The sequence below is a fragment of the Bufo bufo genome, chromosome 6, assembly GCF_905171765.1.
Source record: "Bufo bufo chromosome 6, aBufBuf1.1, whole genome shotgun sequence".
Lineage (NCBI taxonomy): Eukaryota > Metazoa > Chordata > Amphibia > Anura > Bufonidae > Bufo > Bufo bufo.
The window spans coordinates 412304667-412375593 of NC_053394.1; the positions used below are offsets into that span (position 1 = coordinate 412304667).

Below are 70927 nucleotides of genomic sequence, written 5' to 3' on the forward strand. Positions count from 1 at the left end.
GTTAAATCATAAATGCCCTGTTTAGGAAAATCTTGCAGTGCAAGCACATCTGTTACCTTAAGGTAAGAAAGTTTCTTCAAAACTTCTCCCACGATCTTGTCCAGTCCGATGTTGAAACGGTATCCATCCTCGACCTCAAGTCGAACGGTGTCCTCGAGTCTACGAGACATAATTTTTTTTTAAAGTTGCGCAGGCTCACAAAAATAGTTTGCCTACAGATCGCACCCGATAATACCCCAGGGCCCCCCGCAAGGAGGACCCTGATATACTCCCTTCGACCAGAACCAACCACAGCACCCAAAGATTATTATTATTTTTTTTCATTTTTATTATAAAAAAACTTACATCAAATTTTCAAAGAAACACAAAAAACATTCATGTATAAATTTTCTAATCATAACTGAAAATACTAACTCTCTTGAAACCTATCTTTCTAGAAAACACAGTCTATAACAACACATTCCACATATGTATATTCCAGATGGTCGTAGCTCTACTTCCTATTCTTTTCCTATCTTGTAAATAAAAAACATACATTTCGCTAATAGCTAACTGCACACATTCTTTTTCTTCAATATTATCTCTTTTAAACATCAGAATGTTCCTACATTTCCATAAGGCATTTTTAATGCAGTTCAACATAACCCACAATATCTTTTTTGTCTCTGGGTTAATAGGTTTACACAGTCCATATAGTACTACTTCATAGTCCAATCTTTGTAGGTCACAGGTATGTTTCAAAATAACACCAACAGTTCTCCATACCTTTTGGGCATAGCTACAGTTCCAGAAAACATGAAGTGTCGTTTCCTCACCTGCACAACCCGATCTAGGGCATCTTGATGTTGCGCATAGTCCTCTTTTATGCTGGAATTCTCTGGTAGGAACACATGCATGCATAATCATCCAGGCCAGATCTTTAAGGTTATTGGATAAATATGGCATATTTCATAGCTTCCAACATTCAGAAGATTTTTCAGATGTATAGTTTGCTACAGGTTCTACTAACGATTCATTGTCCATTAGCCTTCTGATTTTTTTGGGATTGCTTAGCATACTACTTGGATATTTTTCCAAGCCATATATTTTGATGGTCTTCTCAATTCCAAGATACTGACTCGGTGGAATTAATAATACTGGTGAAGTCAAAGGTAACTTAATCCATTTTCTTTTACGAAAACAGTGTCCCACTGTATACCTCAAAAAGAAAGACCACGTACTATCTGTATTGATAGTTTTAGCACATAAAGCAAAATACTGTAAGAACATGAATCTTTTAAAATTTGGTATTTCCTTACCACCGAACTTCTTTAACTTATACATAGTTTCTCTCCTTATTTTGTCCATTTTCGAATTCCAAATGAAATAAAAGCAAATTTTTTGCAGATGCTTAACACAGTTCTCCTTTGGCAAGAAGACTTGACTCAAATACAACATAATTGGAATTATTAAAGCCTTGATTATTAAGTTCTTACCTTCTATTGTCAAACTTCTTAGTTTCCAGAAGTCCATTTTTCTTTGTATTTTTTCTTTTACGACTTCCCAGCTTTCACTCCCATCATTATCTTTATTGAAAATAACTCCCAGCACTTTTATTTTTTCTGACTGAACTTTGATCTCAGGTAAATTTATATCAGTCCATTTTCCCATTACGAAGCAATCACATTTCGGTCTGTTTAATTTAAATCCGGAGGCTTGGCAGAATAACTCTGTTACCTGCAGCGCTCTTTTAAGGGATGTTGTAGTGGTACAGCAGATTGTAACATCGTCCATATATGCACTTGTTTTGACTGCCAATCCACCACCTCCTGGGATTGGCACCCCTTTTATAACTTTATCTTTCCTTAGTGTTGCAAGGAGTGGCTCCAGCACACAAACAAATAGGATAGGAGACAAGGGGCAACCCTGCTTCACTCCCGATTGTAGTAAGACTTTGTCAGTTAGGAAGCCATTAACAACTATTTGACTGAAAGCTTGTTTATATAACAGAGAAATCTGTTTAATGGTGGCCGCTGGAAAGTTCATTTGTTTTAACACTTGCCATAGGAATTCGTGTGACACACGGTCATATGCTTTCATGAAGTCCAGCGCCAGGATTGCTAGTTCTTGTTTTCTTTCGTCTTGATACCAGATACAATCCTTGATGACATTTAGGTTTTCACAGACACTTCGCCCCGGAATTCCACATGTCTGGTCTTTGTGGACCACTTTCCCAATAACATGTTTCACTCTGTTTACTATGATTTTCGCCAAGATTTTGTAGTCCATGTTTAGCAGCGTTATCGGCCTCCAATTTTCTAGGTTATCTTTATCACCTTTTTTGTACAAGAGTGCTACTACACCTCTTCTCCAGGATTCTGGGAGTATATCACCTTGCATGGCATCTTTGAATATTTGTACTAAGTCCTCTTTTAAAACATTCCAAAAGGTTTCGTAGAACTCCATTGGTAAACCGTCTGAACCTGGCGTTTTCCCTTTTAAAAAGCTCTTGGTGACTTTATGGAGCTCCTCCGATGTCAACTCTCTTACCAATGATTCTTGCTCATCTTTCTCTAACTTGCTTTCAAGGGAATTTAGTGCGTCAGAGACAAAGGAATTATCAATTTTTTTCTTACTGAACAGATCCTGGTAGAATCGTTGGGTTTCTTTCAGCATCTCATTAGGCTCAGTTTTTCCGGCTATACTTGAAATATTACCTTTTTGTGCCATTATTCTTTTGAAGAAAAAGCGAGAACATTTTTCATTTTGTTCTAACTGTTTAACTTTTGCATTAAAGATGATCTCTTTTCCCTTTGCATATACAGCTTTTTTAATATTCTCTTTTGTTTTTTCTATTAGGTCAGAGACTTCAACACCTGCATTCTTCAATTTCAAATACGTCTGTAATTTTGTATTGAGATCTTTAAACCATTTCTTCTTTTCTCTTGCTTTCTTTATGCCAGCTCTCAGAAAATACTCTTTAGTTCTAATTTTAACGAACTCCCACCACGCCAGTATTGATGGATATCTTTTTTTGTGTCTAGACCATAACTTGAAGTTTTTGATAAAGCCTTTTTTAACTTCTTCATCTTCCAAGAGACAGGTATTTAAATGCCACATACCTTTCCCTTTTCTTTGTCCCGGCACTTGGACACTAGAGCAAAGCAATTTGTGGTCAGAAAAAATATTTGTTTTTAACGTCATAGTCACTGGTTGTAACGTACTGGAAATGAGAACATAATCCAATCTGGACTGGACCACGGAGTTTCCCCATGTGTAGCCTGGGTCATCTCTATTCAGCACTCTCCAGATGTCAATCAGTTTAAAGTCCATAATTAACTCATTTAGTTGTTGCATTGTTTTATCAATTTTCCTTTTATGCCTACATTTTGCAGAAATTGAAGTCGCCAGCTATAATGACTGGAGTAGATCCAACAAGGAATGGTTGTATATCTACCAACAACTCCGCTCTTTCTTGAGTCTCTGGTGAGGCATATATATTAAGGAGTTTAATTTCACTCTCATCCGTTTTCACGTTGGCCATGAGAGCTCTTCCAGGTACTATTTGTGTAAAGGAAGTAACTTGGTAATGGCTTCCCTTAAACAGAATCCCAACACCAGCTGCTTTATTATTATTATCACCAGACCATATAGACGGTCCATGAGTCCAGTCGTTTCTTAGATTCTTGTAATCCAGAGAATATTCAATTCCGCACTCCTGCAAAAAAATAATGTCACTGTTGATAGTCTCTAGGTATGCAAACAAGGCAGCCCTCCTAGTAGGCCCCTTAAGGCTCCTCACATTGAGTGAGGCTATTGCAATTGTCTTGGCCATCAAACACTGCTATCAGAATCCGATATAAATCCTATAGGACTCGCAGTGCTTTCGGATTCCGAGAACTCGATATTTGTCGGATCAGATAATGTAACCTCCGGAGGCGCAATAGGTTCTGGTTGAAATCTTGGTAATATAGGTTGCCTTTTGACCGTTATTTCTTGATCATCTTTCTCTGATTTTCATTTCTTTTTTTTCTCCATATCCATGGCTTCTACTTCTCCAGGTTCCTCTTCAGGCTTCCTGATTGGAATATATGATGCTTCCCCCATTTCAACCATCGGCTCGCTCAAAGATGATTGTTCTGGAGGATCTGCGTGGACAGATGGCTTTTCACTTCTACCAGGTTGTTGGGTCTGTGGAGATTCTTCCCTCTGCTCTGCAGTAGTGATAGGCTGATTTCCACCTACTTCCATTCGAGAGGTTGTGCTGTCTTCCCCTCTGGTTTCTGCAGCTCTTTCTGCTGGGGTGGGTACTCTTGGTTTTGGAAGCGGTTGTATTTTCGCTACCTCAGCCCAAGTCCGGGTAGGTTTCTTTAGAGGACATTTTTTATAAGGGTGTCCTGCTACTCCACATAGACTGCATAAAATATCTTCGTCACAATTCTTTGTTTCATGGTCTTTTTTGAAACATCTTTTACAAGTGGCAATTTCTTGTTGGCACCCATCTGCAACATGGCCGAACTCCAAGCATTTTCTGCAAAATGTAGGCATCCCAGGATAAAACAGCCTGCCTCTCTCTCGACCAATAAGAAAGTTTGAAGGAAGGTGAGCGTGACCTCCAATTCCATCCTCGTCTTCTTTTAACTTTATGAAGAATTTATACTTGCCAGTCCACAATTTCTCACTGTTCATTACTTGATGAGAATAGAGTATCTCTTTGCAATACCTTTGTAAGAAGTGAGCAATATCATCCAATGGTATATGTGGATTGTTCATGTGGATTACCAGAGGCAATTCTTCACTTGGAAAAAGTATGACAAAAGACAGTCCTTTCAAATCTTCATGCTGCAGATTGTTCTTGATTTTGTAGTAGAAGTTGTAACAGGCATACTCTGAATCCAAAGTAAGGGTATAGCGACCATACGAATCTTGAAGTGCCAGGATCTCTTCCCTCTTTACTTTCAGAATGCCGATCAGGATATGTCGAACAAAGTAGCTTAGTTGGAACTTCTTTCTCAGCTCTTCGCCATCCTCGATATCCATCCGAATGGAGTTCTTTATGTATTGTTCTCCTCGCTCAGCATAGCGCACGGTGGCCGCATACACCATCTTGCTTCTGGAACTGGGCTTCCACCCAGGCGATCCTCAACTCGTTTGTTACCGGGCTAGGCCTTCCCCCTATAGCAGCAGGGGGGTGAAGCCCAGGCTATGAACCTGGGCGATCCCCCTAGGCCGAGAACTAGGGTACCGGTGAACACCCTCTGGCTGATCTCCTGTAATTCTACACTTGATCAAGCCAAAAGGCCGAGAAGCGATCCCTGGGTCAAAGCAATAGCATCTGAGACAGAGAAAACTATCGCTGCAACAAAGAGAGATACTCAATCCAATTTATCTATCTTTAAACGGGTACCCTTTTACATTAAGAAGAGCTCCCGATGCACCAAGGGGAGCCCCAATTCTGCAAAATACATGATTGTGAATGGCAAGCTACACAATGCTACTATGGATTTCAGGGAAAGATGCAAATTAGCTTCCATAAGCCTATGGCAGAAGATGTTAATTTGCATATCATCATTCTAGAAACCAAAAATAATGGATTGTTGCCTACATTAGTAATAACAAGTATGTTTTGAGTGAAAACGAGAGCATATGAGACAGATAAAACTACTGCTGCAACAAAGAGAATTTCACAATCCAATATATCTATCTTTAAACGGGTACCCTTTTACATTAAGGAGAGCTCCTGATGTACCTAGGGGAGCCCCAATTCTGCGAAATACATGCTTGTGCATGGCAAGCTACACAATGCTACTATGGATTTCTGGGAAAGATATGCAAATTATCTTCCATAAGCCTATGTCAGAAGATGTTAATTTGCATATCATCATTCTAGAAACCAAAAATAATGGATTGTTGTCTACATTCGTAATAACAAGTATGTTTTGAGTGAGAGTGAAAACTAGAGGGAGACCATATGAGACAGCGAAAACTATTGCTGCAACAAAGAGAGATACTCAATCCAATTTATCTATCTTTAAACGGTACCCTTTTACATTAAGGAGAGCTCCTGATGCACCTAGGGGAGCCCCAATTCTGCGAAATACATGATTGTGCATGGCAAGCTACACAATGCTACTATGGATTTCTGGGAAAGATATGCAAATTAGCTTCCATAAGCCTATAGGCAGAAGATGTTAATTTGCATATCATCATTCTAGAAACCAAAAATAATGGATTGTTGCCTACATTAGTAATAACAAGTATGTTTTGAGTGAATTTTTATTTTTATTTTCCTCAGTAAGTAGACATAATCATACTCAATCAGTCCACTCCAACGTGGCTCAACACATAATATGTCTATTTTACACCATTGGACCCCTACTAAACAAAAATTAAAAATAAAACTCAACTAAAAATCAGGATCTATTCACATATTGGCTCCATTGAGATGTTTTCCAGATTTTTTCAGCTTCATTTTCACCGATCCTCTTTTTATCCAATAAATATATTGTAAAAATCCTAGATAAAAAGACTTTAGAACATTTCCTTGGTGTTAAAATGATTTTTTTAAAAATCACTAAATTTCTAACATCCCACAATACCTCTTTAAGAACTGAGAATAAAAGCCAACACACACGTGAGTTTGATAAAATCTTAAGATCCTGTCCAATAAAAACTTTCTCATAACTAAAAATCTTCCATCCTGTCAGTGCAATAAAAAGGACTTTTAAAATATTAAAAACTTTTTAGCAGCACTCCCAAAACAAATGGCAAAGGTCTTCACTTTCTCTACAGTCTTCCCTTGGACATCTCTCCGCCACTCTTATGCCCCTAGAGTTCATAAACATTCTGGTCGGGAGACATCCGTGAAAACTAAGCCATACCACATCTTTCTGTTTGTTTGAGAGACCTAAAACATTAAAAAGCTTCCATATTTTTGCAGACTGTGCAGAATTACAGAACGGTACATCATACAACACTTCTTTCTTCCTTCCAGCTTTTATAATCTCATTTTTATCAGGTTTACTTATAGAGCCCAATTCGTACTGATCATAAAAAGATCTGAGTACCACATAAAATTTCGGGATGACAAAAGCAGTGGGTTTACTCAGTTCTCTTTCACACCAGCCCCATTTAGTAAACAACCATCCTGCTAAATATCTGCACATATCTGCCGTCCTACCATTGCACTTTAAAATTTTAAAAATAAGTAAAAAATAATTCCTTTGGATAAAAAAGTCTATATTTGGTTAGTCGTACCCACCCAAATCAGTTTTGGTCATAACAGCAGCTCTTCTCCTTTTCTCTATTTTAGACCCCCAAAAAAACACAAAAAGACTTCTTACCATCCTCTTCATCCACAACTTCCCGGGTGGTAAAATAATACAAGTATATAAAAGCAAAGGTAAAATCACAGTTTTTGTTATTAAAACTTTCCCTTTCAGAGATAGCTGCCTAAGTCTCCAAAAGTTCAGTTTTTTCTCCACCTTTTCGTTCAATCTTGCAAAACTCTTCTCATTTTTACTTTTCTTCTCAAATATAATTCCTAATATCTCTGCCTCCTCTTTAATAGGGATCCCCTCCACCTTCACCTCCACTTGCTTACCATAGTTCACTAATTGACATTTGTTCCAGTTAACACTCATTCCGGTCACACTACAAAAGATCTTCATATGCAAATTCACCCGGTTAAGGTCCGCTTGATTTTGGCAAGAAAAAACAGCATCATCCATATATCCAAAGGATTTGATCTTCTTCCCAGAACTCCCAGGTATAAAAATTCCTTGAATGCATTTATCTTTTTGAATTGATTTTAAAAGTGGTTCCATGGCGCAAATAAAAAGGATCGGGGAGAGAGGGCAGCCCTGCCTAACTCCGGACCTTACCTCAATTGCTGAGCCCACCCTTCCATTAATTAAAATATGACTAAAAACATTAAAATACATGCCTCTAATCAAATCTAAAATTTTCCTTGGGACCCCCATCCTCTCCAATGTAAAAAATAAAAACTTATGTGATATTTTATCGTAGGCCTTCTCAAAGTCCGTAGTTTCAATAAATAAAGGGATGTTATTAAGATCAGCATAAAAAATCATATCTCTCAATAAAATTAAATTATCTGAAATCCTCCTACCTGGAACAGCACATACTTGATATTCATCCACCATATATTCCACCACTTCACTCAACCTACTTGCCACTACCTTTGCCACAATCTTATAGACGCAGTTGAGGAGCGTAATTGGTCTCCAATTTTTAATTTCTTTTTCATTACCTTTTTTATAAATTAAAGTAACCATCCCCTCTCTCATGGTATCAGATAAAACCCCGTTATTAAAAATAAAACGTACTACACGACAAACTTCTTCTCCAATAATATCCCAATACAATAAATAAAATTCCATAGGAAGACCATCACTTCCAGGAGTCTTCCCACTCGCCATCCTTTGCACTGTATTTTTTATTTCATCGTCCTTTAAATCACCGACTAAAAAATCTTTCTCTTCCTTTGGAATATTATCTGAAATCACTTCACAGTATTCTTTTATCTCACTATCAGAAGCTTTACTTTCATTTTTAAAAAGTGCATCATAAAAACCACAAATATGATCTACCATCTTATCACCAAAAACTTCACCATCCGGGGTTAAAACCGACTTAAAAACACCCTTTGATTTAAAACTCTTTCTAAAGAAATACCTGGAACACTTTTCATCCTCCTCCAAATGTTTTACCTTAGAATTATACACAATATTTTTTCCTCTTTCCACAAACTCCTTTTTCCTTGCCTCTTTTATTTCCTTAATTTCATCATCCACCTCCCAACCACAGCTTTTAAGCTTATAAAGCGCTTCAATTCTGCCAATCAAGGCATTTTCCTTTTCCCTCCTCTCCTGTGCTCTTTTCACACATATATTTTTAAAAAAGGAAGCAAACCTTCCTTTCGCCCAGTCCCACCACTCAAGTATACAATTAAAACACTTCTGTTTGCTGACACATAATAAAAACACTTCTGTAAAACTGTTTTTAATTCCTTCTTCCTCCAACAATCCAACATTTAACTTCCAATAACCTCTACCAAAGCTAATGGACTCAGAAAGACCTATTTCGACAAGAACCATCTTATGGTCAGAAAAACTGGTCATCACATGGTCACACCTGGTCACCTCCGTTCCATCAGACACCAATGCATAATCAATTCTGGACCTGGAACGCCCACTATCAGCAATATATGTAAATTTGTCATCCCCATTGACCTGATCCTTAAAATGCAAATCTTGGATTATCTCATTAAGCAAGGTAGAGGTTGTATCAATTTTCACATCTGAATTGATGTGTCTATCTTGTACACTCCGAATACAATTAAAATCCCCTAAAAGAATAATATGGTCGCGACCAGGCATAAAAAGCTTAAGAGTTTCTAAGAATAAAATACGTTCACGTTTAAAAGCAGGGGCATACACACTAAAAACTTTAAAACGTTGTCCTAAAAACTCCAAACTTAAAAAAACACATCTACCTGGTAACACAACTTTAAACTCCAAAACATTAATTTTATTATTCTTCACTAAAATCCCAACACCTTCATTTTTATTCTTCGTGCAAGGCGACCAAAAGGATTTGCCACACTCCCACTCTGACTCATGAGGGGCAGACCTTATTGCGCATTCTTGTATACACAAGATATCAGCTTTAACACCTTTTAGAAAATCAAAAACTGCAGCTCTCCTATTATTAGATCCAATACTTCTAACATTCAATGTAGCTAAAACCAAACTCATTATTAAGATGTTAAAAATTTTACAATCCATAACTATTTAATGAAGATTGGCTATCTACTTTTCTTTCGACATCAGGCGATCGTACATCAGAATCCCTGAAAGTAGTATTAGACCACACAGGATCCTCCTGGCTTCCAGACCAACCTCCGCCCTCTCCTTTCTTTGGTCTTTTTGGGACAGAACCAGGAGGATTTAAATCAATTTCCAATTCCTCATAATCACTACTTTCTTTTTGACCAGGAGTTATGGGAGCATCTGAATCACATCCACTCATCTGGAATTCCATATCTTTACCTTCTCCCACAACATGATCCGGACATTTTTCCTCCTCTCCTTCATCACATTCATCACTGCTAGAAATTTCACCACCTAATGTCCTTTCAAGGGCAGCAACAGTCTCCTGGGATCTCGCCTTCTTCTTCTTTTTTTTCCCAGAAGCCCTCTGCCACTCCCCCTCATTTGAATTTCCCGCCAAAACCGCCTCTCCCTCCATGTGATCACTAAACACAGTCTCCATTTTGTTTTCATTTTCACCACTTCCACTCTCCTTCTCATGAGTAACATTTGAGACAATAACGCTTGCACTGTTTTTCACACGCTCAGCATATGTCCCACCACTTGACCGCTGCACCCTATTTTTTTTCACTACAATTTCTGCACGTGACTGCCTGTTATCAAACAACATACATTTCCGCGCCAAATGATCCCCACTTCCACACACATCACAATAACGCTTTTCAGTACAGTCTTTCACCATATGCCCAGTCTGCCCACAATTCCTACACACATCACCTTTTTGCGGACATCCCTCTTGCAAATGGCCATAATTCATGCAGTGTCTACAGTATTTGAGTTGCCCCTGATAAAAACATAAGCCTCTCTCTCCCCCTATAGAAAAAACAGCAGGAACCGCCATATCCCTTTTAAATTTTACAAAAAATCTCCTCTTCCCATTAAGGTATCCATGTTTGTTGGTTAATCTTTGGTCAAAGCTCACTTCATCACAATACCGCCTTAAAAAGGCTGCAACAGTCATATCACCAACTTTAGGGTTATACATATGGACCACTAACGTTTGTCTCACCATTTGAAAAGAAGGAATAATTTTAACATGTTCCAAAAAGGTCGGCTTCTTCTCCTCTTTCATCTTCAGCAAATCCATATATATTCTTTGGCACAACCCCTCGGAACAAACCGTTAAATCATAAATACCCTGTTTAGGGAAATCTTGTAAAGCCAATACATCCTTTACCTGTAGGTACTCCAACTTCTTCAACACCTCTCCAACGACTTTATCCAGCCCGATGTTCATCCGGAAACCATCTTCTACCTCCAACCGCACAGTGTCCTCGAGACCTCGAGACATTTTTAAATAGCGCAGGTTAACTAAAAAGCTCACCCACTAGGTTACACCTATTAGCACCCAGGGCCCCCCGCAAGGAGGACCCCGATAACTCCCTGCCGACTAAGACCAAACGCGACACCTTTCGATGCTACACTTGATCCTAGCATATGAGACAGGGAAAACTATTGCTGCAACAAAGAGAGATACTCAATCCAAGTTATCTATCTTTAAACGGGTACCCTTTTACTTTAAGGAGAGCTCCTGATGCACCAATGGGAGCCCCAATTCTGCGAAATACATGATTGTGAATGGCAAGCTACACAATGCTACTATGGATTTCTGGGAAAGATATGCAAATTAGCTTCCATAAGCCTATGGCAGAAGATGTTAATTTGCATATCATCATTCTAGAAACCAAAAATAATGGATTGTTGCCTACATTAGTAATAACAAGTATGTTTGGAGTGAAAGCGAGAGCATATGAGACAGATAAAACTACTGCTGCAACAAAGAGAGTTTCTCAATCCAATATATCTATCATTAAGGAGAGCTCCTGATGCACCTAGGGGAGCCCCAATTCTGCGAAATACATGATTGTGCATGGCAAGCTACACAATGCTACTATGGATTTCTGGGAAAGATATGCCAATTAGCTTCCATAAGCCTATTGCAGAAGATGTTAATTTGCATATCATCATTCTAGAAACCAAAAATAATGGATTGTTGTCTATATTCGTAATAACAAGTATGTTTTGAGTGAGAGGGAAAACTGGAGGGAGACCATATGAGACAGAGAAAACTATTGCTGCAACAAAAAGAGTTACTCAAACCAATTTATCTATCTTTAAACGGGTACCCTTTTACATTAAGGAGAGCTCCCGATGCACCAAGGGGAGCCCCAATTCTGCGAAATACATGATTGTGCATGGCAAGCTACACTATGCTACTATGGATTTCTGGGAAAGATATGCAAAATAGCTTCCATAATCCTATGGCAGAAGATGTTAATTTGTATATCATCATTCTAGAAAACAAAAATAATGGGTTGTTGATTGTATTAATATTAACAAGTATGTTTTGAGTGACAGCGAGAGCATATGAGACAGAGAAAACTATTGTTGCGACAAAGAGAGATTCTCAATCAAATATATATATCTATAAACGGGTACCCTTTTACATTAAGGAGAGCTCCTGATGCACCAAGGTGAGCCCCATGTCTGGGAAATACATGCTTGTGCATGTCAAGCTACACAATGCTTCTAGGGATTTCTGGGAAAGATATGCAAATTAGCTTCCATAAGCCTATGGCAGAAGATGCTAATTTGCATATCATCATTCTACAAACCAAAAATAATGGATTGTTGATTATATTAATAAGTATGTTTTGAGTGACTTTTTTTTTTTATTTTTTTTCCTCAGTAATTTGACATAATCATACTCAATCAGTCCACTCCAACGTGGCTCAACACATAATATGTCTATTTTACATCATTGGACCCCTACAAAACAAAAAATTAAAAATAAAAACTCAACAAAAAATCAGGATCTACTCATATATTGGCTCCATTGAGATGTTTTCCAGATTTTTTCAGCTTCATTTTCACCGATCCTCTTTTTATCCAATAAATATATTGTAAAAATCCTAGATAAAAAGACTTTAGAACATTTCCTTGGTGTTAGAACGACTTTTTTAAAAATCACTAAATTTCTAACATCCCAGAATACCTCTTTAAAAACTGAGAATAAAAGCCAACACACACGTGAGTTTGATAAAATCTTAAAATCCTGTCCAATAAAAACTTTCTCATAACTAAAAATCTTCCATCCTGTCAGTGCAATAAAAAGGACTTTTAAAATATTAAAAACTTTTTTCGCATAGCAGCACTCCCAAAACAAATGGCAAAGGTCTTCACTTTCTCTACAGTCTTCCCTTGGACATCTCTCCGCCACTCTTATGCCCCTAGAGTTCATAAACATTCTGGTCGGGAGACATCCGTAAAAACTAAGCCATACCACATCTTTCTGTTTGTTTGAGAGACCTAAAACATTAAAAAGCTTCCATATTTTTGCAGACTGTGCAGAATTACAGAACGGTACATCATACAACAATTCCTTCTTCCTTCCAGCTTTTATAATCTCATTTTTATCAGGTTTACTTATAGAGCCCAATTCGTACTGATCATAAAAAGATCTGAGTACCACATAAAATTTCGGGATGACAAAAGCAATGGGTTTACTCAGTTCTCTTTCACACCAGCCCCATTTAGTAAACAACCATCTTGCTAAAAATCTGCACATATCTGCCGTCCTACCATTGCACTTTAAAATTTTAAAAATAAGTAAAAAATAATTCCTTTGGATAAAAAAGTCTATATTTGGGAAGTCGTACCCGCCCAAATCAGTTTTGGTCATAACAGCAGCTCTTTTACTTTTTTTCTTTTTAGACCCCCAAAAAAACACAAAAAGACTTCTTACCATCCTCTTCATCCACAACTTCCCGGGTGGTAAAATAATACAAGTATATAAAAGCAAAGGTAAAATCACAGTTTTTGTTATTAAAACTTTCCCTTTCAGAGATAGCTGCCTAAGTCTCCAAAAGTTCAGTTTTTTCTCCACCTTTTCTTTCAATCTTGCAAAACTCTTCTCATTTTTACTTTTCTTCTCAAATATAATTCCTAATATCTCTGCCTCCTCTTTAATAGGGATCCCCTCCACCTTCACCTCCACTTGCTTACCATAGTTCACTAATTGACATTTGTTCCAGTTAACGCTCATTCCAGTCACACTACAAAAGATCTTCATATGCAAATTCACCCGGTTAAGGTCCGCTTGATTTTGGCAAGAAAAAACAGCATCATCCATATATCCAAAGGATTTGATCTTCTTTCCAGAACTCCCAGGTATAAAAATTCCTTGAACACATTTATCTTTTTGAATTGATTTTAAAAGTGGTTCCATGGCGCAAATAAAAAGGATCGGGGAGAGAGGGCAGCCCTGCCTAACTCCGGACCTTACCTCAATTGCTGAGCCCACCCTTCCATTTATTAAAATATGACTAAAAACATTAAAATACATGCCTCTAATCAAATCTAAAATTTTCCTTGGGACCCCCATCCTCTCCAATGTAAAAAATAAAAACTTATGTGATATCTTATCGTAGGCCTTCTCAAAGTCCGTAGTTTCAATAAATAAAGGGATGTTATTAAGATCAGCATAAAAAATCATATCTCTCAATAAAATTAAATTATCTGATATCCTCCTACCTGGAACAGCACATACTTGATATTCATCCACCATATATTTCACCACTTCACTCAACCTACTTGCCACTACCTTTGCCACAATCTTATAGTCGCAGTTGAGAAGCGTAATTGGTCTCCAATTTTTTATTTCTTTTTCATTACCTTTTTTATAAATTAAAGTAACCATCCCCTCTCTCATGGTATCAGATAAAACCCCGTTATTAAAAATAAAACGTACTACACGACAAAATTCTTCTCCAATAATATCCCAATACAATAAATAAAATTCCACAGGAAGACCATCACTTCCAGGAGTCTTCCCACTCGCCATCCTTTGCACTGTATTTTTTATTTCATCGTCCTTTAAATCACCGACTAAAAAATCTTTCTCTTCCTTTGGAATATTATCTGAAATCACTTCACAGTATTCTTTTATCTCACTACCAGAAGCTTTACTTTCATTTTTAAAAAGTGCATCATAAAAACCACAAATATGATCTACCATCTTATCACCAAAAACTTCACCATCCGGGGTTAAAACCGACTTAAAAACACCCTTTGATTTAAAACTCTTTCTAAAGAAATACCTGGAACACTTTTCATCCTCCTCCAAATGTTTTACCTTAGAATTATGCACAATATTTTTTCCTCTTGCCACAAACTCCTTTTTCCTTGCCTCTTTTATTTCCTTAATTTCATCATCCACCTCCCAACCACAGCTTTTAAGCTTATAAAGCGCTTCAATTCTGCCAATCAAAGCATTCTCCTTTTCCCTCATCTCCTGTGCTCTTTTCACACATATATTTTTAAAAAAGGAAGCAAACCTTCCTTTCGCCCAGTCCCACCACTCAAGTATACAATTAAAACACTTCTGTTTGCTGACACATAATAAAAACACTTCTGTAAAACTGTTTTTAATTCCTTCTTTCTCCAACAATCCAACATTTAACTTCCAATAACCTCTACCAAAGCTAATGGACTCAGAAAGACCTATTTCGACAAGAACCATCTTATGGTCAGAAAAACTGGTCATCACATGGTCACACCTGGTCACCTCCGTTCCATCAGACACCAATGCATAATCAATTCTGGACCTGGAACGCCCACTATCAGCAATATATGTAAATTTGTCATCCCCATTGACCATCAGCCCAGCATCCTTAAAATGCAAATCTTGGATCATCTCATTAAGCAAGGTAGAGGTTGTATCAATTTTCACATCTGAATTGCTGTGTCTATCTTGTACACTCCGAATACAATTAAAATCCCCTAAAAGAATAATATGGTCGCGACCAGGCATAAAAAGCTTAAGAGTTTCTAAGAATAAAATACGTTCACGTTTAAAAGCAGGAGCATACACACTAAAAACTTTAAAACGTTGTCCTAAAAACTCCAAACTTAAAGAAACACATCTACCTGGTAACACAACTTTAAACTCCAAAACATTAATTTTATTATTCTTCACTAAAATCCCAACACCTTCATTTTTATTCTCCGTGCAAGGCGACCAAAAGGATTTGCCACACTCCCACTCTGACTCATGAGGGGCAGACCTTATTGCGCATTCTTGTATACACAAGATATCAGCTTTAACACCTTTAAGAAAATCAAAAACTGCAGCTCTCCTATTATTAGATCCAATACTTCTAACATTCAATGTAGCTAAAACCAAACTCATTATTAAGATGTTAAAAATTTTACAATCCATAACTATTTAATGAAGATTGGCTATCTACTTTTCTTTCAACAACAGGCGATCCTACATCAGAATCCCTGAAAGTAGTATTAGACCACACAGGATCCTCCTGGCTTCCAGACCAACCTCCGCCCTCTCCTTTCTTTGGTCTTTTTGGGACAGAACCAGGAGGATTTAAATCAATTTCCAATTCCTCATAATCACTACTTATTTTTTGACCAGGAGTTATGGGAGCATCTGAATCACATCCACTCATTTGGAATTCCATATCTTCACCTTCTCCCACAACATGATCCGGAAATTTTTCCTCCTCTCCCTCATCACTGCTAGAAATTTCACCACCTAATGTCCTTTCAAGGGCAGCAACAGTCTCCTGGGATCTCGCCTTCTTCTTCTTTTTTTTCCCAGAAGCCCTCTGCCACTCCCCCTCATTTGAATTTCCCGCCAAAACCGCCTCTCCCTCCATGTGGTCACCAAACACAGTCTCCATTTTGTTTTCATTTTCACCACTTCCACTCTCCTTCTCATGAGTAACATTTGAGACAATAACGCTTGCACTGTTTTTCACACGCTCAGCATATGTCCCACCACTTGACCGCTGCACCCTATTTTTTTTCTCCACAATTTCTGCACGTGACTGCCTGTTATCAAACAAATTACATTTCCGCGCCAAATGATCCCCACTTCCACACACATCACAATAACGCTTTTCAGTACAGTCTTTCACCATATGCCCAGTCTGCTTACAATTCCTACACACATCACCTTTTTGCGGACATTCCTCTTGCAAATGGCCATAATTCATGCAGTGTCTACAGTATTTGAGTTGCCCCTGATAAAAACAGAAGCCTCTCTCTCCCACTATAGAAAAAACAGCAGGAACCGCCATATCCTTTTTAAATTTTACAAAAAATCTCCTCTTCCCATTAATACCGCCTTAAAAAGGCTGCAACAGTCATATCACCAACTTTAGGGTTATACATATGGACCACTAACGTTTGTCTCACCATTTGAAAAGAAGGAATAATTTTAACATGTTCCAAAAAGGTCGGCTTCTTCTCCTCTTTCATCTTCAGCAAATCCATATATATTCTTTGGCACAACCCCTCGGAACAAACCGTTAAATCATAAATACCCTGTTTAGGGAAATCTTGTAAAGCCAATACATCCTTTACCTGTAGGTACTCCAACTTCTTCAACACCTCTCCAACGACTTTATCCAGCCCGATGTTCATCCGGAAACCATCTTCTACCTCCAACCGCACAGTGTCCTCGAGACCTCGAGACATTTTTAAATAGCGCAGGTTAACCAAAAAGCTCACCCACTAGGTTACACCTATTAGCACCCAGGGCCCCCCGCAAGGAAGACCCCGATAACTCCCTGCCGACTAAGACCAAACGCGACACCTTTCGATGCTACACTTGATCCTAGCATATGAGACAGGGAAAACTATTGCTGCAAAAAGAGAGTTACTCAATCCAAGTTATCTATCTTTAAACGGGTACCCTTTTACTTTAAGGAGAGCTCCGGATGCACCAATGGGAGCCCCAATTCTGCGTAATACATGATTGTGAATGGCAAGCTACATAATGCTACTATGGATTTCTGGGAAAGATATGCAAATTAGCTTCCATAAGCCTATGGCAGAAAATGTTAATTTGCATATCATCATTCTAGAAACCAAAAATAATGGATTGTTGCCTACATTAGTAATAACAAGTATGTTTTGAGTGAAAGCGAGAGCATATGAGACAGAGAAAACTACTGCTGCAACAAAAAGAGTTTCTCAATCCAATATATCTATCTTTAAACATGTACCCTTTTACATTAAGGAGAGCTCCTGATGCACCTAGAGGAGCCTAAAATTAGCGAAATACATGCTTGTGCATGGCAAGCTACACAATGCTACTATGGATTTCTGGGAAAGATATGCAAATTAGATTCCATAAGCCTATGGCAGAAGATGTTAATTTGCATATCATCATTCTAGAAACCAAAAATAATGGATTGTTGCCTACATTAGTAATAACAAGTATGTTTGGAGTGAAAGCGAGAGCATATGAGACAGATAAAACTATTGCTGCAACAAAGAGAGTTTCTCAATCCAATATATCTATCTTTAAACAGGTACCCTTTTACATTAAGGAGAGCTCCAGATGCACCTAGGAGAGCCCCAATTCTGAGAAATACATGCTTATGCATGGCAAGCTACATAATGCTACTATGGATTTCTAAGAAAGATATGCAAATTAGCTTCCATAAGCCTATGGCAGAAGATGTTAATTTGCATATCATCATTCTAGAAACCAAAAATAATGGATTGTTGCCTACATTAGTAATAACAAGTATGTTTTGAGTGAAAGCGAGAGCATATGAGACAGATAAAACTACTGCTGCAACAAAGAGAGTTTCTCAATCCAATATATCTATCTTTAAACAGGTACCCTTTTACATTAAGGAGAGCTCCCGATGCACCAAGGGGAGCCCCAATTCAGCGAAATACATGATTGTGCATGGCAAGCTACACTATGCTACTATGTATTTCTGGGAAAGATATGCAAATTAGCTTCCATAATCCTATGGCAGAAGATGTTAATTTGTATATCATCATTCTAGAAACCAATAATAATGGATTGTTGTCTACATTCGTAATAACAAGTATGTTTTTTAGCAAGAGTGAAAACTAGAGGGAGACCATATGAGACAGAAAATACTATTGCTGCAACAAAGAGAGTTACTCAATCCAATTTATCTATCTTTAAACGGGTACCCTTTTACATTAAGGAGAGCTCCTGATGCACCAAGGGGAGCCCCAATTCTGCGAAATACATGATTGTGCATGGCAAGCTACACAATGCTACTATGGATTTCTGGGAAAGATATGCAAATTACCTTCCTTAAGCCTATGGCAGAAGATGTTAATTTGCATATCATCATTCTAGAAACCAAACATAATGCATTGTTGCCTACATTAGTAATAACAAGTACGTTTTGAGTGAAAGCGAGAGCATATGAGACAGATAAAACTAATGCTGTAACAAAGAAAGTTTCTCAATCCAATATATCTATCTTTAAACGGGAACCCTTTTACATTAAGGAGAGCGCCTGATGTTCCTAAGGGAGCCCCAATTCTGCGAAATACATGCTTGTGCATGGCAAGCAACACAATGCTACTATGTATTTCACCTAGGCAGAGGAGAGAGGTACCGTAACAGAGAATCTGGCTTCATGTCAGCACAGAATCTGTCTTCATGTCATAGCAGAGAATCAGGCTTCACGTCACCCACCACTGGAACAGGCCACCTTCACACATTTAGGCCCAGGCACCCAGACAGAGGAGAGAGGTCCCGTAACAGAGAATCTGGCCTTATGTCAGCACAGAATCAGTCTTCATGTCATAGCAGAGAATCAGGCTTCACGTCACCCACCACTGGAACAGGCCACTGTCACACATTTAGGCCCCGGCACCCAGGCAGAGGAGAGAGGTCCCGTAACAGAGAATCTGGCCTTATGTCAGCACCGAATCTGTCTTCATGTCATAGCAGAGAATCAGGCTTCACGTCACCCACCACTGGAACAGGCCACTGTCACACATTTAGGCCCAGGCACCCAGACAGAGGAGAGAGGTCCCGTAACAGAGAATCTGGCCTTATGTCAGCGCAGAATAAGTCTTTATGTCATAGCAGAGAATCAGGCTTCACGTCACCCACCACTGGAACAGGCCACTGTCACACATTTAGGCCCAGGCACCCAGACAGAGGAGAGAGGTCCCGTAACAGAGAATCTGGCCTTATGTCAGCACAGAATCTGTCTTCATGTCATAGCAGAGAATCAGGCTTCACGTCACCCACCACTGGAACAGGCCACTGTCACACATTTAGGCCCCGGCACCCAGGCAGAGGAGAGAGGTCCCGTAACAGAGAATCTGGCCTTATGTCAGCGCAGAATCAGTCTTCATGTCATAGCAGAGAATCAGGCTTCACGTCACCCACCACTGGAACAGGCCACTGTCACACATTTAGGCCCCGGCACCCAGACAGAGGAGAGAGGTCCCGTAACAGAGAATCTGGCCTTATGTCAGCGCAGAATCAGTCTTCATGTCATAGCAGAGAATCAGGCTTCACGTCACCCACCACTGAAACAGGCCACTGTCACACATTTAGGCCCAGGCACCCAGACAAAGGAGAGAGGTCCCGTAACAGAGAATCAGGCCTTATGTCAGCACAGAATCTGTCTTCATGTCATAGCAGAGAATCAGGCATCACATCACCCACCACTGGAACAGGCCACTGTCACACATTTAGGCCCAGGCACCCAGGCAGAGGAGAGAGGTCCCGTAACAGAGAATCTGGCCTTATGTCAGCGCAGAATCAGTCTTCATGTCATAGCAGAGAATCAGGCTTCACGTCAACCACCACTGGAACAGGCCACTGTCACACATTTAGGCCCCAGCACCCAGACAGAGGAGAGGTTCATTCAACTTTGGGTTGCCCCGCAATATAATGGTAAAATGAAAATAAAAATAGGATTGAATGAGGAAGTGCCCTGGAGTAGAATAATATATTGTTAAGGGGAGGTAGTTAATATGTAATCTGCACAAGGGATGGACAGGTCCTGTGGGATCCATGCCTGGTTCATTTTTATGAACGTCAGCTTGTCCACATTGGCTGTAGACAGGCGGCTGCGTTTGTCTGTGCTGACGCCCCCTGCCGTGCTGAATACACGTTCAGACAAAACGCTGGCCGCCGGACAGGCCAGCACTTCCAAGGCATAAAAGGCTAGCTCTGGCCACGTGGACAATTTGGAGACCCAGAAGTTGAATGGGGCCGAACCATCAGTCAGTACGTGGAGGGGTGTGCACAGGTACTGTTCCACCATGTTAGTGAAATGTTGCCTCCTACTAACACGTTCCGTATCAGGAGGTGGTGCAGTTAGCTGTGGCGTGGTGACAAAACTTTTCCACATCTCTGCCATGCTAACCCTGCCCTCAGAGGAGCTGGCCGTGACACAGCTGCGTTGGCGACCTCTTGCTCCTCCTCTGCCTTCGCCTTGGGCTTCCACTGGTTCCCCTGTGACATTTGGGAATGCTCTCAGTAGCGCGTCTACCAATGTGCGCTTGTACTCGCGCATCTTCCTAGCACGCTCCAGTGTAGGAAGTAAGGTGGGCACATTGTCTTTGTACCGGGGATCCAGCAGGGTGGCAACCCAGTAGTCCGCACACGTTAAAATGTGGGCAACTCTGCTGTCGTTGCGCAGGCACTGCAGCATGTAGTCGCTCATGTGTGCCAGGCTGCCCAGAGGTAAGGACAAGCTGTCCTCTGTGGGAGGCGTATCGTCATCGTCCTGTGTTCCCCCCAGCCACGCACCAGTGATGGGTCCGAGCTGCTTTGGGTGCCACCCCGCTGTGAACATGCTTCATCCTCATCCTCCTCCACCTCCTCCTCATCCTCATCCTCATCCTCGTCCTCCTCGTCCTCCAGTAGTGGGCCCTGTCTGGCCACATTTGTACCTGGCCTCTGGTGTTGCAAAAAACCTCCCTCTGAGTCACTTCAAAGAGACTGGCCTGAAAGTGCTAAAAATGACCCCTCTTCCTCCTCTTCCTCCTGGGCCACCTCCTCTTCCATCATCGCCCTAAGTGTTTTCTCAAGGAGACATAGAAGTGGTATTGTAACGCTGATAACGGCGTCATCGCCACTGGCCATGTTGGTGGAGTACTCGAAACAGCGCAACAGGGCACACAGGTCTCGCATGGAGGCCCAGTCATTGGTGGTGAAGTGGGTCTGATCCGCAGTGCGACTGACCCGTGCGTGCGTGCGTGCGTGCGTGCGTGCGTGCGTGCGTGCGTGCGTGCGTGCGTGCGTGCGTGCGTGCGTGCGTGCGTGCGTGCGTGCGTGCGTGCGTGCGTGCGTGCGTGCGTGCTGCAGCTGAAACTCCACTATGGCCTGCTGCTGCTCGCACAGTCTGTCCAGCATATGCAAGGTGGAGTTCCACCTGGTGGGCATGTCGCATATGAGGCGGTGAGCGGGAAGGCCGAAGTTACGCTGTAGCGCAGACAGGCGAGCAGCGGCAGGGTGTGAACGCCGGAAGCGCGAACAGACGGCCCGCACTTTATGCAGCAGCTCTGACATGTCGGGGTAGTTGCGAATGAACTTCTGCACCACCAAATTCAGCACATGCGCCAGGCAAGGGATGTGCGTCAAACCGGCTAGTCCCAGAGCTGCAATGAGATTTCGCCCATTATCGCACACCACCAGGCCGGGCTTGAGGCTCACCGGCAGCAACCACTCGTCGGTCTGTTGTTCTATACCCCCCCACAACTCCTGTGCGGTGTGGGGCCTGTCCCCCAAACATATGAGTTTCAGAACGGCCTGCTGACGTTTACCCCGGGCTGTGCTGAAGTTGGTGGTGAAGGTGTGTGGCTGACTGGATGAGCAGGTGGAAGAAGAGGAGGAGGAAGCTGAGTAGGAGGAGGAGGAGACAGGAGGCAAAGAATGTTGCCCTGCGATCCTTGGCGGCGGAAGGACGTGCGCCAAACAGCTCTCCGCCTGGGGCCCAGCCGCCACTACATTTACCCAGTGTGCAGTTAGGGAGATATAGCGTCCCTGGCCGTGCTTACTGGTCCACGTATCTGTGGTTAGGTGGACCTTGCCACAGATGGCGTTGCGCAGTGCACACTTGATTTTATCGGACACTTGTTTGTGCAGGGAAGGCACGGCTCTCTTGGAGAAGTAGTGCCGGCTGGGAACAACATACTGTGGGACAGCAAGCGACATGAGCTGTTTGAAGCTGTGTGTGTCCACCAGCCTAAATGACAGCATTTCATAGGCCAGTAGTTTAGAAATGCTGGCATTCAGGGCCAGGGATCGAGGGTGGCTAGGTGGGAATTTACGCTTTCTCTCAAATGTTTGTGAGATGGAGAGCTGAACGCTGCCGTGTGACATGGTTGAGATGCTTGGTGACGCAGGTGGTGGTGTTGGTGGTACATCCCATGTTTTCTGGGCGGCAGGTGCCAACGTTCCTCCAGAGGGGAAGGAAGAGGCCGAGGCGGCGGCAGCAGCAGCAGAAGAGGCCGAGGCGGCGGCAGCAGCAGAAGAGGCTGAGGCGGCAGCAGCAGAAGAGGTAGCAGGGGGAGCCTGAGTGACTTCCTTGTTTTTAAGGTGTTTACTCCACTGCAGTTCATGCTTTGCATGCAGGTGCCTGGTCATGCAGGTTGTGCTAAGGTTCAGAACGTTAATGCCTCGCTTCAGGCTCTGATGGCACAGCGTGCAAACCACTCGATCTTCTCGTCAGCACATTGTTTGAAGAAGTGCCATGCCAGGGAACTCCTTGAAGCTGCCTTTGGGGTGCTCGGTCCCAGATGGCGGCGGTCAGTAGCAGGCGGAGTCTCTTGGCGGCGGGTGTTCTGATTTTGCCCACTGCTCCCTCTTTTGCTACGCTGTTGGCTCGGTCTCACCACTGCCTCTTCCTCCGAACTGTGAAAGTCAGTGGCACGACCTTCATTCCATGTGGGGTCTAGGACCTCATCGTCCCCTGCATCGTCTTCCACCCAGTCTTGATCCCTGACCTCCTGTTCAGTCTGCACACTGCAGAAAGACGCAGCAGTTGGCACCTGTGTTTCGTCATCATCAGAGACGTGCTGAGGTGGTATTCCCATGTCCTCATCATCAGGAAACATAAGTGGTTGTGCGTTAGTGCATTCTATCTCTTACACCCCTGGGGAAGGGCTAGGTGGATGCCCTTGGGAAACCCTGGCAGCAGAGTCTTCAAACAGCATAAGAGACTGCTGCATAACTTGAGGCTCAGACAGTTTCCCTGATATGCATGGGGGTGATGTGACAGACCGATGGGCTTGGTTTTCATGCGCCATCTGTGCACTTTCTGCAGAAGACTGGGTAGGAGATAATGTGAACGTGCTGGATCTACTGTCGGCCACCCAATTGACTAATGCCTGTATGTCACGAGGGTATCAAGAGCCACGTCTGACTCCGTTATACCCGGGGTCAGGAAGTCGCAGCGGGTGGCTGCGCGCTCTATATCTAAAGATCATGGTGTTTCTTAGTTATTGTTTTCTGTGTTTGCCTTGCTATCCTTTTTGTCTCTCTCAGGGATCCGTAGCTTCTCCTCCTCAGCTGTTTCGTGTCTGCCACTCCCTACCTCCTTATATTCTCCCCTCACACTTCTCTAGTTGCCAGTTATAGAGCTTCCTGCCTGGACATCTATACTGACCCACTGGAGTGGTTAATCCTGGTTGTTGTTCCTGTGTGCTACCCTCCGGATCCCTGTTTGGCTTATTGTTGTCTCCTGTTGTCGCCCACCTGGGAATATATGTTGAGTCTGTGTTGTCTGTCCTCCCCTTGGTGTTTTCCCTTAGAGTTAGTGGTGCGGACTAGTGTTCCCATCGCCCTGTTCACTACCTAGGGCTCAGCTCAGGGAAAGCCAGGGCTTTAGGCACGTGATCGGCGTACGGGTGAGGAACCCGTCTAGGGACGTCAGGGCAGCCAGGTGCCAGCCGCCAGGTGAGTCAGGGGTCACCATCTTCCCTCTCACTTGGGCAGGGCCTTCCTCGTTCCCTCCCTCTGTGTCACGTATGTGATAGCCACGCCGACCGTGATATTATAACTGGCCCTTACTTTTTGAGAAAAAATAAATAAAATAATTTAAATTTTTTTTTTTTTTTTTTTCTCTCTCTACTTAGAATCCAATATGGATCCTATTGATGCCTTGGCAGAACAGCTTCAAAGCCTGTCTTTGGAGGTGGCAGGATTGAAGGCGTCTGTTCTCCAACAACAGCAGCAAATGCAGCAGACCGCACCCCCAGCGGTTGCTATGGGTAACCAGGTTGTCACTGAACCCAAGGTTGCTCTTCCCGACAGATTTTCTGGGGGAAGGGACAAATTTGCAACGTTCCGTGAGGCCTGCAAATTATATTTTAAGTTGCGCCCTTACTCCTCAGGTCATGAAGAACAGCGGGTTGGGATTATCATTTCCCTGCTTCAGGGGGATCCGCAATCCTGGGCGTTCTCGTTACCCCCTGGTTCTCAGGCTCTTCGGTCAGTGGAGGGATTTTTTGGGGCTTTGGGTCTCATATATGATGACCCTGACCGAGTCGCCCTGGCTGAGTCGAAGTTACGGAGACTCCTACAGGGAGATCGGTCAGCAGAGGAATATTGCTCAGAGTTCCGTAGGTGGGCTACGGATACTCAGTGGAACGACCCGGCTCTCAGGAGTCAGTTCTGCTCTGGGTTATCTGAAAGGGTTAAGGATGCACTGGCGCTGTATGAGACCCCCCTTTCCCTTGATGCTGTTATGTCCCTCTCTATCAGAATAGATAGACGTCTTAGGGAGAGATCGAAAATTCCGGAGCAATTGGTTACCTCTCCCAAGCAACAGTCAGCCTGTACTGACTTAGATGAGCCTATGCAGCTAGGCGGAACTTCTCGTCAGGTCCGTCCTCCCGAGATTCGCCGTAGGGGGGGGGCTTGTTTTTTCTGTGGGGGGAGGGGTCATTTCATTAATGTCTGTCCCTCCTTTCTCAAAAACAATAGACCGTCGGAAAACTACTAACCCTGGGCTGTGCGGAGGATGTCAGCCGGGGGGTATACGTTTCCTCCATACGAACATCTCAATTTGTGTTACCAGCGGTCATTGTTTTTGGTGTTAAGACGGAGTCTATTTCTGTTTTTCTAGACAGTGGAGCAGGGGTAAACTTGATTGATGCCCATTTTGCCCGCACTATGGGTTTGTCTCTCTGTACGCTGCAGAGACCTATTCCCGTATTCGCTATAGATTCTGCTTCTCTGTCTCAGAGAAACCTCACCCACATTGTTCGTAATTTACACCTTCGGGTAGGGGACCACCATAATGAGTGTCTTTCATGTTACGTTCTGGAGGGCCTTCCCTCTCCGGTGGTATTGGGTCTTCCCTGGTTGGTAGCGCACAATCCAGTGGTGGATTGGCAGGCCAGGGAGATATTGGAGTGGAGTGAGCATTGCAGAGAGAATTGCTTAAATAACAATTGCTTAATCGCCTCCATAGCTTCCCTACCTACATTTATTTCGGACTTTGAGGACGTTTTTTCTGAAAAGGGTTGTCAGAAACTACCACCTCATCGTCCTTATGATTGCCCGGTTAACCTTATTCCCGGGGCAAAATTACCCAAGTCCAGGTTGTATAATCTTTCGGGTCCCGAGAGACAAGCCATGAAAGATTATATCTCCGAGAGTCTGGCTAAGGGACACATCAGACCCTCTTCTTCACCCGTGGCTGCAGGGTTTTTCTTTGTTAAAAAGAAAGATGGGGGCCTGCGTCCTTGCTTAGATTTCCGTGAGTTAAACCAGATAACCATCCGTGACCCATACCCTCTTCCTCTCATTCCTGACCTTTTTAATCAGATTGCGGGTGCTAAGTGGTTCTCCAAACTTGATCTTAGGGGGGCCTACAATCTGATTCGTATCAGGGAAGGGGATGAGTGGAAGACAGCTTTTAACACCCCTGAGGGGCATTATGAAAATCTTGTTATGCCTTTCGGTCTGACCAATGCCCCTGCTGTCTTCCAACATTTCGTTAATGATATTTTTAGTCATCTCATCGGCAGGTTTGTAGTCATATACCTAGATGATATCTTAATTTATTCGGCTGATCTGAAAACACATGAGGTGCATGTCAGGCAAGTACTGCAGGTCCTACGGACGAATAAATTATATGCGAAAATTGAAAAATGTGTCTTCGCTGTTCAGGAATTACAGTTCCTGGGATATCTATTATCTGCTTCAGGTTTCCGCATGGATCCTGGGAAGGTCCAGGCAATTTTAGATTGGGATCTTCCTGAGAACCTTAAAGCCCTACAACGGTTTTTGGGTTTCGCTAATTTCTATAGAAAGTTCATTAAAAATTATTCAGTGATCGTTAAACCCCTTACCGACATGACTAGGAAGGGGACGGATTTTTCCAAATGGTCTGACGCCGCTAAAGATGCATTTTTCTCTCTAAAGGAGAGGTTTACCTCGGCACCTGTTCTAATTCAACCTGATGTCTCCCAGCCTTTTATTGTCGAGGTAGATGCGTCAGAGGTGGGAGTGGGAGCTGTATTGTCTCAGGGTCCGTCTCCTGGCAAATGGCGTCCTTGCGCTTTCTTTTCCAAAAAATTATCTTCTGCAGAGAAGAATTATGATATTGGAAATAGGGAACTGTTGGCGATTAAACTGGCGCTTGAAGAGTGGCGTCACTTCTTAGAGGGAGCAATCCACCCCGTCACGGTGATTACGGATCACAAGAACCTTCTGTACCTAGAATCGGCTAAACGTCTCACCCCTTGACAAGCTAGGTGGTCGCTATTCTTTACCAGATTTAACTTTGTAATCACCTATCGTCCTGGGGCAAAAAATACCAAGGCAGACGCATTATCTCGTAGTTTCCCTGGAGGGGGTAATGTTTGTGATCCGGTACCTATTTTACAAAGAGGAGTGGTTGTCTCTGCTGTACACTCTGTTCTAGAGGGAAAGGTGTTAGAGGCTCAGGGGGACGCCCCGGCCTCTTGCCCCTCAGAGAAATTGTTTGTACCGTTAAACCTGCGTCTTGAATTATTAAAAGAACATCATAATTCGGCACTTGCTGGACACCCGGGTAGTAAAGCAACCTTGGAGCTTTTATCTCGTCGTTTTTGGTGGCCAAGGTTGCGTCAGGATGTAATGGATTTCGTGTCTATTTGTGCACGCGCGAAAGTCTCTCATACACGTCCAGCAGGGTCTTTATTGCCACTTTTCATTCCCAATAGGCCATGGACACATCTGTCTATGAATTTCATCACTGACTTACCGTTGTCGGCGGGTAAAACAGTTATCTTGGTAGTAGTAGACAGGTTTAGCAAAATGGTACACTTTATTGCGCTACCCGCACTTCCTAATGCTAAAACTCTCGCTCAGGTGTTTATCAGTGAAATCGTGAAGCTTCACGGGGTCCCTTCCGATGTGGTTTCGGATCGGGGAACCCAGTTTATTTCTAAGTTTTGGAAAGCTTTTTGTTCCCGTTTGGGGGTTCACTTGTCCTTTTCCTCAGCTTTCCATCCTCAGTCGAATGGACAGACTGAGCGTACCAACCAAAACCTAGAAACACATTTAAGGTGTTTTGTGTCTGAAAACCAAGAGTTGTGGTCATCATACTTACCGTTAGCTGAGTTTGCCATAAATAATCATTATCAGGAGTCCACTGGCAAGTCACCATTCCTTGGTGCATACGGTTTTCATCCCCAATTTTGTACTTTCAAAGAGGGGGGTCTTCTGGGGTTCCCGAAGAGGAAAGGTTTTCTTCATCTCTTTCATCGGTATGGCAGAAGGTGCAAGTTAACTTGAAAAAGATGAGTGGTAAATATAAATGCATGGCCGATAAGAAACGGTCGCCAGGTCCGGACCTAGGAGTGAATGACTATGTGTGGTTGTCTACTAGGAATATTAAGTTGAAGGTTCCTTCTTGGAAACTGGGTCCTAGGTTCATTGGTCCCTATAAAATAGTAGCCGTCATTAACCCTGTGGCTTTTCGCCTGGAGCTACCTCAGACTTTTAAAATCCATAACGTCTTCCATAAATCGTTACTCAAGAAGTATGTTCCACCTCTAGAACCATCGCCGCTGCCACCTCCTCCTGTTATTGTGGATGGTAATCTGGAGTTTCAAATAGCCAGAATTGTTGATTCTCGTCGGGTCCGCCTCTCTCTTCAGTATCTTGTGCATTGGAGGGGTTACGGTCCCGAGGAAAGAATGTGGGTTCCAGCGTCAGAGGTAAACGCCAACAGGTTAATTCAGACTTTCCATGCCTCTCATCCGGAGAGACCTGGTCCTGAGTGTCCGGAGGCCCCTCGTGAAAGGGGGGGTACTGTCACGAGGGTATCAAGAGCCACGTCTGACTCCGTTATACCCGGGGTCAGGAAGTCGCAGCGGGTGGCTGCGCGCTCTATATCTAAAGATCATGGTGTTTCTTAGTTATTGTTTTCTGTGTTTGCCTTGCTATCCTTTTTGTCTCTCTCAGGGATCCGTAGCTTCTCCTCCTCAGCTGTTTCGTGTCTGCCACTCCCTACCTCCTTATATTCTCCCCTCACACTTCTCTAGTTGCCAGTTATAGAGCTTCCTGCCTGGACATCTATACTGACCCACTGGAGTGGTTAATCCTGGTTGTTGTTCCTGTGTGCTACCCTCCGGATCCCTGTTTGGCTTATTGTTGTCTCCTGTTGTCGCCCACCTGGGAACATATGTTGAGTCTGTGTTGTCTGTCCTCCCCTTGGTGTTTTCCCTTAGAGTTAGTGGTGCGGACTAGTGTTCCCATCGCCCTGTTCACTACCTAGGGCTCAGCTCAGGGAAAGCCAGGGCTTTAGGCACGTGATCGGCGTACGGGTGAGGAACCCGTCTAGGGACGTCAGGGCAGCCAGGTGCCAGCCGCCAGGTGAGTCAGGGGTCACCATCTTCCCTCTCACTTGGGCAGGGCCTTCCTCGTTCCCTCCCTCTGTGTCACGTATGTGATAGCCACGCCGACCGTGATACTGTACCTGCTCAGGCCTTACCATCCTTAGAACGGCATTGGGCCCCACCAAATATCGCTGTAAATTCTGCTGGCTACTGGGACCTGAGGTAGTTGGTTCACTAGGACGTGTGGCTGTGGCAGAACGGCCACGTCCTCTCCCAGCACCAGAGGGTCCACTAACACCACCACGACCATGTCTACGTCCGCGTCCGCGTCCCTTATTAGATGTTTTCCTCATTGTTCCCGTTCACCACAATTTTGAGAATGGCAAATTTGGGAATAGTTTTTCAACCCAGAACAAAAACTGTGCTTTTACGGTCACTACAAATAACTTAACCAGCTAAAACAGTACAGATTTGGTTGAATAGAAATGTGAGGCCTGTTTTTTTTTGCGCTGTGTGACAGGTATACGTTTAATCACAGAATTAGACTTGTATCTGCACGGTAGCGTGTGTGTTAAGTTTTTCTGAATGACACTATCAGCACCTTGAATCTAAGATATCCTTTTTGGGATAGATTTCAAGTAGGCCTGATATATATAGCATAAACTACTTATTTTGAGAATTGCAAATTTTGGAATAGTTTTTCAACCCAGAACAAAAACTGTGCTTTTACGGTCACTACAAATAACTTGACCAGCTAACAGTACAGATTTGGTTGAATAGAAATGTGAGGCCTATTTTTTTTGCGCTGTGTGACAGGTATACGTTTAATCACAGAATTAGACTTGTATCTGCACGGTAGCGTGTGTGTTAAGTTTTTCTGAATGACACTATCAGCACCTTGAAACTAAGATATCCTTTTTGGGATAGATTTCAAGTAGGCCTGATATATATAGCATAAACTACTTATTTTGAGAATTGCAAATTTTGGAATAGTTTTTCAACCCAGGACAAAAACTGTGCTTTTACGGTAACTACAAATAATTTGACCAGCTAAAACAGTACAGATTTGGTTGACTAGAAATGTGAGGCCTATTATTTTTGCGCTGTGTGACAGGTATACGTTTAATCACAGAATTAGACTTGTATCTGCACGGTAGCGTGTGTGTTAAGTTTTTCTGAATGACACTATCAGCACCTTGAATCTAAGATATCCTTTTTGGGATAGATTTCAAGTAGGCCTGATATATATAGCATAAACTACTTATTTTGAGAATTGCAAATTTTGGAATAGTTTTTCAACCCAGGACAAAAACTGTGCTTTTACGGTAACTACAAATAATTTGACCAGCTAAAACAGTACAGATTTGGTTGAATAGAAATGTGAGGCCTATTATTTTTGCGCTGTGTGACAGGTATACGTTTAATCACAGAATTAGACTTGTATCTGCACGGTAGCGTGTGTGTTAAGTTTTTCTGAATGACACTATCAGCACCTTGAATCTAAGATATCCTTTTTGGGATAGATTTCAAGTAGGCCTGATATATATAGCATAAACTACTTATTTTGAGAATTGCAAATTTTGGAATAGTTTTTCAACCCAGAACAAAAACTGTGCTTTTACGGTCACTACAAATAATTTGACCAGCTAAAACAGTACAGATTTGGTTGAATAGAAATGTGAGGCCTATTTTTTTTGCGCTGTGTGACAGGTATACGTTTAATCACAGAATTAGACTTGTATCTGCACGGTAGCGTGTGTGTTAAGTTTTTTTGAATGACACTATCAGCACCTTGAATCTAAGATATCCTTTTTGGGATAGATTTCAAGTAGGCCTGATATATATAGCATAAACTACTTATTTTGAGAATTGCAAATTTTGGAATAGTTTTTCAACCCAGAACAAAAACTGTGCTTTTACGGTCACTACAAATAATTTGACCAGCTAAAATAGTACAGATTTGGTTGAATAGAAATGTGAGGCCGATTTTTTTTTTTGCGCTGTGTGACAGGTATACGTTCAATCATAGAATTAGACTTTTATCTGCACGGTAGCGTGTGTGTTAAGTTTTTCTGAATGACACTATCAGCAACTTGAATCTAAGATATCCTTTTTGGGATAGATTTCAAGTAGGCCTGATATATATTGCATAAACTACTTATTTTGAGAATTGCAAATTTTGGAATAGTTTTTCAACCCAGGACAAAAACTGGGCTTTTACGGTCACTACAAATAATTTGACCAGCTAAAACAGTACAGATTTGGTTGAATAGAAATGTGAGGCCTATTATTTTTGCGCTGTGTGACAGGTATACGTTTAATCACAGAATTAGACTTGTATCTGCACGGTAGCGTGTGTGTTAAGTTTTTCTGAATGACACTATCAGCACCTTGAATCTAAGATATCCTTTTTGGGATAGATTTCAAGTAGGCCTGATATATATAGCATAAACTACTTATTTTGAGAATTGCAAATTTTGGAATAGTTTTTCAACCCAGAACAAAAACTGTGCTTTTACGGTCACTACAAATAACTTGACCAGCTAAAACAGTACAGATTTGGTTGAATAGAAATGTCAGGTCTATTTTTTAGGCGCTGGGTGACAGGCTCAACTTGCCCCTGATGTAGTATATGGCCAAAAAATAACCACACTATTGATGGTTAAATGCACTTGGGTGACACAGGCTCAGCCTGCACCAGATGTAGTATATGGCCAAAAAATAACCAGACTGTTGATGGTTAAATGCACTTCGGTGACACAGGCTCAGCCTGCAGCTGATGTAGTATATGGCCAAAAAATAACCAGACTGTGGATGGTTAAATGCACTTCGGTGACACAGGCTCAGCCTGCAGCTGATGTAGGATATAGCACAAAATAACCACACTATTGATGGTTAAATTCACTTGGTGATAGCTTGTGCTGGGGCACCACAAGCCACAAAATGGCCGCCGATCACCCCAGAAAAAAGTGATATAAAAACGCTCTGGGCAGCCTAAAAAAAGTGAGCAAGTCGATATTAGCACTTCAATGATCCACAGCTGGAGATCGATCACAGAATGAAGTCTTTTGGAGGAGTTAATCTGCCTAATCTCGCCCTAACGTCGCAGCTGCAACCTCTCCCTATGCTTGAATCAGCAGAGTGACGTGCAGCGCTACGTGACCCAAGCTTATATAGAGGCTGGGTTACATGCTGCACTGGCCAATCACAGCCATGCCAATAGTAGGCAAGGCTGTGATGGCCTCTTGGGGCAAGTAGTATGACGCTTGTTGATTGGCTGCTTTGCAGCCTTTCAAAAAGCGCCAAGAAAGCGCCGAACACTGAACCCGAACCCGGACTTTTACGAAAATGTTCGGGTTCGGGTCCGTGTCACGGACACCCCAAAATTCGGTACGAACCCGAACTATACAGTTCGGGTTCGCTCATCCCTAATCAGGAGCTCTCCTTAATGTAAAAGGGCACCCGTTTAAAGATAGATAAATTGGATTGAGTAGCTCTCTTTGTTGAAGCAATAGTTTTCTCTGTCTCCTATGGTCTCCCTCTAGTTTTCACTCTTGCTCAAAACATGCTTGTTATTATGAATGTAGACAACAATCCATTATTTTTGGTTTCTAGAATGATGATATGCAAATTAACATCTTCTGCCATAGGCTTATGGAAGCTAATTTGCATATCTTTCCCAGAAATCCATAGTAGCATTGTGTAGCTTGCCATGCACAAACATGTATTTCGCAGAATTGGGGCTCCCCTTGGTGCATCAGGAGCTCTCCTTAATATAAAAGGGTACCCGTTTAAATATAAATAAATTGGATTGAGTAACTCTCTGTGTTGCAGCAATAGTTTTCTCTGTCTCATATGGTCTCCCTCTAGTTTTCACTCTCCCTCAAAACATACTTGTTATTACGAATGTAGACAACAATCCTTTATTTTTGGTTTCTAGAATGATGATATGCAAATTAACATCTTCTGCCATAGGCTTATGGAAGCTAATTTGCATATCTTTCCCAGAAATCCATAGTAGCATTGTGTAGCTTGCCATGCACAAGCATGTATTTCACAGAATTGGGGCTCCCCTAGGTACATCATGAGCTCTCCTTAATGTAAAAAGGTACCCGTTTAAAGATAGATATATTGGATTGAGAAACTCTCTTTGTTGCAGCAGTAGTTTTATCTGTCTCATATGCGCTCGCTTTCACTCAAAACATACTTGTTATTACGAATGTAGACAACAATCCATTATTTTTAGGTTTCTAGAATGATGATATGCAAATTAACATCTTCTGCCATAGGCTTGTGGAAGCTAATTTGCATATCTTTCCCAGAAATCCATAGTAGCATTGTGTAGCTTGCCATGCACAATCATGTATTTTGCAGAATTGGGGCTCCCCTTGGTGCATCAGGAGCTCTCCTTAATATAAAAGGGTACCCGTTTAAATATAAATAAATTGGATTGAGTAACTCTCTGTGTTGCAGCAATAGTTTTCTCTGTCTCATATGGTCTCCCTCTAGTTTTCACTCTCCCTCAAAACATACTTGTTATTACGAATGTAGACAACAATCCATTATTTTTGGTTTCTAGAATGATGATATGAAAATTAACATCTTCTGCCATAGGCTTATGGAAGCTAATTTGCATATCTTTCCCAGAAATCCATAGTAGCATTGTGTAGCTTGCCATGCACAAGCATGTATTTCGCAGAATTGGGGCTCCTCTAGGAACATCAGGAGCTCTCCTTAATGTAAAAGGGTACCCGTTTAAAGATAGATATATTAGATTGAGAAACTCTCTTTGTTGCAGCAGTTTTATCTGTCTCATATGCTCTCGCTGTACCCGTTTAAAGATAGGTGAATTGGATTGAGTAACTCTCTTTGTTGCAGCAATAGTTTTCTCTGTCTCATATGGTCTCCCTCTAGTTTTCACTCTCACTCAAAACATACTTGTTATTACTAATGTAGGCAACAATCCATTATTTTGGGTTTCTAGAATGATGATATGCAAATTAACATCTTCTGCAATAGGCTTATGGAAGCTAATTTGCATATCTTTCCCAGAAATCCATAGTAGCATTGTGTAGCTTGCCATGCACAAGCATGTATTTCGCAGAATTGGGGCTCCTCTAGGAACATCAGGAGCTCTCCTTAATGTAAAAGGGTACCCGTTTAAAGATAGATATATTAGATTGAGAAACTCTCTTTGTTGCAGCAGTTTTATCTGTCTCATATGCTCTCGCTTTCACTCAAAACATACTTGTTATTACGAATGTAGACAACAATCCATTATTTTTGGTTTCTAGAATGATGATATGCAAATTAACATCTTCTGCCATAGGCTTATGGAAGTTAATTTGCATATCTTTCTCAGAAATCCATAGTAGCATTGTGTAGCTTGCCATGCACAAGCATGTATTTCGCTGAATTGGGGCTCCCCTAGGTGCATCAGGAGCTCTCCTTAATGTAAAAGGGTACCCGTTTAAAGATAGATAAATTGGATTGAGTAACTCTTTTTGTTGCAGCAATAGTTTTCTCTGTCTCAGATGCTATTGCTTTGACCCAGGGTCGCTTCTCGGCCTTTTGGCTGGAACCAAGTGTAGTATCTTTGGGTGCTGTGGTTGGTTCTGGTCGAAGGGAGTATATCAGGGTCCTTCTTGCGGGGGGCTCTGGGGTATGATCGGGTGCGATCTGTAGGCAAACTATTTTTGTGAGCGCAACTTTAAAAAAAAATTATGTCTCGTGGACTCGAGGACACTGTTCGACTTGAGGTCGAGGATGGATACCGTTTCAACATCGGACTGGACAAGATCGTGGGAGAAGTTTTGAAGAAACTTTCTTACCTTAAGGTAACAGATGTGCTTGCACTGCAAGATTTTCCTAAACAGGGCATTTATGATTTAACTGTTTCTTCTGAGGGGTTATGTCAAAGAATATACATGGATATGGTGAAGATGAAGGAGGAAAAGAGGCCGGCTTTCCTGGATCATGTGAAGATCACGCCATCATTCCAACTGGTAAAACAGGCTATCATTGTCCATATGTACAATCCTAAAGTAGAAGACAATACTGTGAAGGTTTTTTTAACAAGATATTGTGACGAAGTGAATTTTGACCGGAGGCTTACTAACAAACATGGCTACTTGAATGGTAAAAGGAGTTTTTTTGTGAAATTTAAGAAAAATTGTTCTGTCCCTGCAGTTTTTTTCGATTGGTGGAGAGAGGGGCTTTTGCTTCTATCAGGGCCAGTTGAAATACTGCAGACATTGTTTTACCTATGGTCATTTACAGGATGAGTGCCCTGAGAAAGGGGAGGTCTGTAGGAACTGAGGGAAAGTTGGTCATGGAGTGAAAGAATGCCAGGAGAAAAAATACTGTGATGTCTGTGGAGGTGGTGATCATTTGGCAAGGAAATGCATGTATTTTAGTGTAAGGCAGACTCATGCTGAGATTATGGAGGAAAAAAGAGTGAGATTTGGGCGGAGTAAAAAAGATGGTACATATGCTGATAAAGTGAAAGGGGGTACAAGTGTAATTGTGCAAAATGCTATAAGCATGGAAAGTGAGATTGTTGGTGGAAGTGGTGGTGGTGGACATGATAATAGTGTGGTTGCAGAGGAGAAAATGGAGGAGGTTGTTTGTGAAAATGTGGAGGGAAAAGCAGTTTTGGAGGGAAAAGCAGTTTTGGAGGGAAAAGCAGTTTTGGAGGGAAAAGATGTTTTGGCAGGAAAATCAGATGCAAATAAGGGGGCGGGGCCAAAGGGAGTTAGGAAGCAGAAGCCAAGGTCCTAGGAGTCTGAAGCTGCTATCAAGGACTTGATGGGAGAGGTCTCTAGCAGTGATGCAAGTGAGGTGGAGGTGTGTCCGGATCATGTGGTTGGTGAAGTGGAAGATATGGAGTGCCAGGAGGAGAGTGATTCTGATGCCCCTTTAACTCCGGGACAGAGATGTGATAGTGAGGAGGAGCTTGAAATAGATGAGGAGGATTATGATGGTTCTAACACAAAACGTTACAAAAGAGGTGTAGAAGGGAACTGGTCAGGTAATCAGGGTGACCCTGTTTACTCTGGTTATGAACAGGATGACAGGGATTCCAACATAGGATCGCCTGATGTTAGTCACATGTTAGAAAGAAGGGTGTTGAGTCAGACTTCCTTAAAATAGTTAAAATGGCTGTGAGTATTTTTAATTTACTACTCATGAGTTTGGTGGTTGCTAGCTTAAATGTGAGAGGAATTTGTTCTAGTACCAGGAGGGCAGCTGTTTTTGATTCCTTGGTAGCAGTGAAATCAGACATAATCTGCTTGCAAGAGTGCGCCATTAGATCTGCGCCTCATGAATCGGAATGGGTTTGTGGTCAGTCTTTCTGGTCACCCTGTACAGAAAATAAAAATGAAGGTGTTGGAATATTGCTTAAAAATAATAGTATAAACGTGGTAGAATTCAAAGTGGTGGTGCCAGGGCGGTGTATTCTTTTATGTGTAGAGTTTTTAGGACAGCGTTTTAAAGTTTTTAGTATTTATGCACCTGCTGAGAAACGAGAACATGTGTCTTTTTTAGAAACTCTTAAACTTTTTATGCCTGGCAGAGATTTTACTATTATTTTAGGTGATTTTAATTGTATTAGAAATGCACAAGATAGACAGAGTACCGCAGAAGGAAAAACGGATGTGACTTCTAAATTGTTAAATGAGATGGTGCAAGATTTGCATCTCAGAGACGCTGGACTGATGGTCACTGGAGATGAGAGATATACTTATATTGCAGATAATGGCCGATCCAGGTCTAGGATTGATTACATTTTTGTTTCTGATGGGATGGACGTGACAAAATGTGACCATATGATGAACAGCTTTTCAGATCATAAAATGGTGTATGCTGAAATATGCATTAGGGATTCAGTGGCTTTCGGTAGAGGCTACTGGAAACTTAATATAAGTATGTTACAAGATATGGAAGTCAAAAATGGTTTTAGGGGGATGTTTTTATCTTGTGTCAGACAACAAAAAAGTTTTATCTGTATCTTGGATTGGTGGGATTGGGCCAAGATGAGGATTGCTTTATATTTTAAACGTATTTGTGTGGAAAGGGCGCAAGAAAAAAGGAGGAAGGAGGAATTACTAATTTATAGACTTGAAGCATTGTATAAGCTGAGGAATTGTGGACTGGAGGTGGACAGAGAGATCAATGAGATAAAAGAGGAGAGGAGGAAAGAGCTGGTGGACAGGGGAAAAAATATCGTATACAAATCAAAAGTATTGCACTTAGAGGAAGATGAAAAATGCTCCAGATATTTTTTTAAAAAGAGTTTTAAAGCTAAAGGTGTTTTTAAGTCTGTTTTAACTACTGAAGGAGAAGTGTTTGGCGATGAGATGATTGGAAATATTTGTGGGTTTTATGAGACACTTTTTAGTATTGAGAGTAAGTCTACTGAATAAGAGATTCGAGAATATTGCAATGTGTTATCTGATGATATTCCAAAAGAAGGAAAATAATTTTTGACAGAGGATTTGAATGAGGAGGAGGTCAGAAATGCTGTGCAGAGGATGGCAAAGAGAAAGACTCCAGGAAGTGATGGCCTCCCTGCAGAATTTTATTGTTTTTATTGGGATATTATTGGAAAAGAGGTGAGTCGTGTGGTACAGTTTGTTTTTAATAATGGTTTTATTTCTTCCCCTATGAAAAAAGGGATTGTAACTTTAATACATAAAAAAGGTGATGTAAAGGAGATTAAAAACTGGCGTCCCATAACACTATTAAATTGCGATTATAAAATTATTGCAAAAATTATTGCTAGCAGACTAAGTGAGGTGATTGGTCATATGGTAGGGGAGTACCAGGTTTGTGCAGTCCCAGGAAGAAGGATCTCTGATAACTTGATTTTATTGCGTGACATTATTTATTATGCTGGTTTTAATGATATGCCCTTATTTATTGAAACTACAGACTTCGAGAAAGCTTATGATAAAGTGGCGTATAGGTTTTTATTTAGTGTGTTGGAGAAGATGGGGATCCCTATGAAAATAGTTAATGTGATTAAAGGTATGTACAATGGGGTTTTTAGTCATATTTTAATTAACGGTAAGATTAGCCCAAGGGTCGATGTTAAGTCTGGGGTTAGGCAGGGATGCCCTCTCTCCCCAATTCTTTTTATCTGTGCAGTGGAACCACTTTTAAAAACCATTCAAAAGGACAAATGTGTGGATGGTGATTTTATTCCTGGAGGTGCAGAAAGAAGAGTTAAATCCTTCGGGTACATGGATGATATCGTTTTTGCATGTCAATCACAAGCGGATCTAAATAGGGTGAACCTGCATTTAAGGATTTTTTGTAGCGTAGCAGGCATGAATATTAATTGGGGAAAATGCCAAATGTGGAAGTGACGGGGATCCCAAAGAAAGAAGAGGCGAAGATTTTAGGTGTTATTTTTGAAAAAGACAATAAAGGGATTAAGAGCCATGCGGTGTTAGAAGGGAAAGTGGAGAAAAAACAGAATTTTTGGAAACTTAGAAGATTATCATTGAAAGGGAAGATTTTAATTATTAAAGCTGTGATTTTACCCCTTATTTTATACATGTCAATTATTTTACCACCCAGTAAATTATGGATTAGAAGGATTGCAAGAAGACTTTTTGTTTTTTTCTGGGGATCTAAAATGGAAAAAAAAAGAAGAACTGTTGTAATGAGTAAGACTGAACTTGGGGGGTATGATTTTCCGAATATTGAGTTTTTTATCCGGATGCATTATTTTTTATTAATTTTTAAGATTTTAAAGTGCAATGGTAGGACTGCAGCCATGTGTAGGTATTTGGCAGGATGGTTGTTTACTAAGTGGAGCTGGTGTGAAAGGGAACTGGGCAGGCCAATGGCGTTCGTGATACCAAAGTTTTATGTGGCGCTCAGGTCCTTTTATGATCAATATGGATTATGCTCTCTAAGTAAGACTGATAAATCGGAGATAATAAAAATAGGAAGGAAAGATGAGATACAACATGATGTCCCATTCTGTAATACCACACAGGCTGCTAAAGTTTGTAAATTTTTTAATATTTTAGGCCTTTCTAACAAGCAAAAGGATGTAGCATGGCTTTGTTTTCATGGGTGCCTCCCAACCAGATCTTTTATGAATTCCAGGGGGGTGAGTGTGACAGAAAGGTGCCCCAGAGAAGGTTGTGGAGGCACTGAAGATATTCATCATTTATTATGGGACTGCTTTTACGTTAAACAAGTTTTTAGTAGTCTTAAAAGTTTTTTTATTGCACTTACGGGGTGGAGAAATTTTAGCTATGAGAAAGTTTTTATTGTTTAAGATTTTAGAATTTTATCGAACTCACGGGTCTGTTGGTTGGTTTTTACCGTTTTTAAAGAGGTAATGTGGGATACCAGGAATCTTGTGATTTTAAAAAATTTAATTTTATCTCCGAAAGAATGTTCGAAAGTGTTTTTATCCAGGATCCATACGATTTATTTGCTGGATAAGAAAAGGATAGGGGAGAGCGATGCAGAGAAAATATGGAAGGTATCCCACTGGAAGAACTATGTGAGTAGATCTTGACTTGATTTTTTGGGTCTATAGTATTGGGTTTTGGTAGTATTCCAGTGATGTTATTATAGACATTATACGGTTTGAGCCACGTTGGAGTGGACTGATAAGTCAAACTGAAGTCTATCTTACTGAGGAAAAAAAAAAAATCTAGTTTTCACTCTCACTCAAAACATGCTTGTTATTACGAATGTAGACAACAATCCATTATTTTTGGTTTCTAGAATGATGATATGCAAATTAACATCTTCTGCCATAGGCTTATGGAAGCTAATTTGCATATCTTTCCCAGAAATCCATAGTAGCATTGTAGAGCTTGCCATGCACAAGCATGTATTTCGCAGAATTGGGGCTCCCCTAGGTGCATCAGGAGCTCTCCTTAATGTAAAAATTTACCCGTTTAAAGATAGATATATTGGATTGAGAAATTCTCTTTGTTGCAGCAGTAGTTTTATCTGTCTCATATGCTCTCGCTTTCACTCAAAACATACTTGTTATTACTAATGTAGGCAACAATCCATTATTTTTGGTTTCTAGAATGATGATATGCAAATTAACATCTTCTGCCATAGGCTTATGGAAGCTAATTTGCATATCTTTCCCAGAAATCCATAGTAGCATTGTGTAGCTTGCCATGCACAAGCATGTATTTCGCAGAATTGGGTCTCCCCTAGGTGCATCAGGAGCTCTCCTTAATGTAAAAAGGTACCTTTTTAAAGATAGATATATTGGATTGAGAAACTCTCTTTGTTGCAGCAGTAGTTTTATCTGTCTCATATGCTCTCGCTTTCACTCAAAACATACTTGTTATTACTAATGTAGGCAACAATCCATTATTCTGCCATAGGCTTATGGAAGCTAATTTGCATATCTTTCCCAGAAATCCATAGTAGCATTGTGTAGCTTGCCATGCACAAGCATGTATTTTGCAGAATTGGGGCTCATCTTTGTGCATCAGGAGCTCTCCTTAATGTAAAAGGGTACCCGTTTAAAGATAGATAAATTGGATTGAGTATCTCTCTTTGTTGCAGCAATAGTTTTCCCTGTCTCATATGCTGTTGCTGTAACCCACGGATCGCTTCTCGGCCAATTGGCTAAGATTAGGTGTAGGGATACATTGGATCTTGGTCAGAAGGTGCCTGGGGTACCCGATTCCTCGGCCTTGGGGGACGGCACGGGTTTATAGCCTGTGTTGCGCCCCCTTGCTGCTATAGGGGAAAGACAATTGTGAGGGCCGTATTCCTCATTGCAATAAGTGTGGTGGCGAAGGTAACATGTCCTTTAACTGCGAATCCGACTTCGTTTGCATTCTGTGTGGCGAAACGGGACATAAGTACAAAGATTGCACTAGTAGAGCTCGGGGAAACGAGCCAATAAAAGAAGCATCTCGACCAGTGCCTGAGCAGCGGATGGAGGGAGTCCCAGACTCCACTGCTAGGGCCCCAAAATGGGCGACGGGACAGTCAGGGTCCTCTAAGGCTCCACCGAGCGGCTGTCAGAAGTAGAGGCTAACAAAGCCCTTGCTGAAGGACTTGAGCGGAGCAGCGGTTGCTCGATGCCAGAGGCCCCAAAATCTCAGAGACATGGTCGTCGGTCTTATGCCTCAAGGGCAGAGAGCCAAATACAAAAAGATGCCAATAGAGGACAGAGTGCTGAGGTGGGCCCTGCGGAGGGTCCCAGCGCCCTGATGGCGACGCAAGACATTTATCGGAGATCCTCCTTGCAATCCAGCAGAAGGAGCTCCTTAAGGGATGCCTCCCAGGAGGCAGGACGGACGGCTGAACCTGAGCTTGGCCCCAGCCCATCTCCATTACAGGGGGAAGCTATGAAGGTTTCTAGTGCAGGAGGAGGTATACCTCCTCAGGCAACTGGATCTGATAGGGTGACCGGAGAGGGCTCGATCCGGGAACCCCCCAGTACCAGCCGTCAGCTATTGATCAGAGATCCAGAGCCACCTGCAGCGGTTGCAGGAAGGGCTGAAACGACTAAAGATAAAGGCATCACTGATGGAGACCATGGAGCCAGATCGGAACAGATGGACCTATCGAATACTGCTAAAAGATTCAGAGAGGAAGAAGAACCACCGATTCTAAGGAAAGCAAAATGCAGCAGTTCCGATGAGGGGATGCTCAGAAGTGGAATGGGTTCTCAGCATATCACCGGTTCCGACCCTAGAAATATCAACTCCTATCCAACCCAAGGCTTGGGTTTAATGGATGAAGGTGAAATCCAGGATACAAGTTCTTCAGAAAGAAGCTCGGACGATACTTCACCATGAACGTTGTCCCTATGAAGATAACCTCACTTAATGTGAGGTCTCTGAAGAGCCCAATACGAAGGGCTGCTTTGTTTTCTTATTTAGAAACAATGGATTTTGATTTTTGTTTATTGCAGGAATGTGGCATACCAAATTGTATGGACTATAAAGACATTAAAAAAGACTGGAAACTGGGCCCATCAGTTTGGTCTGGTGCGAATGAAAATCGGTCAATGGGAGTTGGCCTGCTTGGCAAAGGACATGACATACAAAATCAATCCGTGATGGAAATTGTGCCAGGCAGAGCCATACTAGTTCATCTTCGTTTTAAAAATGTATTATGTCGTATTTTAAATGTGTACGCCCCCCCCTGATAAGCAAGATAGAATAGAGTTGTTCAATATTTTACCGTTATTTTGTGTTGGCACTACTCCCCTCTTGATAGGAGGAGATTTTAATTGTGTGCGCCATAATGAACAACGACAAGGGGGAGATGTGAACCGGAAGGACGTTTCTTCCTACCTACTTAAAAATTGAATCGATGATTTTAATTTACAGGATTGCTGGAGAACACTCTTGCCGGCGGACCCTGGTATAACCTGGTCCAATGGAAGAGTGGGATCCAGAATTGATTTTATTTTCACTTCTAACGCTTTTATTCCTTGTAAATGTGATCTTTTTAATAATGTTTTTTCAGACCATAAAATGTTATTTGTTCACTTGAAATTAAAATGGGAATTAAAAGTCAATAAACGTATGTGGAAACTTAATACAACTTTGTTAGAAGATCCTGAGATTAGAACCGACTTTGCACAGGTCTACCAGCACTGGCAACAACAAAGAAAGCCACATGAGACAATGCTGAGCTGGTGGGAAGGTGCAAAAATTAAAATTAAACAGTTTTTTTATAAAAGTAGGTAGAAAAGCAGCAAAAAAGAAGAAGCAATGGTTCTTTACTCTTAATAAACGACTAAATGTACTTTTTAAATTAAAAGAAATCGGGTTGGATGTAGAATCAGACATGATTAATTTAAAGGCTGAAATAAAAAGATGTATCGATGACAAAGGGAAACAAATAATTTTTAACGCTCGGGTTAAAAAGCTGGAAGAGGATGAGAAATGTTCCCGGTTCTTTTTAAAAAAACTAAATAAAAAACGTGAAATTATAACTAATCTAGAAGGGAAAACCACTGTCAGTGAGATGTTAGATTCAGCTTTTAAATTTTATCAGTCCCTGTTTAGTGTCAAAAAAATAGATGAATCCTTTTTAAATGATGTTCTTAACTCCCTTGATTTTAAGTTAGATCTTTTAGACCAGGACATTTTAACTAGAGATCTTATTATGGAAGAACTTTTATATTGTTTTAAGAGTTTTTCTAAAGGGAAGACTCCTGGTGAAGACGGACTGCCTGTAGAATTTTACTTAACCTTTTGGGAGTGTTTAAAAGAGGATCTGTTTTTATTATATAAAGAGGTTCTTATAGTTGAGGAATTGCCCCCATCTTGGAGACGAGGTGTGGTCTCTCGAATTTTTTAAAAAGGAGAGAAAAATTTATTAAAAAACTGGAGACCTATTACGCTACTAAATGTAGACTATAAAGTACTGGCTAAACTGATTGCAATACGTTTCAAACCAATTATAGGTAAAATGATTCACCCAAATCAAGTTTGTGGAGTACCAGGGAGGTCCATTACCGAGGTTTTAAATACACTTAGAGATGTGATCTGGTACTTTAAGGATAGAGGCCAAAGCCTAGCAATCTTGTCTCTCGATTTTGAGAAAGCATTCGACAGAGTGTCTCATCAATATTTATTCCTAGTTTTACAAAAAATGGGTGTTCCCAATTTTATTATAAGCCGTATTAAGCTTTTATACAAGTCCTGTTTTAGCCAAATTTTAATTAATGGATTTTTAACTAATGATGTCCCTCTTTTATCTGGTGTTAAACAAGGCTGTCCTTTATCCCCTTTATTATTTATTTGTGCAATTGAACCTTTGTTGATTATGTTGAGAAAGGATAAAGTGATTAGAGGAGTCCCAGTTCCGGGAGGAGGGGGAATTCCCTTAAAAGTCCTAAGTTACATGGATGATGTTACAATTCTTTGTAAAGACTCCCCTACGATGAGAAGAGCATTGATGGTTACCGGTTTTTTTAGCGAAGCATCAGGGTTCAAATTAAATGTCAATAAATGTGATTGCTTTGTTACAGGAAGCTGGGACTCCTCTGAGACACCTGGGATTAAGATGCAGCAGGACAAAATAAAAGTTTTAGGTATTATTTTTAATCAGGCAAATAATGGAATTATTAACTGGGATTTGGTAATCGAGAAAATGGAGAAGAAAATTTTAATGTGGAATTTGAGAGATTTAACACTAGAAGGTAAAATTTTAATAATAAAAGTAGTACTAATTCCAATTATGTTATATGTAGCCATGGTGTTCCCTCCCTCAAATCTATATATCAAAAAACTAACGCGCATTTGTTTTAAATTTTTATGGGGTTCAAAAATGGAGAAATTAAAACGAGACTTGATGTATAAATCTAGAGGGGAGGGAGGGAAAGATGTTCCTAACCTTTTTATTTTCTTTTATATAAAGTATTTCTGCTTCTGTTTTAGAATGATTAAGACCAATAGTGTTTTTAGCTGTTTTTTAAAATATGCTGCAGGAATGATTTTTAAGAGGTGGTTTCGATTTGCTCTAAGCTCTCCTGTGCTTCTGTGTCCCCCAAAGCAATATGTAGTACTAGAAAAGACGGTCAGGCTCCTAGGTCTCCAAGAATTGGAGCCTGACATATTGGGGGACCAGAAAAAGGTTTCAATGTTGTGCCGAAAACAAGAAGTAATCCCGGTGGCTAATTTTTCTTGTGCAAGATCCAAAAAAGTATGGCGAAATGTTTACGGGAAATATCTGGCAAACATTCATAAGGACCTCGCTTGGGCTGTCGTGCACCAGTGCCTGCCAACACGTGAGTTTCAGCATAGGAGAGGACTGGTGGCGACAGCCAGGTGCCCACGAGAGAGATGTGGGGATGATGAGACAATATTACACATATTTTGGAACTGCCAATATGCACAGGAGGTTTGGAGGAAAGTTGGTACGCTTTTTAAATGGGTTTGTGGGCTTAGAGATTTTAAGTTTGATTATGTTTTATACGGTCTTTTTATTTGCCCTACCCCTAAGCAGCAGAATATTTGTTGGATAATTATTAATTGTTTTAAAAACGCTATATGGAAAGTTAGAAATATTCTCCTTTTTAAACGCGATAAAATTGATGTCAAGAATTGTATTAAACTAGCACTCAGTGAAATGTGTGTCTATTTTCTTAGAGACAAAAAAATGTTTGGAACAAAAGAAGCAAATTCACTGTGGTGTCTTAATATGTGGAACACAATTGTTTTATAATTTTACCTTTTGTAATCTGACTTAATATCTTATTTATTGGTTTCTTGTTATGTATTAATCTTATTTATAATAAAATTGTGTTGAAACCTTATCCATTATTTTTGTTTTCTAGAATGATGATATGCAAATTAACAACTTCTGCCATAGGCTTATGGAAGCTAATTTGCATATCTTTCCCAGAAATCCATAGTAGCATTGTGTAGCTTGCCATGCACAAGCATGTATTTCGCAGAATTGGGGCTCCCCTAGGTACATCAGGAGCTCTCCTTAATGTAAAAGGGTACCCGTTTAAAGATAGATATATTGGATTGAGAAACGCTCTTTGTTGCAGCAGTAGTTTTATCTGTCTCATATGCTCTTGCTTTCATTTAAAACATACTTGTTATTACGAATGTAGACAACAATCCATTATTTTTGGTTTCTAGAATGATGATATGCAAATTAACATCTTCTGTCATAGGCTTATGGAAGCTAATTTGCATATCTTTCCCAGAAATCCATAGAAATCCACAAGCATGTATTTCCACAAGCATGTATTTCGCAGAATTGGGGCTCCCCTAGGTGCATCAGGAGCTCTCCTTAATGTAAAAGGGTACACGTTTAAAGATAGATAAAATGGATTGAGTAACGCTCTTTGTTGCAGCAATAGTTTTCCCTGTCTCATATGCTGTTGCTGTAACCAAGGGATCGCTTCTCGGCCTTTTGGCTAAGATCAAGTGTAGTATCGAGAGGTGCTGCCTTGGTCTTGGCCAGAGGTGCCCCGGGTACCCGGACCCTCGGTCTCTGGCGGAAGCCGCAGTTTATAGCTGCGGTGGAAGCCAGTGCTGCTATTGGGGGGACGGCTTAGTCCCGGGGCAACGGGGAGCGATCATCTTGTCATACTACGGTGTGACAGAGGTTTTCTATTCTGCCAATATGGAAGAAGAGATGGAGGCTTCTGCTCTGGAGCAGCGAGATGGCGAATCAGTACCGGATTATGCCCGAGTGCGGAATGCAGCTCGTATTGTGATCGCGGAGAAGGATCGTAAGAAGAAGAATCTGACCTTTGTCATCAAGGTGCTGTTGGAAGAAGTTTTGAAGTTTGGAAAACGTGAAATTTTGGCTTTGATGGACTACCCGAAGAGGGGAAGCTATGACGTGGTGTTCCTGAGTGCGGAGCTATTGTCGAATTTTCTCTGGAAATGGGAGGAAGCCAAAAAGGATCTAAGGTTGGTTGGAGTGAGAGTGATCCCTCATTTTCCAAGTAATGTGAAGATTATCACTGTTAAGATGTATTCGCCATATGTTGATGAGATGAAGATTGTAGAGCATTTGCAGGCTTCATGCGAACAGGTTGTCCCCCTAGGGAAGATATATTACCAATTTGGAATCTGGACTTCAAAATGGCGATTTAAGGCAGTGTTAAAAGAATCAAAGAGGGGACTGGTTTTGCCAGACGCAAGATTCAAAATTGGTAAAATTATGGGTGACCTTTTCTATGCTGGCATGGCGGATTTCTGCCGAAAATGTAAATTGTATGGTCATATGAAGGACGCTTGTACAGAAGAAATATGTGGATTATGTGGAAGAGGGGGACATGGATCTGAGGATTGTCAAAACCCAAGACTGTGTTTTTTTTGTAAGGAGCCGGGCCATGTGGCACGGGATTGTCCAAAAAGAAATGACAGTTGGGAGAAAGAAAATAAATCAAGAGAGAAGAAAAAGGAGGAGTCGGGAAGGAAGGAAGGAGAGGTGGGAGGAGATAATGCAAATGATGAGAAGGGAGGGAAAGAAAGAGACGAAATGGAGCTTGAGATTGAAGTGATGGCTCAGAACATAGGTGTGGAAGGAGAAGATGTTAAAAAATCTGTAACAGAAAAAGAGGTGGGATTGGAATTATCTGAAGATGAATCCATTTCAGATGAAAAGAGCGGCAAGGAAAAAGGTCAAATGTTAAAATTACCTGAGGAGTGGAATGTGCTGTTGGAGAAAAGATTTCCTGGTGAAATGCGAGGGAAAGCTAGGAGTGCGGTAATAAAGATTTATGAAACGAATCCTGATTTCCTTCTAAAGAAGTGTAAATTAGAAGAATGGATAATGGACGCTTTAGAGAATAGGATTGATATGGCCATGGACGAGTATATTGTTATGCAGGATGCTCTATTAGCAAGCTTTGTTAAAGCTGGAGGAGTATTTCACTTTCAGAGTTAATTTGTATGTTGTATTGTCTTATTTTGATTTGAATATAGTTTTTAAAATAAATATAAAGAATGCCACGATGATGAGGTTGGGAACAAGTATACTTTATAAAGTATATTAAGAGCTTATAGATACTGACCACTGAGTGGTTTAAAAAAAAAAAAAAAAAAAAAGTTGCTGTGACTCAGGGATCGCTTCTCGGCCCTTTGGTGAAGATCTAGGTTTATTGCCTGGTCTGAGCTGAGGGGTGTTTTCTCATAGGGTCCTCCTTGGGAGGGCCCTGGATGTTCGAGCGGGGATCTCTTCTTAAGCGACAGGATGGCGTCTTTTCGTGGTGGACAAGACACAATCCGCTTCCAGGTCAAGCCTGAATTCAAGAAGGAGGTAACTCTGAAGACAATCGTGGAGGAAATTATCTTTAAGGTACTGCAATTGAAATCCCAAGATGTGGAATGTTTACAGGATTTTCCTTCCCAAGGGATTTATGATTTGACCTTATATTCAGAAGCAGACTGTTTGAATGCGGTGGCGAAAATTTTGGCAAGTAGAGAGGCTATTCTCGACAAAGTAAATGTTGAACCTTGTTTCAAGCAATATCGGCGGAAATTGATTGTCCATATGTATAACCCTAGGATAAACATTGACATTGTTGAAACGTATCTTTACCGCTTTTGTGAGCAAATCGACGGAGGAGATAAGATGCTTAACAAATGGGGTATGCATAATGGAAAATGGAAGTTCTTTGTTGTATTTAAAAAGGACAATACTAGCCTGGAAGGATACATTTGTCCCCCTGCGAATTTTACAATTGGAGGAGAAACAGGCTATTGTTTTTTTGAGGGGCAAACCTCTTATTGTCGTAACTGTAATAAGTACGGACATACAAAAGACCTCTGTCAGAAGGGGGTGGTTTGTAAAAACTGTGGTAACCCGGGTCATAAGTCTATCAATTGTAAAAATCAACGGGTGTGTGATCTGTGTGGAATGGCGGGGCATATGGCCAGAGCATGTGATAGAGGTGGAAAAATCCTTTTTTCCAAAATGGTGAAGGATGGTGGGAGGAGGAGGGCTTGTCCACGGACCAATGTGACGGTGGAGCTCCCTCCTCTCTGGTTAATGAAATGGGAGAAAATAATGTGGTAGTGGAACCTCCTCTTGACCGTGATGATGGTGTCCACATGGAGATTTTTTCAGGTAACTCCCAACAAGGTGCAGAGGAGGTGAATGTTGGGGAGGAAAATGTGGAAATGATGATTCAGGAGATTTCTAATGAAATAAGTGAAGAAGTTTTGGATGTGATGAGCCCAATCAGTCCATCTACCTTTTGTGAAGTTGATTCTGAAGATGGGATAACACCTGGTCAAAGATGTGTTGCAAAGTCTTCTGGGGAGGAAGAAGGGGAGTGGTCTGGGGGTGGTATGCATAAAAGACTTAAGTATGAGCATGCAAATAGGTTTGAGGCTTTGTCCTCCCTTGCAGGGGATTGTGGCAACGCCTCTCAGGGTTCGCCTGGTAATGAGTTTTTAGAGCAAGAAAGTGTAGATAGGTTGATGAGAGTCAGTCTAAGTAGAAATGCCAAGAATTAAGATGGATTGGAGGTATTACTTTATTATAGTCACTATGAGTTTAGTAGTGGCATCTTGGAATGTGAGAAGTATAGGGAATGTTCATAGAAGGGCAGGTGTCTTTGATAAACTAGGTAAAATGAGTGTTGACCTCTTTTGCTTACAGGAATGTGCCATTAGTGTCGCCCCTTTGGATTCTGAATGGTGTCACGGTAATTCCTTTTGGTCTCCTTGTAGTGAGAATAAGAATACGGGGGTAGGGGTATTGGTCAAAAACAAAAATATAGTTGTAAAAGAATTTAAAATTGTGATCCCAGGAAGGTTTGTTATTCTGGAATTAGATTTTTTGGGGCAAAGTATGAGGATTTTTAATTTATATGCTCCGGTGGAGAAAAAGGATAGGATAAATTTTTTTGAAGTAGTAAAATTTTATTTGCCAGGTAGAACATCTACAATTGTGGCAGGCGACTTTAATTGTATTAGGTTTGCTACTGATAGAGAGGGTGTGGCTGAGTCTAAGCTAGACGCTTCTTCTATAGCTTTAAACCAAATTATCCAAGATCTACACTACCAGGATGCTGGTCTATTGGTTGATAGTGTAGATAGATTTACTTTTCTTGCTGAAAGTGGTACTGTAAAATCAAGATTAGATTTTCTTTTGTTTTCTCAAGGGATCAAAATTAAGAATTGTAAGCACTTGATGGTTGGAGTTTCTGATCATAAAATTGTTAAAGCGGAGGTTTGTATGACAGAGTCTGTGACCTTTGGAAAGGGGTTATGGAAGTTGAACATTAGCTTGCTAGAAGACAAAGATGTGATGCAAGAGTTAGAAAGATTATTTAACTACTGTGTTGGGAAACAAAAAGGGTTTGTCAATATATTACAGTGGTGGGATTGGACTAAAAAGAGGATGACTGATTATCTTAAAGGCGTTGGTGTCTGGAAAGCCAGAAAAGAAAAAGAAAGAGAAGTTGTTTTAGTGAAAAGACTAGAGACCTTATACAAATTAAAAAGTGTTGGTTTTGAGGTAGAGGGAGAGTTGAGTAAAGTGAAAGAGGAAATAAGAAAAGGGCTGATGGAACGAGGGAAAAGGATTGTGTTACAGGCAAAAGTTAAACATTTGGAAGAGCATGAACAGTGCACTGGATATTTCTTCAAAAAGTGTTTTAAGGCAAAAGGCTTTTTTGATTCTGTGCTGTCTGTGGGTGGTGAGGTAACTGGAGATAAAATGATTAATGAAATTAGTAAGTTCTATGAATCTTTATTTGGTCAGGATAATGCAGCATCAGATAAAGAAATTGAAGAATATTGTAAGGTTTTGGAAAATAATATCCCAAGAGGTGAGTTGGATTTTTTGGAGGAGGAAATCACTGAGGATGAAGTTAAAAAGGTGATAAGTGCTATGGCAAAAGGTAAAACTCCGGGTATTGACGGGCTTCCCGTTGAATTTTATATTTCTTGTTGGTCTTTCATTAAAGAGCAGATGGTGGGTGTCATCAAATATGCCTTTAACTCCGGTTCGTTCTCTGAGTCGATGAAGCAAGGGGTAGTCACTTTGATCTATAAGAAAGGTGATAGGAGAGAAGTTAAAAACTGGAGACCAATTACCCTATTAACTAGTGACTATAAGGTCTTAGCAAAAATTGTGGCTAGCAGACTTAGTCATGTAATTAAGTTTATGATTGGCGTACATCAAACTTGTGCTATCCCGGGAAGAAGGATATCTGATAATTTATTGCTCTTGAGAGATATGATTTTTCATGCGAATAATGCTCAATTCCCTTTGATTTTGGAAGGTATTGATTTAGAGAAAGCCTTTGACAAAGTTTCTCACCGTTTTATGTTTACTACTTTGACAAAGATGGGAGTGCCACAGAAATTACTTACAGTCATACAGGGTCTATATAAGGAGGTGGGTAGTAGGATCCTGGTCAACGGTCATGTTGGTTCAAATATTCAAGTTAAATCAGGAGTGAGGCAGGGATGTCCGCTTTCACCTATCCTCTTTATTTGTGTAATGGAAGGATTATTGATGACCTTGCAAAAAGACAAACATGTATTTGGTTTCCATATTCCTGGTGGGGATGGGCAGAATGTTAATGCTTTAGCATATATGGACGATGTGGTCTTTGTGTGTGGATCACAGGCGGATCTAAATCGTGCAAATCTGCATTTGAAAATCTTTTGTGCTGTAGCTGGAATGCGAGTCAACTGAAATAAGTGTCAAATATGTAACTTTGGGAGGAAGGTGGAAATCAATGTGAGAGAAGTACCGCAAAAAGAGGATATTGAAGTGCTAGGGGTAGTTTTCGAGAACAATCTCAAAGGAAAACAGAGTTTTGATAAATTAGAAGCTAAAATCGATATGAAACTAGCATTCTGGAAATTACGGGATCTATCTCTGAAAGGCAAGATATTAATAATTAAAGCTATTATATTGCCATTACTTTTGTACACAGCTGTGATCTTCCCACCTGGGAAATTATGGTTGAGAAGAATAACTAGGAAACTATTTGTCTTCTTCTGGAGCTCTAAAATGGAGAGGTCCAGAAGAGAGACTGTAATGAAGAGGAGAACTTTTGGGGGATATGAGTTTCCAAATATTGATTTCTTTTTGAACATGCATTACTTTCTTTTGATTTATAAAATTGTTAAAACTGAAAGTAGAACAGCTTGTATGATAAAATATTTGACAGGATGGCTGTTTGTTAAATGGAAATGGATTGGAAAAGACCTGCGGAAACCAGTGTCGCAGATCCTACCTGCTTTCTATGTGACCATGAGATCTTTTTATGAAAAATATGATCTGAGTTGTATAACTAACATCAACAAAAAAACATTAATGGGATGCCTAAGAAATAATGAAGTAATAAGTGATGTGCCTTTCCTAAATGCTAAACAGTCAGAGTTTATATGGAAACTTTTTTGGACCCCAGGAATTCTTAACAGACATCTGGACATTGCTTGGATGACTTTACATGGGTGTCTGCCTACACGAGCCTTCCTGAGAACAAGAGGTATAGACGTTGTGGAAGTATGTCCAAGAGACGGATGTGGAGGGGTGGAGGATCTGGAACATATTTTTTGGTCCTGTGTGTTCACAAAACAGGTTCTGTTGCACTTGAAAGGTTGGCTGAAGATTATATTTGATTCTGATTATGGATACGAACACTTATTGATTGGACATGATTTTTCTAGAAGAGTGGAAACCAGAATATATTGGATTATTTTCACGATACTAAAAGCAACATTATGGGATGTGAGAAACCTTTTAATTTTTAGGAAAACCAAAATATCTGTGCAGAATACGGTGAAATTATTTCTTTCTAGGGTTTATTTAGTGGTTTTGCATGATCGGAAAAGATGGGATGAAGGGAAAGCTGAGGAATGGTGGAAATTTGAAAAATGGAAACATTTGTGTTAAAAGAGTCTGTAAAGTATTTTCTATTCTTTTAATAAAAGTAAAATAAGTCCAGATGATGTTGAGATTACTTGAATATGGTGAGTCACTGAATAGTGAAATGACCAGAGGTTCAAGAGTGTTTTATTGACTGATGGATAATAAAAACAAATTGCTGTGACCCGGGGATCGCTTCTCGGCCTTTTGGCCACGATCAGGTGGGGTATCGAAAGGTGCCTTGCTTAGTCGTGGCGTTCAGTATACAATGCTGAAACTACATCAGGAAACATTGTATTGCAGATTCCAATGCTCTGGGCCCTCTATAGTGTCTTTAATCTGTGGTGTTCTGTAGACAGCAGTGTGCTAAGTCAGAAAACAGTGTGTGAATGGCAGATTCCAGCAATCTGGGCCTAAGATAGTGTCTAGAATCTGTGGCGTTCTGTATACAATGCTGTAACTACATCAGGAAACATTGTATTGTAGATTCCAATGCTCTGGGCCCTCTATAGTGTCTTTAATCTGTGGTGTTCTGTAGACAGCAGTGTGCTAAGTCAGAAAACAGTGTGTGTATGGCAGATTCTAGCAATCTGGGCCTAAGATAGTGTCTAGAATCTGTGGTGTTCAGTATACAATGCTGAAACTACATCAGGAAACATTGTATTGCAGATTCCAATGCTCTGGGCCCTCTATAGTGTCTTTAATCTGTGGTGTTCTGTAGACAGCAGTGTGCTAAGCTAGAAAACAGTGTGTGTATGGCAGATTCCAGCAATCTGGGCCTAAGATAGTGTCTAGAATCTGTGGCGTTCTGTATACAATGCTGTAACTACATCAGGAAACATTGTATTGCAGATTTCAATGCTCTAAACCAGGGGTGTCAAACTCAAATTCATCGGGGGCCGCATCAGCAGTTTGGTCACCCTCAAAGGGCAGGAAAACTTACAGTTACTTGGCTTGGCCCTTGGGGATCTCGGACGCCACTTCCACACTTTGGCCGGGGGGCTCGGTGGAGCTGATGAGGTGTTTTATCCTAATGAGAAAGATTTCATAATAAGTATTTGGAGATAATAGCAGTCCCCAGTAATAACAGCCCCCAGTAATAACAGCCTCTCTGTGCCAGTAATAACAGCCCCCAGTAATAACAGCCACTCTGTGCCAGTAATAACAGCCCCCGCCAGTAATAACAGCCCCCTTTGCCAGTAATAACAGCCCCCCCTTTGCCAGTAATAACAGCCCCCCCTTTGCCAGTAATAGCAGCCCCCAGTTATAACAGCCCCCAGTAATAACAGCCCCCAGTAATAACAGCCCCTCTGTGCCAGTAATAACAGCCCCCAGTAATAACAGCCCCCAGTAATAACAGCCCCTCTGTGCCAGTAATAACAGCCCACGCCAGTAATAACATCCCCCTTTGCCAGTAATAACAGCCCCCCATTTGCCAGTAATATCAGCCCCCCCTTTGCCAGTAATAGCAGCCCCCAGTAATAACAGCCCCTCTGTGCCAGTAATAACAGCCCCCAGTAATAAGAGCCCCTCTGTGTCAGTAATAACAGCCCCTCTGTGCCAGTAATAACAGCCCCCAGTAATAACAGCCCCACTGTGCCAGTAATAACAGCTCCCAGTAATAAGAGCCCCTCTGTGTCAGTAATAACAGCCCCCAGTAATAAGAGCCCCTCTGTGCCAGTAATAACAGCCCCCAGTAATAAGAGCCCCTCTGTGCCAGTAATAACAGCCCCCAGTAATAACAGCCCCTCTGTGTCAGTAATAACAGCCCCTCTGTGCCAGTAATAACAGCCCCCGCCAGTAATAACAGCCCCCTTTGCCAGTAATAACAGCCCCCCTTTGCCAGTAACAAACAGCCCCCCCTTTGCCAGTAATAACAAACAGCCCCCCCTTTGCCAGTAATAACAACCTTTGCCAGTAATAACAGCCCCCGCCAATAATAACAGCCACCTCTTTGCCAGTAATAACAGCCCCCCCTTTGCCAGTAATAACAGCCCCCAGTAATAACAGCCCCCTTTGCCAGTAATAACAGCCCCCCCTTTGCCAGTAATAACAGCCCCCCCTTTGCCAGTAATAACAGCCCCCAGTAATAACAGCCCCCTTTGCCAGTAATAACAGCCCCCCCTTTGCCAGTAATAACAGCCCCCCCTTTGCCAGTAATAACAAACAGCCCCCCCTTTGCCAGTAATAACAGCCCCCCTGCCAGTAATAACAGCCCCCCCTTTGCCAGTAATAACAAACAGCCCCCACTTTGCCAGTAATAACAGCCCCCGCCAGTAAAAGTATTGTACATAATAAAAATAATTAAAAAAAACACATACTTACCTCCATGTCAGTGATGCGATGCAGGCCTCTTCTGGCCTGTGTCCCACGCTGTATGGCTCAGGCAGCGCGATGACGTCATCGCACCGCCTGCGCCGGCCTCTGATAGGCTGCAGGCACTAGGCCAACAGCCTATCAGAGGAAGGGAAAGGGACACGCCTCTCCCTCCCCTACCGCAGCACAGGCAGGCATCTGTATCGCTGTCCTGAGGACGGCGATACAGATGACTGGAGATGAGCGCCTCCACAATGGAAGCGCTCATCTCCCTGTGCCCAGCCGCCGCCGCCAGCTCGCTCGTCTGCCGCATATCGGCGGCTGCGCGGGCCACATGACGAGGTCTGGCGGGCCGGATTCGGCCCGCGGGCCTTGTGTTTGACACAAGTGCTCTAGGCCCTCTATAGTGTCTTTAATCTGTGGTGTTCTGTAGACAGCAGTGTGCTAAGTCAGAAAACAGTGTGTGTATGGCAGATTCCAGCAATCTGGGCCTAAGATAGTGTCTAGAATCTGTGGCGTTCTGTATACAATGCTGTAACTACATCAGGAAACATTGTATTGCAGATTCCAATGCTCTGGGCCCTCTATAGTGTCTTTAATCTGTGGTGTTCTGTAGACAGCAGTGTGCTAAGTCAGAAAACAGTGTGTGTATGGCAGATTCCAGCAATCTGGGCCTAAGATGGTGTCTAGAATCTGTGGCGTTCTGTATACAATGCTATAACTACATCAGGAAACATTGTATTGCAGATTCCAATGCTCTGGGCCCTCTATGGTGTCTTTAATCTGTGGTGTTCTGTAGACAGCAGTGTGCTAAGTCAGAAAACAGTGTGTGTATGGCAGATTCCAGCAATCTGGGCCTAAGATAGTGTCTAGAATCTGTGGCGTTCTGTATACAATGCTGAAACTACATCAGGAAACATTGTATTGCAGATTCCAATGCTCTGGGCCCTCTATAGTGTCTTTAATCTGTGGTGTTCTGTAGACAGCAGTGTGCTAAGTCAGAAAACAGTGTGTGTATGGCAGATTCCAGCAATCTGGGCCTAAGATAGTGTCTAGAATCTGTGGCGTTCTGTATACAATGCTGTAACTACATCAGGAAACATTGTATTGCAGATTCCAATGCTCTGGGCCCTCTATAGTGTCTTTAATCTGTGGTGTTCTGTAGACAGCAGTGTGCTAAGTCAGAAAACAGTGTGTGTATGGCAGATTCCAGCAATCTGGGCCTAAGATAGTGTCTAGAATCTGTGGCGTTCTGTATACAATGCTGTAACTACATCAGGAAACATTGTATTGCAGATTCCAATGCTCTGGGCCCTCTATAGTGTCTTTAATCTGTGGTGTTCTGTAGACAGCAGTGTGCTAAGTCAGAAAACAGTGTGTGTATGGCAGATTCCAGCAATCTGGGCCTAAGATAGTGTCTAGAATCTGTGGCGTTCTGTATACAATGCTGAAACTACATCAGGAAACATTGTATTGCAGATTCCAATGCTCTGGGCCCTCTATAGTGTCTTTAATCTGTGGTGTTCTGTAGACAGCAGTGTGCTAAGTCAGAAAACAGTGTGTGTATGGCAGATTCCAGCAATCTGGGCCTAAGATAGTGTCTAGAATCTGTGGCGTTCTGTATACAATGCTGAAACTACATCAGGAAACATTGTATTGCAGATTCCAATGCTCTGGGCCCTCTATAGTGTCTTTAATCTGTGGTGTTCTGTAGACAGCAGTGTGCTAAGTCAGAAAACAGTGTGTGTATGGCAGATTCCAGCAATCTGGGCCTAAGATAGTGTCTAGAATCTGTGGCGTTCTGTATACAATGCTGAAACTACATCAGGAAACATTGTATTGCAGATTCCAATGCTCTGGGCCCTCTATAGTGTCTTTAATCTGTGGTGTTCTGTAGACAGCAGTGTGCTAAGTCAGAAAACAGTGTGTGTATGGCAGATTCCAGCAATCTGGGCCTAAGATAGTGTCTAGAATCTGTGGCGTTCTGTATACAATGCTGAAACTACATCAGGAAACATTGTATTGCAGATTCCAATGCTCTGGGCCCTCTATAGTGTCTTTAATCTGTGGTGTTCTGTAGACAGCAGTGTGCTAAGTCAGAAAACAGTGTGTGTATGGCAGATTCCAGCAATCTGGGCCTAAGATAGTGTCTAGAATCTGTGGCGTTCTGTATACAATGCTGAAACTACATCAGGAAACATTGTATTGCAGATTCCAATGCTCTGGGCCCTCTATAGTGTCTTTAATCTGTGGTGTTCTGTAGACAGCAGTGTGCTAAGTCAGAAAACAGTGTGTGTATGGCAGATTCCAGCAATCTGGGCCTAAGATAGTGTCTAGAATCTGTGGCGTTCTGTATACAATGCTGAAACTACATCAGGAAACATTGTATTGCAGATTCCAATGCTCTGGGCCCTCTATAGTGTCTTTAATCTGTGGTGTTCTGTAGACAGCAGTGTGCTAAGTCAGAAAACAGTGTGTGTATGGCAGATTCCAGCAATCTGGGCCTAAGATAGTGTCTAGAATCTGTGGCGTTCTGTATACAATGCTGAAACTACATCAGGAAACATTGTATTGCAGATTCCAATGCTCTGGGCCCTCTATAGTGTCTTTAATCTGTGGTGTTCTGTAGACAGCAGTGTGCTAAGTCAGAAAACAGTGTGTGTATGGCAGATTCCAGCAATCTGGGCCTAAGATAGTGTCTAGAATCTGTGGCGTTCTGTATACAATGCTGAAACTACATCAGGAAACATTGTATTGCAGATTCCAATGCTCTGGGCCCTCTATAGTGTCTTTAATCTGTGGTGTTCTGTAGACAGCAGTGTGCTAAGTCAGAAAACAGTGTGTGTATGGCAGATTCCAGCAATCTGGGCCTAAGATAGTGTCTAGAATCTGTGGCGTTCTGTATACAATGCTGAAACTACATCAGGAAACATTGTATTGCAGATTCCAATGCTCTGGGCCCTCTATAGTGTCTTTAATCTGTGGTGTTCTGTAGACAGCAGTGTGCTAAGTCAGAAAACAGTGTGTGTATGGCAGATTCCAGCAATCTGGGCCTAAGATAGTGTCTAGAATCTGTGGCGTTCTGTATACAATGCTGAAACTACATCAGGAAACATTGTATTGCAGATTCCAATGCTCTGGGCCCTCTATAGTGTCTTTAATCTGTGGTGTTCTGTAGACAGCAGTGTGCTAAGTCAGAAAACAGTGTGTGTATGGCAGATTCCAGCAATCTGGGCCTAAGATAGTGTCTAGAATCTGTGGCGTTCTGTATACAATGCTGAAACTACATCAGGAAACATTGTATTGCAGATTCCAATGCTCTGGGCCCTCTATAGTGTCTTTAATCTGTGGTGTTCTGTAGACAGCAGTGTGCTAAGTCAGAAAACAGTGTGTGTATGGCAGATTCCAGCAATCTGGGCCTAAGATAGTGTCTAGAATCTGTGGCGTTCTGTATACAATGCTGAAACTACATCAGGAAACATTGTATTGCAGATTCCAATGCTCTGGGCCCTCTATAGTGTCTTTAATCTGTGGTGTTCTGTAGACAGCAGTGTGCTAAGTCAGAAAACAGTGTGTGTATGGCAGATTCCAGCAATCTGGGCCTAAGATAGTGTCTAGAATCTGTGGCGTTCTGTATACAATGCTGAAACTACATCAGGAAACATTGTATTGCAGATTCCAATGCTCTGGGCCCTCTAGAGTGTCTTTAATCTGTGGTGTTCTGTAGACAGCAGTGTGCTAAGTCAGAAAACAGTGTGTGTATGGCAGATTCCAGCAATCTGGGCCTAAGATAGTGTCTAGAATCTGTGGCGTTCTGTATACAATGCTGAAACTACATCAGGAAACATTGTATTGCAGATTCCAATGCTCTGGGCCCTCTATAGTGTCTTTAATCTGTGGTGTTCTGTAGACAGCAGTGTGCTAAGTCAGAAAACAGTGTGTGTATGGCAGATTCCAGCAATCTGGGCCTAAGATAGTGTCTAGAATCTGTGGCGTTCTGTATACAATGCTGAAACTACATCAGGAAACATTGTATTGCAGATTCCAATGCTCTGGGCCCTCTATAGTGTCTTTAATCTGTGGTGTTCTGTAGACAGCAGTGTGCTAAGTCAGAAAACAGTGTGTGTATGGCAGATTCCAGCAATCTGGGCCTAAGATAGTGTCTAGAATCTGTGGCGTTCTGTATACAATGCTGAAACTACATCAGGAAACATTGTATTGCAGATTCCAATGCTCTGGGCCCTCTAGAGTGTCTTTAATCTGTGGTGTTCTGTAGACAGCAGTGTGCTAAGTCAGAAAACAGTGTGTGTATGGCAGATTCCAGCAATCTGGGCCTAAGATAGTGTCTAGAATCTGTGGCGTTCTGTATACAATGCTGAAACTACATCAGGAAACATTGTATTGCAGATTCCAATGCTCTGGGCCCTCTATAGTGTCTTTAATCTGTGGTGTTCTGTAGACAGCAGTGTGCTAAGTCAGAAAACAGTGTGTGTATGGCAGATTCCAGCAATCTGGGCCTAAGATAGTGTCTAGAATCTGTGGCGTTCTGTATACAATGCTGAAACTACATCAGGAAACATTGTATTGCAGATTCCAATGCTCTGGGCCCTCTAGAGTGTCTTTAATCTGTGGTGTTCTGTAGACAGCAGTGTGCTAAGTCAGAAAACAGTGTGTGTATGGCAGATTCCAGCAATCTGGGCCTAAGATAGTGTCTAGAATCTGTGGCGTTCTGTATACAATGCTGAAACTACATCAGGAAACATTGTATTGCAGATTCCAATGCTCTGGGCCCTCTAGAGTGTCTTTAATCTGTGGTGTTCTGTAGACAGCAGTGTGCTAAGTCAGAAAACAGTGTGTGTATGGCAGATTCCAGCAATCTGGGCCTAAGATAGTGTCTAGAATCTGTGGCGTTCTGTATACAATGCTGAAACTACATCAGGAAACATTGTATTGCAGATTCCAATGCTCTGGGCCCTCTAGAGTGTCTTTAATCTGTGGTGTTCTGTAGACAGCAGTGTGCTAAGTCAGAAAACAGTGTGTGTATGGCAGATTCCAGCAATCTGGGCCTAAGATAGTGTCTAGAATCTGTGGCGTTCTGTATACAATGCTGAAACTACATCAGGAAACATTGTATTGCAGATTCCAATGCTCTGGGCCCTCTATAGTGTCTTTAATCTGTGGTGTTCTGTAGACAGCAGTGTGCTAAGTCAGAAAACAGTGTGTGTATGGCAGATTCCAGCAATCTGGGCCTAAGATAGTGTCTAGAATCTGTGGCGTTCTGTATACAATGCTGAAACTACATCAGGAAACATTGTATTGCAGATTCCAATGCTCTGGGCCCTCTAGAGTGTCTTTAATCTGTGGTGTTCTGTAGACAGCAGTGTGCTAAGTCAGAAAACAGTGTGTGTATGGCAGATTCCAGCAATCTGGGCCTAAGATAGTGTCTAGAATCTGTGGCGTTCTGTATACAATGCTGAAACTACATCAGGAAACATTGTATTGCAGATTCCAATGCTCTGGGCCCTCTAGAGTGTCTTTAATCTGTGGTGTTCTGTAGACAGCAGTGTGCTAAGTCAGAAAACAGTGTGTGTATGGCAGATTCCAGCAATCTGGGCCTAAGATAGTGTCTAGAATCTGTGGCGTTCTGTATACAATGCTGAAACTACATCAGGAAACATTGTATTGCAGATTCCAATGCTCTGGGCCCTCTAGAGTGTCTTTAATCTGTGGTGTTCTGTAGACAGCAGTGTGCTAAGTCAGAAAACAGTGTGTGTATGGCAGATTCCAGCAATCTGGGCCTAAGATAGTGTCTAGAATCTGTGGCGTTCTGTATACAATGCTGAAACTACATCAGGAAACATTGTATTGCAGATTCCAATGCTCTGGGCCCTCTAGAGTGTCTTTAATCTGTGGTGTTCTGTAGACAGCAGTGTGCTAAGTCAGAAAACAGTGTGTGTATGGCAGATTCCAGCAATCTGGGCCTAAGATAGTGTCTAGAATCTGTGGCGTTCTGTATACAATGCTGAAACTACATCAGGAAACATTGTATTGCAGATTCCAATGCTCTGGGCCCTCTAGAGTGTCTTTAATCTGTGGTGTTCTGTAGACAGCAGTGTGCTAAGTCAGAAAACAGTGTGTGTATGGCAGATTCCAGCAATCTGGGCCTAAGATAGTGTCTAGAATCTGTGGCGTTCTGTATACAATGCTGAAACTACATCAGGAAACATTGTATTGCAGATTCCAATGCTCTGGGCCCTCTAGAGTGTCTTTAATCTGTGGTGTTCTGTAGACAGCAGTGTGCTAAGTCAGAAAACAGTGTGTGTATGGCAGATTCCAGCAATCTGGGCCTAAGATAGTGTCTAGAATCTGTGGCGTTCTGTATACAATGCTGAAACTACATCAGGAAACATTGTATTGCAGATTCCAATGCTCTGGGCCCTCTAGAGTGTCTTTAATCTGTGGTGTTCTGTAGACAGCAGTGTGCTAAGTCAGAAAACAGTGTGTGTATGGCAGATTCCAGCAATCTGGGCCTAAGATAGTGTCTAGAATCTGTGGCGTTCTGTATACAATGCTGAAACTACATCAGGAAACATTGTATTGCAGATTCCAATGCTCTGGGCCCTCTAGTAGTGTCTTTAATCTGTGGTGTTCTGTAGACAGCAGTGTGCTAAGTCAGAAAACAGTGTGTGTATGGCAGATTCCAGCAATCTGGGCCTAAGATAGTGTCTAGAATCTGTGGCGTTCTGTATACAATGCTGAACATCAGGAAACATTGTATTGCAGATTCCAATGCTCTGGGCCCTCTATAGTGTCTTTAATCTGTGGTGTTCTGTAGACAGCAGTGTGCTAAGTCAGAAAACAGTGTGTGTATGGCAGATTCCAGCAATCTGGGCCTAAGATAGTGTCTAGAATCTGTGGCGTTCTGTATACAATGCTGTAACTACATCAGGAAACATTGTATTGCAGATTCCAATGCTCTGGGCCCTCTATAGTGTCTTTAATCTGTGGTGTTCTGTAGACAGCAGTGTGCTAAGTCAGAAAACAGTGTGTGTATGGCAGATTCCAGCAATCTGGGCCTAAGATAGTGTCTAGAATCTGTGGCGTTCTGTATACAATGCTGAAACTACATCAGGAAACATTGTATTGCAGATTCCAATGCTCTGGGCCCTCTAGAGTGTCTTTAATCTGTGGTGTTCTGTAGACAGCAGTGTGCTAAGTCAGAAAACAGTGTGTGTATGGCAGATTCCAGCAATCTGGGCCTAAGATAGTGTCTAGAATCTGTGGCGTTCTGTATACAATGCTGAAACTACATCAGGAAACATTGTATTGCAGATTCCAATGCTCTGGGCCCTCTAGAGTGTCTTTAATCTGTGGTGTTCTGTAGACAGCAGTGTGCTAAGTCAGAAAACAGTGTGTGTATGGCAGATTCCAGCAATCTGGGCCTAAGATAGTGTCTAGAATCTGTGGCGTTCTGTATACAATGCTGAAACTACATCAGGAAACATTGTATTGCAGATTCCAATGCTCTGGGCCCTCTAGAGTGTCTTTAATCTGTGGTGTTCTGTAGACAGCAGTGTGCTAAGTCAGAAAACAGTGTGTGTATGGCAGATTCCAGCAATCTGGGCCTAAGATAGTGTCTAGAATCTGTGGCGTTCTGTATACAATGCTGAAACTACATCAGGAAACATTGTATTGCAGATTCCAATGCTCTGGGCCCTCTAGAGTGTCTTTAATCTGTGGTGTTCTGTAGACAGCAGTGTGCTAAGTCAGAAAACAGTGTGTGTATGGCAGATTCCAGCAATCTGGGCCTAAGATAGTGTCTAGAATCTGTGGCGTTCTGTATACAATGCTGAAACTACATCAGGAAACATTGTATTGCAGATTCCAATGCTCTGGGCCCTCTAGAGTGTCTTTAATCTGTGGTGTTCTGTAGACAGCAGTGTGCTAAGTCAGAAAACAGTGTGTGTATGGCAGATTCCAGCAATCTGGGCCTAAGATAGTGTCTAGAATCTGTGGCGTTCTGTATACAATGCTGAAACTACATCAGGAAACATTGTATTGCAGATTCCAATGCTCTGGGCCCTCTAGAGTGTCTTTAATCTGTGGTGTTCTGTAGACAGCAGTGTGCTAAGTCAGAAAACAGTGTGTGTATGGCAGATTCCAGCAATCTGGGCCTAAGATAGTGTCTAGAATCTGTGGCGTTCTGTATACAATGCTGAAACTACATCAGGAAACATTGTATTGCAGATTCCAATGCTCTGGGCCCTCTAGAGTGTCTTTAATCTGTGGTGTTCTGTAGACAGCAGTGTGCTAAGTCAGAAAACAGTGTGTGTATGGCAGATTCCAGCAATCTGGGCCTAAGATAGTGTCTAGAATCTGTGGCGTTCTGTATACAATGCTGAAACTACATCAGGAAACATTGTATTGCAGATTCCAATGCTCTGGGCCCTCTAGAGTGTCTTTAATCTGTGGTGTTCTGTAGACAGCAGTGTGCTAAGTCAGAAAACAGTGTGTGTATGGCAGATTCCAGCAATCTGGGCCTAAGATAGTGTCTAGAATCTGTGGCGTTCTGTATACAATGCTGAAACTACATCAGGAAACATTGTATTGCAGATTCCAATGCTCTGGGCCCTCTAGAGTGTCTTTAATCTGTGGTGTTCTGTAGACAGCAGTGTGCTAAGTCAGAAAACAGTGTGTGTATGGCAGATTCCAGCAATCTGGGCCTAAGATAGTGTCTAGAATCTGTGGCGTTCTGTATACAATGCTGAAACTACATCAGGAAACATTGTATTGCAGATTCCAATGCTCTGGGCCCTCTAGAGTGTCTTTAATCTGTGGTGTTCTGTAGACAGCAGTGTGCTAAGTCAGAAAACAGTGTGTGTATGGCAGATTCCAGCAATCTGGGCCTAAGATAGTGTCTAGAATCTGTGGCGTTCTGTATACAATGCTGAAACTACATCAGGAAACATTGTATTGCAGATTCCAATGCTCTGGGCCCTCTAGAGTGTCTTTAATCTGTGGTGTTCTGTAGACAGCAGTGTGCTAAGTCAGAAAACAGTGTGTGTATGGCAGATTCCAGCAATCTGGGCCTAAGATAGTGTCTAGAATCTGTGGCGTTCTGTATACAATGCTGAAACTACATCAGGAAACATTGTATTGCAGATTCCAATGCTCTGGGCCCTCTAGAGTGTCTTTAATCTGTGGTGTTCTGTAGACAGCAGTGTGCTAAGTCAGAAAACAGTGTGTGTATGGCAGATTCCAGCAATCTGGGCCTAAGATAGTGTCTAGAATCTGTGGCGTTCTGTATACAATGCTGAAACTACATCAGGAAACATTGTATTGCAGATTCCAATGCTCTGGGCCCTCTAGAGTGTCTTTAATCTGTGGTGTTCTGTAGACAGCAGTGTGCTAAGTCAGAAAACAGTGTGTGTATGGCAGATTCCAGCAATCTGGGCCTAAGATAGTGTCTAGAATCTGTGGCGTTCTGTATACAATGCTGAAACTACATCAGGAAACATTGTATTGCAGATTCCAATGCTCTGGGCCCTCTAGAGTGTCTTTAATCTGTGGTGTTCTGTAGACAGCAGTGTGCTAAGTCAGAAAACAGTGTGTGTATGGCAGATTCCAGCAATCTGGGCCTAAGATAGTGTCTAGAATCTGTGGCGTTCTGTATACAATGCTGAAACTACATCAGGAAACATTGTATTGCAGATTCCAATGCTCTGGGCCCTCTAGAGTGTCTTTAATCTGTGGTGTTCTGTAGACAGCAGTGTGCTAAGTCAGAAAACAGTGTGTGTATGGCAGATTCCAGCAATCTGGGCCTAAGATAGTGTCTAGAATCTGTGGCGTTCTGTATACAATGCTGAAACTACATCAGGAAACATTGTATTGCAGATTCCAATGCTCTGGGCCCTCTAGAGTGTCTTTAATCTGTGGTGTTCTGTAGACAGCAGTGTGCTAAGTCAGAAAACAGTGTGTGTATGGCAGATTCCAGCAATCTGGGCCTAAGATAGTGTCTAGAATCTGTGGCGTTCTGTATACAATGCTGAAACTACATCAGGAAACATTGTATTGCAGATTCCAATGCTCTGGGCCCTCTAGAGTGTCTTTAATCTGTGGTGTTCTGTAGACAGCAGTGTGCTAAGTCAGAAAACAGTGTGTGTATGGCAGATTCCAGCAATCTGGGCCTAAGATAGTGTCTAGAATCTGTGGCGTTCTGTATACAATGCTGAAACTACATCAGGAAACATTGTATTGCAGATTCCAATGCTCTGGGCCCTCTAGAGTGTCTTTAATCTGTGGTGTTCTGTAGACAGCAGTGTGCTAAGTCAGAAAACAGTGTGTGTATGGCAGATTCCAGCAATCTGGGCCTAAGATAGTGTCTAGAATCTGTGGCGTTCTGTATACAATGCTGAAACTACATCAGGAAACATTGTATTGCAGATTCCAATGCTCTGGGCCCTCTATAGTGTCTTTAATCTGTGGTGTTCTGTAGACAGCAGTGTGCTAAGTCAGAAAACAGTGTGTGTATGGCAGATTCCAGCAATCTGGGCCTAAGATAGTGTCTAGAATCTGTGGCGTTCTGTATACAATGCTGAAACTACATCAGGAAACATTGTATTGCAGATTCCAATGCTCTGGGCCCTCTAGAGTGTCTTTAATCTGTGGTGTTCTGTAGACAGCAGTGTGCTAAGTCAGAAAACAGTGTGTGTATGGCAGATTCCAGCAATCTGGGCCTAAGATAGTGTCTAGAATCTGTGGCGTTCTGTATACAATGCTGAAACTACATCAGGAAACATTGTATTGCAGATTCCAATGCTCTGGGCCCTCTAGAGTGTCTTTAATCTGTGGTGTTCTGTAGACAGCAGTGTGCTAAGTCAGAAAACAGTGTGTGTATGGCAGATTCCAGCAATCTGGGCCTAAGATAGTGTCTAGAATCTGTGGCGTTCTGTATACAATGCTGAAACTACATCAGGAAACATTGTATTGCAGATTCCAATGCTCTGGGCCCTCTAGAGTGTCTTTAATCTGTGGTGTTCTGTAGACAGCAGTGTGCTAAGTCAGAAAACAGTGTGTGTATGGCAGATTCCAGCAATCTGGGCCTAAGATAGTGTCTAGAATCTGTGGCGTTCTGTATACAATGCTGAAACTACATCAGGAAACATTGTATTGCAGATTCCAATGCTCTGGGCCCTCTAGAGTGTCTTTAATCTGTGGTGTTCTGTAGACAGCAGTGTGCTAAGTCAGAAAACAGTGTGTGTATGGCAGATTCCAGCAATCTGGGCCTAAGATAGTGTCTAGAATCTGTGGCGTTCTGTATACAATGCTGAAACTACATCAGGAAACATTGTATTGCAGATTCCAATGCTCTGGGCCCTCTAGAGTGTCTTTAATCTGTGGTGTTCTGTAGACAGCAGTGTGCTAAGTCAGAAAACAGTGTGTGTATGGCAGATTCCAGCAATCTGGGCCTAAGATAGTGTCTAGAATCTGTGGCGTTCTGTATACAATGCTGAAACTACATCAGGAAACATTGTATTGCAGATTCCAATGCTCTGGGCCCTCTAGAGTGTCTTTAATCTGTGGTGTTCTGTAGACAGCAGTGTGCTAAGTCAGAAAACAGTGTGTGTATGGCAGATTCCAGCAATCTGGGCCTAAGATAGTGTCTAGAATCTGTGGCGTTCTGTATACAATGCTGAAACTACATCAGGAAACATTGTATTGCAGATTCCAATGCTCTGGGCCCTCTAGAGTGTCTTTAATCTGTGGTGTTCTGTAGACAGCAGTGTGCTAAGTCAGAAAACAGTGTGTGTATGGCAGATTCCAGCAATCTGGGCCTAAGATAGTGTCTAGAATCTGTGGCGTTCTGTATACAATGCTGAAACTACATCAGGAAACATTGTATTGCAGATTCCAATGCTCTGGGCCCTCTAGAGTGTCTTTAATCTGTGGTGTTCTGTAGACAGCAGTGTGCTAAGTCAGAAAACAGTGTGTGTATGGCAGATTCCAGCAATCTGGGCCTAAGATAGTGTCTAGAATCTGTGGCGTTCTGTATACAATGCTGAAACTACATCAGGAAACATTGTATTGCAGATTCCAATGCTCTGGGCCCTCTAGAGTGTCTTTAATCTGTGGTGTTCTGTAGACAGCAGTGTGCTAAGTCAGAAAACAGTGTGTGTATGGCAGATTCCAGCAATCTGGGCCTAAGATAGTGTCTAGAATCTGTGGCGTTCTGTATACAATGCTGAAACTACATCAGGAAACATTGTATTGCAGATTCCAATGCTCTGGGCCCTCTAGAGTGTCTTTAATCTGTGGTGTTCTGTAGACAGCAGTGTGCTAAGTCAGAAAACAGTGTGTGTATGGCAGATTCCAGCAATCTGGGCCTAAGATAGTGTCTAGAATCTGTGGCGTTCTGTATACAATGCTGAAACTACATCAGGAAACATTGTATTGCAGATTCCAATGCTCTGGGCCCTCTAGAGTGTCTTTAATCTGTGGTGTTCTGTAGACAGCAGTGTGCTAAGTCAGAAAACAGTGTGTGTATGGCAGATTCCAGCAATCTGGGCCTAAGATAGTGTCTAGAATCTGTGGCGTTCTGTATACAATGCTGAAACTACATCAGGAAACATTGTATTGCAGATTCCAATGCTCTGGGCCCTCTAGAGTGTCTTTAATCTGTGGTGTTCTGTAGACAGCAGTGTGCTAAGTCAGAAAACAGTGTGTGTATGGCAGATTCCAGCAATCTGGGCCTAAGATAGTGTCTAGAATCTGTGGCGTTCTGTATACAATGCTGAAACTACATCAGGAAACATTGTATTGCAGATTCCAATGCTCTGGGCCCTCTAGAGTGTCTTTAATCTGTGGTGTTCTGTAGACAGCAGTGTGCTAAGTCAGAAAACAGTGTGTGTATGGCAGATTCCAGCAATCTGGGCCTAAGATAGTGTCTAGAATCTGTGGCGTTCTGTATACAATGCTGAAACTACATCAGGAAACATTGTATTGCAGATTCCAATGCTCTGGGCCCTCTAGAGTGTCTTTAATCTGTGGTGTTCTGTAGACAGCAGTGTGCTAAGTCAGAAAACAGTGTGTGTATGGCAGATTCCAGCAATCTGGGCCTAAGATAGTGTCTAGAATCTGTGGCGTTCTGTATACAATGCTGAAACTACATCAGGAAACATTGTATTGCAGATTCCAATGCTCTGGGCCCTCTAGAGTGTCTTTAATCTGTGGTGTTCTGTAGACAGCAGTGTGCTAAGTCAGAAAACAGTGTGTGTATGGCAGATTCCAGCAATCTGGGCCTAAGATAGTGTCTAGAATCTGTGGCGTTCTGTATACAATGCTGAAACTACATCAGGAAACATTGTATTGCAGATTCCAATGCTCTGGGCCCTCTAGAGTGTCTTTAATCTGTGGTGTTCTGTAGACAGCAGTGTGCTAAGTCAGAAAACAGTGTGTGTATGGCAGATTCCAGCAATCTGGGCCTAAGATAGTGTCTAGAATCTGTGGCGTTCTGTATACAATGCTGAAACTACATCAGGAAACATTGTATTGCAGATTCCAATGCTCTGGGCCCTCTAGAGTGTCTTTAATCTGTGGTGTTCTGTAGACAGCAGTGTGCTAAGTCAGAAAACAGTGTGTGTATGGCAGATTCCAGCAATCTGGGCCTAAGATAGTGTCTAGAATCTGTGGCGTTCTGTATACAATGCTGAAACTACATCAGGAAACATTGTATTGCAGATTCCAATGCTCTGGGCCCTCTAGAGTGTCTTTAATCTGTGGTGTTCTGTAGACAGCAGTGTGCTAAGTCAGAAAACAGTGTGTGTATGGCAGATTCCAGCAATCTGGGCCTAAGATAGTGTCTAGAATCTGTGGCGTTCTGTATACAATGCTGAAACTACATCAGGAAACATTGTATTGCAGATTCCAATGCTCTGGGCCCTCTAGAGTGTCTTTAATCTGTGGTGTTCTGTAGACAGCAGTGTGCTAAGTCAGAAAACAGTGTGTGTATGGCAGATTCCAGCAATCTGGGCCTAAGATAGTGTCTAGAATCTGTGGCGTTCTGTATACAATGCTGAAACTACATCAGGAAACATTGTATTGCAGATTCCAATGCTCTGGGCCCTCTAGAGTGTCTTTAATCTGTGGTGTTCTGTAGACAGCAGTGTGCTAAGTCAGAAAACAGTGTGTGTATGGCAGATTCCAGCAATCTGGGCCTAAGATAGTGTCTAGAATCTGTGGCGTTCTGTATACAATGCTGAAACTACATCAGGAAACATTGTATTGCAGATTCCAATGCTCTGGGCCCTCTAGAGTGTCTTTAATCTGTGGTGTTCTGTAGACAGCAGTGTGCTAAGTCAGAAAACAGTGTGTGTATGGCAGATTCCAGCAATCTGGGCCTAAGATAGTGTCTAGAATCTGTGGCGTTCTGTATACAATGCTGAAACTACATCAGGAAACATTGTATTGCAGATTCCAATGCTCTGGGCCCTCTAGAGTGTCTTTAATCTGTGGTGTTCTGTAGACAGCAGTGTGCTAAGTCAGAAAACAGTGTGTGTATGGCAGATTCCAGCAATCTGGGCCTAAGATAGTGTCTAGAATCTGTGGCGTTCTGTATACAATGCTGAAACTACATCAGGAAACATTGTATTGCAGATTCCAATGCTCTGGGCCCTCTAGAGTGTCTTTAATCTGTGGTGTTCTGTAGACAGCAGTGTGCTAAGTCAGAAAACAGTGTGTGTATGGCAGATTCCAGCAATCTGGGCCTAAGATAGTGTCTAGAATCTGTGGCGTTCTGTATACAATGCTGAAACTACATCAGGAAACATTGTATTGCAGATTCCAATGCTCTGGGCCCTCTAGAGTGTCTTTAATCTGTGGTGTTCTGTAGACAGCAGTGTGCTAAGTCAGAAAACAGTGTGTGTATGGCAGATTCCAGCAATCTGGGCCTAAGATAGTGTCTAGAATCTGTGGCGTTCTGTATACAATGCTGAAACTACATCAGGAAACATTGTATTGCAGATTCCAATGCTCTGGGCCCTCTAGAGTGTCTTTAATCTGTGGTGTTCTGTAGACAGCAGTGTGCTAAGTCAGAAAACAGTGTGTGTATGGCAGATTCCAGCAATCTGGGCCTAAGATAGTGTCTAGAATCTGTGGCGTTCTGTATACAATGCTGAAACTACATCAGGAAACATTGTATTGCAGATTCCAATGCTCTGGGCCCTCTAGAGTGTCTTTAATCTGTGGTGTTCTGTAGACAGCAGTGTGCTAAGTCAGAAAACAGTGTGTGTATGGCAGATTCCAGCAATCTGGGCCTAAGATAGTGTCTAGAATCTGTGGCGTTCTGTATACAATGCTGAAACTACATCAGGAAACATTGTATTGCAGATTCCAATGCTCTGGGCCCTCTAGAGTGTCTTTAATCTGTGGTGTTCTGTAGACAGCAGTGTGCTAAGTCAGAAAACAGTGTGTGTATGGCAGATTCCAGCAATCTGGGCCTAAGATAGTGTCTAGAATCTGTGGCGTTCTGTATACAATGCTGAAACTACATCAGGAAACATTGTATTGCAGATTCCAATGCTCTGGGCCCTCTAGAGTGTCTTTAATCTGTGGTGTTCTGTAGACAGCAGTGTGCTAAGTCAGAAAACAGTGTGTGTATGGCAGATTCCAGCAATCTGGGCCTAAGATAGTGTCTAGAATCTGTGGCGTTCTGTATACAATGCTGAAACTACATCAGGAAACATTGTATTGCAGATTCCAATGCTCTGGGCCCTCTAGAGTGTCTTTAATCTGTGGTGTTCTGTAGACAGCAGTGTGCTAAGTCAGAAAACAGTGTGTGTATGGAA

General features: G+C 41.9%; 1 pseudogene; it reads left to right on the forward strand.

Annotated features, from left to right (window-relative positions):
• The first annotated feature begins 46315 nt into the window (after window positions 1–46315).
• On the forward strand, window positions 46316–46457 carry LOC121006577 (annotated as a pseudogene).
• The last annotated feature ends 24470 nt before the right edge of the window (window positions 46458–70927 follow it).